The following is a 62,586-nucleotide window of genomic DNA, read 5'->3' as shown; positions in this document are numbered from 1 at the left end:
CACCATTCACTCACACATGCACACCTATGGGCAATTTAGTAACTCCAATTAGCCTGAGTATGTTTTTGGACTGTGGGGGGAAACTGGAGTACCCGGAGGAAACCCCACAACGACATGAGAGAACCCAGGTCCCAGAGGTGTGAGGCAACAGTGCTAACCACTTTACCACCAGGCCGGCCCTATATATATCTGCGATGGGCTGGCCCTCCATCCTGGGTTGTTCCCTCCATTGTGCCCATTGCTTCCAGGATAGGCTCCGGACCCCCCGCAACCCAGTAGGATAAGCGGTTTGGAAAATGGAAAATATATATATATATATATATATATATATATATATATATATATATATATATATATATTTTTTTTTTATAAATAGAAAATTTGGGGGAAAAAAATAATATATATATATATATATATATATATATATATATATATATATATATATATATATATATATACCTTGGCGGTCCGATCCTCGGCTGCAGAAGCTAGCTCTAGGGACATGGAATGTCACCTCTCTGACAGGGAAGGAGCCTGAGCTGGTGCACGAGGTTGTAAAGTTCTGACTAGCTATAGTCGGGCTCACATTGACGCATGGCTTGGGCCCTGGAACCAGTCTCCTTCAGGGGGGTTGGACAGGGGGGTTCCATTCTAGAGTTGCTCGCGGGGAGAGGCGCCGGGTAGGGGTGGGCATACTTATTGCCCCCTGGCTGGGCGCCTGTACATTGGGGTTTACCGCAGTGGACGAGAGGGTAGCCTCCCTTCTCCTTGGGGTGGGGTGACAGGTTCTGACTGTTGTTTGCGCTTATGTGTGGAGCAGCAGTTCAGAATATCCATCCTTGGAGGTGGGTCATGGAGGGTTCATGGGAGTTTGCCCAACCAGTCCACAGGTGTTTTGCGGACTTGGAGAAGGCATTCGACCGTGTCCCTTGGGGAGTCCTGTGGGGAGTGCTCTGGGAGTATGGGGTGCTGGGCTTCCTTATACAGGTTGTTTGGTCCCTGTATGACTGGTGTCCTCCCCCAAGTGGAGGAGTTTAAGTATCTCGGGGTCTTGTTCACAAGTGAGGGAAGGATGGAATAGGAGATCAACAGGTGGATCGGTGCAGCATCAGCAGTGGTGCAGGCACTGCATCGGTCTGTCATGATGAAGAAAGAGCTGAGCCAAAAGGCAAAGCTCTCGATTAACCAGTTGATCTACGTTCCTACCCTCACCTATGATCATGAGCTATGGGTAGTGACAGAGAGAACGAGATCGTGAGTGCAAGCAGCCGAAATAAGTTTCATCTGCAGGGTGGCCGGGCTCTCCCTTAGGGTGAGCTCGGTCAGTCAGGAGAGACTCAGAGTAGTGCCACTGCTCCTCCGCAATGAGAGGAGCCAGATGAGGTGGCTCGGGCATCTGCTTAGGATGCCTACTGGATGCCTCCCTGGTGAGGTGTCCCACTGGGAGGAGGCCCCGGGGAAGACCCAGGACATTCTGGAGGGACTATGTCTCTCGGCTGGCCTGGGAACACGTCGGGATTCCCCTGGAGGAGCTAGATGAAGTGGCCGGAGAGAGGGAAGTCTGGGCTTCCCTACTGAGACTGCTGCTCCCACGACCCAACCTTCGGATAAGCGGAGGATAATGGATGGATGGATGGATGGATGGATGGATAATTAATAATATTTTCCATATCAATATTCATTCACCTTTTTGGGAGACATCAAGTAAAACTATTCCCAAACATCCAAGGATCGCCTCTTACTATTTTCAGAGCCACTTTCCATAATGAATCAAAAGGTGCTGTATAGCAATCACTCTCCCCAACAGTAAAAAAAAACCCACAATGCCCAAAGGTCTCATCACACTTTTATAAAAGTTTCAAAAAACTGACAGGATTTGAAACCTTTGACGCTTCAAGACGAGTCGGACATCATCAGTCACATGATACTCCATAAACAAAGCAAGCTTTGACTCTCAGCTTTGAGTTGCTGGGCTTTACCCATTGGTACTGTTTTTACCGGTTTTAGTTGGACCCATTGTGGTGCCTTTGTTAGATTGTCTACCCTTTCGTGTTCAATTTATACAAAATAAAACAACCCCTTCTACCTTGAGCCGCTTTCTGTCACGGGAACAGGGCATGGTGCAGGCAGGAAAAAGGAGGTGACGATTCACTAGCCGCTCTGAGACACAAAGGGGGTTTATTACAGAACTGAAAATACTGGGAACAGTACAAAACAAAGCAGACCACAAGGGGTCAAAACTAAACAGGGGAAACGATATTGTTCCGTTATTTGAAATACATATTGTTTAATGTTTAAATCAGTTTAATATTTCCTTGTAACTTACTGAGTCCCTTTCAGTGTTCGCCTACGTATTTGTGAATTCATTACACTTACGCATTAGAGCTAGTAGTGGAATGAGCTGCACACAAACACTGTTAAATGTGCCCTTACTACAGCGTCTGCAAACATCTTGCGCCTTCAGTAGCATCAGCATCAGTAGTATGTATTGCGTTATTTTATCTGCGAGCACCAGTTCTTGTTTCGATATTTGTATATTGCACTGTTTGTGTATTTACATGAAACGCAACTCACCTGTAAGTAATGGTAGAGTTTTTGTACTTTCAGTTTTACACTTTTCCTGCTCAGTAAACCTGTGGACAAAGGAACATGCTGTCTTCAGAGTCTTGATGTAGGAAAGAGTTAGCTGGCTGTCTAGTTATATACGGGATGTGTAACGAAGGCAGCACAGATATAACTAACAGAACAAAAAATGATCTACTAAGGGAAACTGGTTACACAGAGAACAGGCAGGGAACTGAACATAGCGCACAGCAAATCAGAATAACCAACATCAAGGAATATAGTCAACAAATCACTGGAAAACAAACCAGGGCAGGCACTTAAATACACACTAAATTGGGGCACACAAGGACTGGGTATAAGACATAATCAATTAACCAGTCACAAGACACAGCAACAAAATATAACAAGCTCAGGGAAACAACACACAGGTGAATCATAAACTAAATCACTGAACTAAGATACACACAGAAAAACTAGGGAACAGAATTTAACACAAGGAAAACAAGAAGGACAGGTAAAACACAACTAATGGCACAAAACAAAAAACCAAAACAGAATGCAAACCTCAAAACTCAGGAACTAGAGAAACTAATATGAATGGAACACTACGGAACAAATCTACTAAATACAAAAACAGAGGTGGCTGGACAACTGACAGGTTCCTAACCACACGCTCAGCCCTTAATGCCATGCAGCAACCCAGGGAGCTGAGGGAACACACAAAAGACTTGGACATAGGGACAACAGGATGGCCAGTGATACTAGGGAGGAGACAGATGGGTGCTAACCCTGACAGGATCATCCTTTCAACCATGCTAGTTCATAACACATTTAGTGCTTTTTGTGCAAGTAATAATATTTTAAATCTAATCTAGTGACGAGGAAAGCCAGCGTAGTGATTTAAGGATCAGTGTAATATGCTCAGCTTTCTTGGTGTTAGTGTGGGCTCTGACAGCAGCATTATGGATGAGTAGCAGCTGTCTAATTTTTTGTCAAGACCTGTGAATACCCTGTCATAATAGTCAAGTCTGCTAAAAAAAACCACAAGAACAAGTTTTTCTGAATCTTGCTATGTTTTTATCCTGGAGTAAGCTGATTTTGAAATTGTCTTTATGTGACTGTTCCAATTTAGATCTGAGTACACTTCTGGCTTGATTTGTAGGTTTAAGTGTCATGGATTCAAGGTGAGCAATGACTTTCAATCTTCCTTTTTGTGACCAAAAAACAATTCTTTCAGTTTTCTTCTTTATTGTAGAAAATTCTAGCACATCTACTTATTGATTTGTTCAATTCCCCTTTTCAGTGAATCTAAAGGACTATAGTCATGTGGTGACACTGAAATGTCCAGTTGTGTACCATCTGCATAATTATAGTAAGCAATGCTATAATGTTCCATAATATGAGCAAGGGGGAGCATGTGAATATTGAATAGAAGAGGCCCAAGAACTGACCCTTGACGTACTCCATATGATTTTTTGCTCACTCACATTTATAATTACCTATTGACTTAAAGTAGTCCCTATCTTGTAAATATGATTCAAACCAATTTAAAACCAATTCAACAAAAAATCCCACTCATTTTTCTAGACTGTCTAATAGTATCTTATGGATCCAGTAATACCTAACTAAGAGATACTTAGATAAAACCTTAACCAGTGCAGTCTCAGTGGTGGTGAACTCCAGCCCTGTACCCTGCAATGGACTGACATCTCATGCAGGGGTCCACAGCCCAGGGCCTTGTGATGTACTGATATGCCATGCAGGGTGGGTCCTAGTAGCCTTTGTCTATCCACATTGCCATAATTTTACATTTTCTTAATGCCCTCATGGCAGCTGTGCCAGAGACCAAAACTCATGGTTGTTGCAGAGGAACTTTTCATCAACCTGTGAGCATCAAGGATTGTGAGCAGCAGTCAAGCATGTAACTGTATCCCTGTTTGAATTCAAATACAATGAATGGATGCAGGTACCAGGCAAGCAGGAATGATGGCTTCTCTATTACTGCTTGTTGGTACTTGAGCACAACGGAGCATTCATAATGCAAAGGGTGTAATAGAGCAAGCAGGAAAAGAGGGAGCAAGGTTTGAGAGAAGCAGGAAATAAGATACTTTAATGCAATGGTTTTAGGGAAAAAAAAACCTTCATTATCAGTTTAGTATTTAGAAATGGGCCACTTTCTGCATGTTTTCGAGATGAAGGTTCACTCATGCAATGTTGTAATGTTCTTTTAAAGACCAAAAGTTCAAATTAATCAAATTTAATTTATAAAAATGTGATGGACTGGTATGCAGATATCTCACCCAGACATTATCAATATTAGCACCAGACCACTCAAGGCTACCATATGCCACGTGCATGTCAGCATTCATCTCTTGTTTGTAAATTTCTTATGTTCTTCTGGAGATGCAGGGAGAGAACCTGGCTGGACTGGGTACATCCTGCATGGATGTCAGACCATCACAGGCCACAGAGATGCGTACAACCTGCATAGAATGTAAGTCCATCACAGGACACAGGGCTGGAGACACCATGCATGGAATGTCAGTCCATCACAGGGCACAGGGCTGGGTGCACCCTACATGGAATGTCAGTCCATCACAGGGCACAGGCTGGTAGTACACCCTGCATGGAATGTCAGTCCATCACAGGGCACAGGGCTGGGTGCACCCTACATGGAATGTCAGTCCATCACAAGGCACAGGACTGGAGACACCCTGCATGGAATGTCAGTCCATCACAGGACACAGGGCTGGGAACACCCTGCATGGAATGTCAGTCCATCACAGGGCACAGGGCTGGAGACACCCTTCAAGGAATGTCAGTCCATAACAGAACACAGGGCTGGTGTACACCCTGCATGGAATGTCAGTCCATCACAGGGCACAGGACAGGAGACACCCTGCATGGAATGTCAGTTCATCACAGGACACAGGGCTGGAGACACCCTGCATGGAATGTCAGTCCATCACAGGACACAGGGCTGGGGACACCCTGCATGGAATGACAGTCCATCACAGGGCACAGGGCTGGAGACACCCTGCATGGAATGTCAGTCCATCACAGGGCACAGGGCTGGAGACACCCTGCATGGAATGTCAGTCCATCACAGGGCACAGGGCTGGAGACAACCTGCATGGAATGTCAGTCCATCACAGGGCACAGGGCTGGAGACAACCTGCATTGAATGTCAGTCCATCACAGGGCACAGGGCTGGGGACACCCTGCATGGAATGTCAGTCCATCAAAGGGTACAGGGCTGGAGACACCCTCAATGGAATGTCAGTCCATCACAGGGAACAGGGCTGAGGATACCCTGCATGGAATGTCAGTCCATCACAGGGCACAGGGCTGGTGTACACACTGCATGGAATGTCAGTCCATCACAGTGCACAAGGCTGGGGATACCCTGCATGGAATGTCAGTCCATCACAGGGCACAAGGCTGGTGTACACTCTGCATGGAAAGTCAGTGCATCACAGGGCACAGGGCTGGAGACACCCTGCATGGAATGTCAGTCCATCACAGGGCACAGGGCTGGAGACAACCTGCATGGAATGTCAGTCCATCACAGGGGACAGGGCTGGAGACACCCTGCATGGAATGTCAGTCCATCACAAGGCACAGGGCTGGAGACACCCTGCATGGAATGTCAGTCCATCACAGGACACAGGGCTGGAGACACCCTGCATGGAATGTCAGTCCATCACAGGGCACAGGGCTGGGTGCACCTTACATGGAATGTCAGTCCATCACAGGGCACAAGGCTGGGGATACCCTGCATGGAATGTCAGTCCATCACAGGGCACAGGACTGGAGACACCCTGCATGGAATGTCAGTCCATCACAGGGCACAGGGCTGGAGACACCCTACATGGAATGTCAGTCCATCACAGGGCACAGGACTGGAGACACCCTCCATGGAATGTCAGTCCATCACAGGGCACAGGGCTGGAGATAATCTGCATGGAATGTCAGTCAATCAAAGGGCACCGAGCTGGAGACACCCTGCATGGAATGTCAGTCCATCAAAGAACACAGGGCTGGTGTACACCCTGCATGGAATGTCAGTCCATCACAGGACACAGGGCTGGTGTACACCCTGCATGGAATGTCAGTCCATCACAGGGCACAGGGCTGGGGACACCCTGCATGGAATGTCAGTCCATCACATGGTACAGGGCTGGAGACACCCTCAATGGAATGTCAGTCCATCACAGGGAACAAGGCTGAGGATACCCTGCATGGAATGTCAGTCCATCACAGGGCACAGGGCTGGTGTACACACTGCATGGAATGTCAGTCCATCACAGGGCACAGGGCTGGAGACAACCTGCATGGAATGTCAGTCCATCACAGGGGACAGGGCTGGAGACACCCTGCATGGAATGTCAGTCCATCACAAGGCACAGGGCTGGAGACACCCTGCATGGAATGTCAGTCCATCACAGGACACAGGGCTGGAGACACCCTGCATGGAATGTCAGTCCATCACAAGGCACAGGGCTGAGTGCACCCTACATGGAATGTCAGTCTATCACAGGGCACAAGGCTGGGGATACCCTACATGGAATGTCAGTCAATCAAAGGGCACCGAGCTGGAGACACCCTGCATGGAATGTCAGTCCATCAAAGAACACAGGGCTGGTGTACACCCTGCATGGAATGTCAGTCCATCACAGGGCACAGGACTGGAGACACCCTGCATGGAATGTCAGTCCATCACAGGGCACAGGGCTGGAGACACCCTACATGGAATGTCAGTCCATCACAGGGCACAGGACTGGAGACACCCTCCATGGAATGTCAGTCCATCACAGGGCACCGGGCTGGAGATAATCTGCATGGAATGTCAGTCAATCAAAGGGCACCGAGCTGGAGACACCCTGCATGGAATGTCAGTCCATCAAAGAACACAGGGCTGGTGTACACCCTGCATGGAATGTCAGTCCATCACAGGACACAGGGCTGGTGTACACCCTGCATGGAATGTCAGTCCATCACAGGGCACAGGGCTGGGGACACCCTGCATGGAATGTCAGTCCATCACAGGGTACAGGGCTGGAGACACCCTCAATGGAATGTCAGTCCATCACAGGGAACAGGGCTGAGGATACCCTGCATGGAATGTCAGTCCATCACAGGGCACAGGGCTGGTGTACACACTGCATGGAATGTCAGTCCATCACAGGGCACAGGGCTGGAGACAACCTGCATGGAATGTCAGTCCATAACAGGGGACAGGGCTGGAGACACCCTGCATGGAATGTCAGTCCATCACAAGGCACAGGGCTGGAGACACCCTGCATGGAATGTCAGTCCATCACAGGGGACAGGGCTGGAGACACCCTGCATGGATTGTCAGTCCATTACAAGGCACAGGGCTGGAGACACCCTGCATGGAATGTCAGTCCATCACAGGGCACAGGGCTGAGGATACCCTGTATGGAATGTCAGTCCTTCACAGGGCACAGAGCTGGTGTACCCCTGCATGGAATGTCAGTCCATCACAGGGCACAAGGCTGGGGATAAACTGCATGGAATGTCAGTCCATCACAGGGCATAGGGCTGGTGTACACCCTACATGGAATGTCAGTCCATCACAGGGCACAGGGCTGGAGACACCCTACATGGAATCTCAGTCCATCACAGGGCTCAGGGCTGGAGACACCCTCCATGGAATGTCAGTCCATCACAGGGCACAGGGCTGGAGACACCCTGCATGGAATGTCAGTCCATCACAGGGCACAGGGCTGGAGACACCCTCAATGGAATGTCAGTCCACAATAGGGCACAGGGCTGGAGACACCCTGCATGGAATGTCAGTCCATTACAGGGAAAAAGCTGTAGTACACCCTGCATGGAATGTCAGTCCATCACAGAGCACAGTGCTGGAGACAACCTGCAAGGAATGTCAGTCCATCACAGGGCACAGGGCTGGAGACACCCTGCATGGAATGTCAGTCTGTTAATGTGAGACTTAAGTGGGATTCACTAATAACCAGGATCGCTTAATAACCTGGGTTAGAAGGCTCGTCCAGTGAGCTGCATCACCAGGTAATGTAAACGATTGGTAGTGAAGCTCCCCTCATGGCCAATGAGAGAGTCTCGCGATATTTCAGGCGAGTTTGAGGCTTCAGAACATAGTAGCCAGATCGCACAGATGCAGGGACTATTGTGAGTACTCAATGAACGGAGGCTGAAGTTGTATAAAAAACATGCATTTATTCCTACAACTAACATAAGACAGACACTACACCTAAGACAAACAATAAACACAAAATAACAGAGTAGACACAAACAATGTCATTATGGAAATGCACTGACCGGATTTAAATTAATAATCTTAAAAGGGAAGTATTGTTCTGCAAAGCAAGCAGTTTGTGGAAACACGACCCTAGAGTCATATAACAGGTTAACAGAACAGTTTAGGTTGTTAGAAATGAAAGGAAGTTGGTTTACTTGGTTGCAGATTGGGGTGGGGGGGGGGTCTTGGCAGTTGGTTGCAGAGGCTGATGAGCTGATGGGTGATGGCACTCAGGGAGGCGCGGCGTTTGCAGCAGTTGTTGGAGTGGAGCCCCTCTGATTCTCTCTCCTTGTGAAGCTTTGTCTTGGTTGCAGTTCTCTGTCCAGCTGGGCCTTCACTGGCAGGCTTCAGGAGGGCTTCTTGTGGGCTTCTCTTCTCCTGGGTTGATGTTCTCTGCCCCTCTTCGGGCTGATGGTCTTTTGTTTCTCTTCCCTTCTGTTTCTCCTCCCTTCTGTTTCTCCTCTCCTTTGTTCTGAGGTGCCAGGTTTTATAAAGTTCATGAAAAGGAATGACCAGGTATTTGACTCCTGGAACAATGGCTGACCATCCATTTGGCGGGCTTTCAGAAGGGGGTCTGTATCAGTCCTTTTGAGATTTATGACCAGACTGATTTCCCCTGTATTGATGATTTTCGTTAGGCTGGTGCAACTTTTGATATATCCACTTTCATGGTAACCACTGACCAGATTTGGAAACAGGAGTGATTTTCCATCAGTTTGATACCAAACATGCCATACCAGCCTAGCAGTTCACACCTCATACCATCTGTAATAATTAATTAATTATTACTTATATTATGTCATTATGTTATGTTATATTACTCACACCAGTACATGGTATAAGTGGTCTAGGTTGCACCCTTTATACAGACATTATATGACATATTCTCATTCCAACAGCACATCTTACCCTTAGATAGGCATGGCCATTAGTCTGTGGTCATACCAATTTACATTGCACATCTGGGAACATCAAATTTTGCTTGGTGTGACTTATCCCAGTTGATCTTTTCCTCAGAATGGATAATATATACCTTAATTCAGTTCTGTTAATATAGCATGGTAGAACACAAAGAGCTAACGGCCACAAAGATCAGATAAGGCCACTAAGGAATGTGGAAGAGAAAGGGGGGGGTTTGTCAAACAAAGAAAAAGAAAGTTAAGACACATACAAACATAACCTGTATATTGAGTGATGAGTGAATAAATATACAGACATACAAAATCCAAACTTAAAAGTAAGTTTCTTTGGGGTGTTGGTCTATTGGGTGAGTGATATGTAATTTTAGGTGTACTAAAAATTTCTGTCAGATTTTGTGTGATCTCATGTGTTTAATATAGAAGCTTGGCTTGTTCTGAATTCTAAAATGTTTTGGGATAAGTTCATATTTCTTATGAATAATTCGTCATCAGTCATTCGTCATTCGTACATCAGTCTAAACATGGTCAATTTCAATAAATATTGACCTGGTTTGGCTCTGAAATTCAATCCTGTTGGCCCCCCGGATGTGCAGGATTCAATTTTGGTCCCCTCTGTGACTGAGTTTGGTACCCCTTGTCATGAAAAGTGAAGACGGCTAATGGAGGGATTAGTGGGCAGCGAGTGCCGCCGTGTGAACAATGTAAGAACTGCAATTTAGAGTTTTAGCTCCAAGAGGTACCCGTAGCTCGTTGTTGTAATCTAGTGCAGCTCGCTCAGTTTGGGGAAGCGTGTACGTCCAAAGAGCTGTAAGTTTGTGTTTGGTTAACATTTATCCCCTTTAATGTAATTCATTATTATACAGTGGTACCTCGACCCATGAACAGTCCTGTTCACGAACAAATCGGGTTACGAACCAGATGTTCTAAAATGTTTTGTACTGGTTCACGAACCGTGTTTTAGGCTGCGAACACACAAGCATTCCCCAAAAGGGTCCATTGAAAGCGCCCCAAAAGAACCACCCAAAACACAAAGAAGTGTACATTATGCCCAAGAACGTGTAATGTATAAAAAACTTCTTGTAGATGTATGTCTTTACTATATCTCTTCAGAGGTCGAATATCTGATAAAAGAAAAAATATAGAGAAAGAATGGTCTGTTATAAGGGTACCTTTCAGTGATTGATAAACATGTTTGTGATGGTTTTTAACAGTCATATACCTACATAAAATTGCAATACGTCATTAATAACATAAATGATTAAGTAACTCTTATTTAAGTCTTATATTCTCCATTCATACATAGTGGCAAATGCGTATTGTCTGTTTACAGTACAAAGAAGTTCATTGCCATACAACATGTGGCATCATGAAATGTACATAAAAATGTACAGCATAAAAAAAATCATCCATCCATTTTCCAAACCGCTTATCCTACTGGGTCGCGGGGGGTCCGGAGCCTATCCCGGAAGCAATGAGCACGAGGCAGGGAACAGCCCAGGATGGGGGGCCAGCCCATCGCAGGGCACACTCACACACCATTCACTCACTGTTGCCTCACACTTCTGGGACCCGGGTTCGAGTCTCCACCTGGTTCACATGTGTGTGGAGTTTGCATGTTCTCCCTATGTCGTCGTGGGGTTTCCTCCGGGTACTCCGGTTTTCCCCCACAGTCCAAAAACATGCTGAGGCTAATTGGAGCTACTAAATTGCCCGTAGGTGTGCATGTGTGAGTGTGCCCTGCAATGGGCTGGCCCCCCATCCTGGGTTGTTCCCTGCCTCGTGCCCATTGCTTCCAGGATGGGCTCCGGACCCCCCGCGACCCAGTAAGATAAGCGGTTTGGAAAATGGATGGATGGATGTGTATGATTAATGTTATTTTAATCTATATTAAGTCTATATTCTCATCACAGAAAAACATAAAAATCTGAAAAAATTCAGTGTTTCTGAGGTTTGAACAAATTATTTGTATTTACATTATTTTAAATGGGAAAAATTGATTAGGTCGCGAACTTTACAGGTCCTCGAACAAATTAAGTTTGTGAGCCGAGGTATGACTGTATGTCTATGGTTTAAGTTCTGCATTTTAATTATGTTTAAGTACCTCATTTACTAAGGACAGTGTAAAATCACATTCCTAATGCGTGGTTAGCCCATGCTAAGTGGGCTGCTAAGCTATTACACTTGTTTGCTATTGTTTATCAGTATTGTTTAAATATCAAAGAGTGCTGTTGGTTTATAATTTCTGACAGAGATAGTTGCTGTTATTTGGAGAATGTATAATGTTTACTGAGATTTCTATGTAATTGTTGCAGAAACACACACATACACACATGCATGCAAGTAGCTGGCTGGTGCTAATAAAGACTGGTGGAACTACAGATTCATGCATTCTTCCGATGCATACTCAGGGCTCATAAAGTAATGAGCAACCAGCATTAATAGACAGCTACTTCTTCTTCTCACATGGTCCTTCAAGCCAGATAGTTGACAGCTGAGTGATAATGGCTCATAGTTTCCCAGAGCATGCGCGACTATGGAAAACGGTGCGTCTCCCAGCGTGGCTGTAAGACTACGAAACTTACATCCAGCAAGCTGCCCAAGCTGTTACACAGCAGACTCCGAAATATCGAGAGGGATTCACTGGCGTCTCCACGGGGCGGCACCAGAGGCAGAGGGCAATCCGAAGGCAGAGCACTGCAGACAGGCCAAACTGGTGGAAGATGGGAGGTCGCTCCCCACAAACAGTTGTCTGTTGACCTTGGCACCAGAATTGGACCAGTCTCTGCAGTTGATATGTGTTTGTGGTCGTTTGCGCCAGTGTGATAAGCTGGAAACGGACATTGCCCATCCAGGGCTATTAGATCCAAAGCACCCAATAACCAAGCTCCTTATTCAACAGATAGATAGAGAACTGAAACATCCAGGAGCCGAGCACCTGTTTGCTGAGCTGAGGCGGAAGTATTGAATACTGAGAGGCAGTAAGGAAGGAACACAGCTTTGCTGTGTCAAGGGTCAGAAATGGACTGCTCTTTAAATGCTTAACCACCAGAACAGGCCATATTGAAGTGCTCCCTAGCCTAAGCACTGATTCATTCCTCATGGCCCTGCAAAGATTCATCTCCCACCGTGGGAAACTCATTGAGCTGCTATCTGACCAGGGGACCAACTTTAAAGGGGGGAAATGGGGAGCTCCTGGAAGCCTTTCAAGCCCTGCACCCATCCCTGCAGTCATGTTTAGCACCACAACAGATCCAATTCAAGGAGCATGATATCTATTAGTACCCAGGGTAGAAAGAGCTATGGTAGGCTGAAGAGCATTTTTTATAGAACTCTTCAGCTATGGAATAGTCTTCCACCGGATGTGCAGGATTCAGGTTCACTCTCAATATTCACGGCTAGGCTAAAAACACACTTGTTTAGTCTAGCCTATAGGGACTCTAGTTCTAGCTCTAGCTAACTGCTCACTTGCAGTTTGTGGAGAGCAATATCTGCAGGGGAACAAGGACACGTAGGGAGGCTCTGTGTGTACCAAACTTAGTCTATTGAAGCAGGCTGTGGTGGCAGCTGCTAGGCATAGCAGCTGCTAGGATAACGTACAAAACAACATGGTGTACCAGATAAGGCGAAATTCCCAGAAAGTGGAAAAGTACGGACAGGGGCGGAGGCTGCTTGTAGAAGGGTATAAGACACACATGAATAGTGAAGTAGTCGAACTCTGTTGGGATACGGTGTATCACAGACTTCCCAGATCGATCTGTTGGAATAAATGGAATAAAAGGTTATTGGAATAAAAGTATATTGGATTAACTCATCCACGCCTCCAGATGATCTCTTCTCATCTACGGACCCGGTGGAGTCAGCGTACTCCAACAATTTGGGGGCTCGTCCGGGATGAGATAGAGGTCGGCATTTGGCAAATACCAGATGAGACCTGAATGGGCACGGATGGCTGCAGGCACCACTAACAAAAGGTAAGCAGAGCCTGTTTTATCAAAATCTGCATATTGGCTATACTAAATAAAGTAGTCCGAAGTGTCCATCAGGGCCGTCAGTAAATTGAGGTGGCGGATGAGTTTAGGTAAAGGAAACTTAAGGCTGGGTTGAAGTCCCAGGACGGTGGGTTAGAGTCCCACTGTGGTGTCCTTGGTGTGGCAGCCCCACTATTCGCTGACGAGTGAAGAGAAACACTGGGTAAGGGTCCCAGTGAGCTGGGTTAGAGACCTGGGGAATTCAGGACCCCCGAATGCTAGTTTGGCTATAGGAGTAAGTTTCCGCCTCTCTAAAACGGGTTGGAGTCCCGAGGTATAAAGCCCTCAAAGTACCGGGTTGGAGTCCCGAGGTTAAAATCCACAAAGTACTGGGTTGGAGTCCCGAGGTTAAAATCCTCAAAGTACTGGGTAGGAGTCCCGTGACCAGGGATCTCAAAATACCAAAAAGTGTAATAGTGTTATTTTGTGTTATCTTGTGTTGCATGTGAGTTTATGTATTGGTGGTGTGTGAGTTGTATTTTCCAAAAAGCGGTGTAGAAAGTGGGGTTGGATTGATTGTGGTTGGAGTAACCTAGCCCCGAGTGTACGGTTTTGCAACAAGAGACAGACAAGCCAGAATGGACAGGGAATTCGACAGAGAAGTGGACGACGGGGGCCGAGGTGTAGAGCTGGATTGTGATCGGTGCTATTGGCTTTGGATGAACTAAACTGTCAGTGCTATCACTCTAGCTTCACACTCCCTTATGGAATTAGAGTGCTGACGTTTCAAGGATTCCCTATGCCTGCGTTCTCACTTGCCTCTCCCTTCTACTTATGCTGCCAAAGCTTTATATGCCGGAGCTTACATATTGCACTCACCTAACCGTTTGTACTGGTTCTAATTTTATTAACATTTTATTTCGCCTACTCCCCCTAGGGGGGCTACCTGGAGACCCCAAGATATCCTACTTACCCTGCAGCCTGCAACGTCGCCTTGCGATGCCCATCCGGCCTGCTTGCCTTCTGCCTGTGATGTCTTACCTGTATGTCCTGCTGCCGTACTACTGTTCACCCTGCTATCCGAAGCAGCTCCAGCACTTGCCTGTGATCACCTCCCCGCCCCCGCTTTGTATGTCAAATGTTAAGACTGGGAAAATGCTAATTGAGAGTTTGACTTTCCCTGCCAGACCCAGGAGGATGGGGTCCCCCTCTGAGTTTGGTTCCTCCCAAGGTTTCTTCCTTCTAGGGAGTTTTTCCTTGCCACTGTCACCTTTGGCTTGCTCACTGGGGGCTTTTTAGCGGGGATGCTGTAAAGCGCTTTGAGACAATGTAATGTTGTGAGAACCTGCTATACGAAATAAATTGAATTGAATTGATTCTCATTCAACCCACCCCATGTCCTTTATTTTGGAGGAGCCTGGGAAAGGGAGATAAAGTCAATTAAGTCAGCCCTCAATGCCAGCTTGGGTTCACACACCGTCACCTCAGAAGTTCTGGGGACCAGCCTGATAGAGGTTACGGGGATCTTAAATTCTAAGCCAGTAGGCTGTGTCGTCAGGCGTTGCTGACCCAGATCCACTCATACCAAATCTCCTGTTGATGGGGCAGTTCCATCCACACCTCAGGTGTTATATCATGATTCAGAGGTACGAGGCCGCAGACCATGGAGAGTGTGCCAAGTATTAGCTGATGGCTCTGGACACAGTCCCTGTGGCACTACCCACATTGCAGACCAGGTCAAAATGGCAAGCTGATATGATGGACTGATTCGCACAGTAGAAGTTTGTGTCAAGGATTGTAGCTACGTTCTACCCATCAGTCAACTCGTCAGGCTGCCATCTGTTCCAGAGGACAACCAATGCTGCGAATTTGCCAGGCAAATTAGAGGGAACACGACTAATGCAGGGATTAGTGGACAATATAAGAACTGCAATTTAGAGTTTTAGCCCCAGGCGGTACCCGTAGCTCGTTGTTGTAACTCAATGCATCTCGCACAGCTCGGGGAAGTTTAAGGTTTAAGTTCTGTCTCACTTATTAAGGATCGCATAACATCACGTTCCTAATGCGTATTTAGCCCATGCTAAGTCGGTTGCCGAACTATTACTCTAACTCGTTTACTATTGTTTATCAGTATTGTTTAAATATCAAAGAGTGCTGTTAGTTAATAATTTCCGACAGAGATCGTTGCCATTATTTGGAGAATGCATAATGTTTACCAAGATTTTTATGTAATTGTTGCAGAACCACCCACATACACGCACGCAAGCAAGCATGTGACTGGTGCTAGACTGGTGGAACTATGGATTCATGCATTCTGGCCAATGCGCACTCAGGGCTCATAAAGTAATGAGCAACCAGCATTAATAGACAGCTACTTCTTCTTCCGCTTCTTCACACTGTTATACTGCTGCCAAAAACATCTGTTCATGGCTACAGTGCGCCCCACCCAACCCAAGTGGGAAAACTAAGAATAGCTGGGGATTTTACTTTTATTTATTGTAAGATTCAGTATCAGTATTATCTTATAAGGCATGTTCAGTTTGACACATGTGCCCTATGTGGCATGACAACCACCTTCCCTACAAAAAACTAGTCACTGAAATTGCAAGAATCCCAATAAGACACTTTTAACGTCTGCCCTCAGTTTCACAAGATTCACTGTTTGTCCTCTGAGGGAAGGGATGCAAAAATAAGCAAGAAAGCCACTAAGAAATTAGACCATAGGTATATGTAAATTTCACTCATGCTTTTGTTAGAATGACTAGATTCAGAAGTTCAGAAATATCACATTAGACAAGTGTTAACATAGTGAACACTCACCTTGGGCTAACAGTCCTGTAGGCTGATCACAGCCACCTAATAGTAAACATTTGCCAGGCCAAGAGGAAGGGAACGTGTATGACTAACATAATTCCTAGGGAGTATTTTTGCTTTGCCCCAACACAGAGTTCCCACATGCATGGGATGGGATGACACAAAAGGCTGCAGTTTTATATGAAAGCTTGTGTCAGATATAATCACAAAAAATAACCACAGATAATTTGAGCAGTTGCTTGCATTTCCTTTGTATGGTGGTAATATTGGAAATATACACAGGATATAAATAAACTGCAGAGTAAACCCAGTTAGTCTTATATAATTTGCTAAAATACACAAAACGCAGGTCTTGTGGTAGGTTTGTCTTGGACATAAAGCTCCCACCACACAGACAACTGGGCCAGTCGATCATCCGCAGTTGTATTCAGGTGGCCAGGATGATTACAACAGTGTCTTTTTAAGTATGATGCAACGTTTCACACATCCGGTGTGAAATTGCAGCTTGTTACTCACATTTTTAACACTTCATCTCCCCTCTCTTGACAAACTAGATTACAAAACAAACCTCAAAAAAGGGTGGATAACTTTGCAATTACAACACAAGCTGAATAAGCAAAAAATACAGGACCCTGAGGTACAGTCAGAATGCATCTCATTTTTACTGCAATACATTACATTTAAACCTAAACAGTGAGGGTAGTGTTTTAAAGCCATAACCCATAGGTAGATCAGACTGAACTCCCCCAGTAATGTATATCATCTGTTGGCATGAAAATAAGGGGCCAAGGCACAGAACATGGTTTTCAGTTCTCTCCCCGCTTCTCCAGAAGATGAGTGATGGCATCATGCACTGGCTTGCACACGTTGTGGTAGCCCTGAGGGGTCAAGTGCAGGTAGTCGTACATGTCCTGGTGAGATATCTTGCCATCGGGCTGCACAAAGCCACGATTCACAGAGAGGTAGGAGGCACGGGGCAGAGAGGGCACAGCCTGCTGGAGCAGCTCGTTGACCTTTGCATTCCTCTCACGGAGAGTGTTGGGGTTCTCACCCCTAGGTAGCAAGCCCTACATGACAGAGGAACTGTCATTACGGACAGCAAGGGCAAATATGTCGGCCATGACCTGGGCCATATAGGATGAAAAACAAAACTCTCACACACTGCATTCTCAATATATTGTGCAACTGTGATTGCAACAGGCTACTTTTATGTCCCGTATACATAACGGCACTCCTTGTGTTGCATTATTAACTGTTATTCACAAAAATAAGAATTTACAAAACAATATTTAGAATTTGTTACTCAACAAACACTGCACCGGTGAAAGGTAGATAAGCAATGCAGACTATGTTAAACTAAGTCTGAAACGTAAAGATGGCTGGACTAACCAGAATTATAGTGTGAGCATGGAGAAGCTTGTTGCTTATAAGTCGTGCAATAGCAATGATGCCTTCACAGATCTGCTCTGGTGTGTGACCATGGTTATTAGTGCCCACCCACAGCACCACCACCTGGAAAAAGACAGTGGGGAGGACAAATAACAAAAATGAAAGACATTACTTAACCAATTATAATTAACCATACTAACTGATCCCTTAGCATATAAATGTTTGCTTTCAAGTCACACTGAAAAAAACTGAACAAAAAAATTAAACGGAAGAGACAAGGGCCCAGATTTTATAAAGCATCAGTACATTTATTAGTGACATCAAATAAACTGCTGTTTTTTTTTCATTAGAAAAAAATGAAACTAGAGTTTTCAAGTTAAAACACTGGGCCAGGTTTACATTAGTAAATTTAATTTGGGTAAAATACCAGTGCCACATTGTTCTATTCAACTGACCATGGAAAGACTAAACAACCACAAGTTGATTATGTCTATCATTCTTTATGTATTCACAAATATCAGAAAACAGGGTAACAACTGTACTTAGAAGTGAATGAGCTAAAACATCCCAAAAACAGGGATGATAGGGGATTACTATGAAGAAAAATGCTGAAACTGTATCTTTATAGATTTTATCGTGGTCATGGAAAAAAAATGGGTTCATGTACATGTAATGTACGGATATACCTTTGGGCTGATATGGTCAAGCTCTCCGTTGCTTAATCTCCAAAGGACATGCTGTGTGGCATCACCACCCACTCCGAAATTCAGAGCATGGAGTGGAGAAAACAGGTCTCGCCAAACCTACCAGCGACAGCCCATTACACCAAGGATAAGACAAAATGCACAATTAAAATTAACAATTGAAAAATATGCAATTTGATGTCTGAGTGGTTAAAACAGCACAGATAATATTTAAAGCAAGAAATAACTTACATCCATAACTTACATCGTTTTCAGAGAGAGAGGGGGCATATAATTTAAGAGGGAAATCGAATTTAAAAATCCATTGTGTTAGAACAACATTAAAAAATATGTGTGTTTCAAGAGCAGGGGTTAAATTATGGAACAGTTTAACAAAAGGATTAAAACAAAGTAAAAGTCAGTTTAAAAGAAAATATAACAAACATATAAATAAATATGTTTAAATATAACAAACAATATAAATAAATATGAGGATGAAGAAGAGCAGTTTACCTTGGGATGGTAATGCCAAGACTTTCCTTTTGAAAGAAATGTGTCATTTGGTGTGTTCAGTCTTTATATGAAAGTAATAGTGTTGTTTTGTTGTGTTGTCTTTTTTCTATTTGACAAAAAGTGTTTAAAGTGAGCTTTGAATAATAGGATGGGGGTAGGGCTATACTTCTGCCTACTCCTTTTCAAATATAACAGACTGGAAATATGTTATGTAAATATAGTGAATGTGAATGTGTTTGAAATAAACCATAAAAAACAACGTCTGAGTGGTTATTTGGTATCTCTAAAGTGCCTTTAGTGTTTCAGTGCGCTAGCCTGTGCGCCTTGTGAAAATCTGGCATCCCATCCTGGGTGTCCCTTGCCCTGTACCCTTCCCAGGTCCCATCATGCTCACCATCTTTTGCTATGGACAACATATAGACATGGTAATGCTTCCCCCATTACATAAAAATATGAGTTATAACATGAGATTGTACAGGCATCTAACAACTATATCACATTTCAAAGAAAATAAATGTAACCTCAAACTGCTGTAAAAGCTGAACCAGGGAATCTCCAACAAAGAGGACATCAGGCTCCTTGTCCTTACTGTCTGACACAAAGCGATTATGCTGTAAAAGGATTACAAAAGTCATCATCACGTTCGTTGGGCTGTATTTACAGATCAAAATTTTATCAGAAAAACATACCAAAGACATCCACCGACCATCTCCCTGAATGTCCACGCAAGGAGTTGGTATGGCAGCCGGGTTAGAATCTGCACAACTCATGACTTTATCTGAAACAAAATTAGATTCATATTACTTACACATGGGAAATAACTGTCCCCTATATAAATAAATAGGGTCGATTGTCGATTAAAATTAAATGAACTATTTGTCGTTTGACTCGGATTTCAGTAATGTAATGCAAGTCAAAAACATGTGAATTAGCCAGCTAAATAAGTGGCCTTCTCCATGACTTGAAGGGTTGCTAACATTTAGCAATAACGCATAAAAGATAAAACAAATGGACGTGCCCTTCAGATTTGTTTTAACCGCACTGTTATCACCTTGACTAATTAATTGTGGAAAATAATGTAAAGAATAGCTTGTCAACAACATTGTGGGTAGTATCGATATAGCATGACACATGTATAGCAATTCTGGCTTAGACGTGAATCTGCCACAAACAGAGCGCAGAGCTGCGGAAAAAAATACATCTGTGTAAACCTCTTTTACATGTCTTATTAGGAAAGTACATTAGAGGATTTTGTAATAACATTTTTTCATAATCACCTAAACAAAGGGAAAGAAAGACAGCTGACGAACTCCTTCACAAACGTTCACTGTGTAAGGAAGAAACAATGACATCTGCATACTCCATTTACAAACACAGGGGACATCTTTCAATGTTTGACAATGTTAATGTTAATTTATCGTGTAAAATTGACACAATATCTAAATACGATAATCTACATTTAAATAAATAAGATGTAATTTGTTTTACAAAAAGCAAAAGTAATTTATTTTTTTATTGATTACTTTATAATCTTAAAGAGACCCCCCTCCTTTTTTCAAACTTAGACCTTTCCACAGGTACTGCTCAGTTCACTAGGAAGTGCCCGCTATTTTTCCAAAATAGCAAGTATATTGATTCACGCTCCTCTGGCTTTAGTGCTTATTATATTATATTATATTATATTATATTATATTATATTATATTATATTATATTATATTATATTATATTATATTGGAAAATAAAGGAAGGAAACAGTTCATATTATGAATAGGATTAAATAAATGCATAGCAGAACTGCATGCAGACATGCAAAAGTTTAGCGACCGAGTATTGTTAAATGCAATAAAAAAAAATTCAAAATACAGTTAACTATGATACGTTGTAGTGTGTGTAAAAAGCAGGAGTCGTGTTCTTTTTTGTGTAAAATGTCTGTGACAGTAATCGTATGTTTTTTTTTTTTTTAAATACACAAATAGGTTTTTTTACGCGTATCGTATGTCTTGGCAAAAGAGGAAAATTTAGTGCGCAAATTGTAAGGGTATCACGGGCAGGTAACCTAGCAACCGTGTTTCAGTCAGGTTTTAAATCTGACTAGCTCATAAAGTCATTTTGACAAGATAAAAAAAAAATACAGTAATTAATAATATATTCTGTACGCGCACGCCCACATTTATACAACCATGCGGTGTATAAATTAACCAACGCTATCTAATGGAAGAGTTTCAATCGTGACTCCAGCAGTTTGTTCAGTGGCACCCGGTGCTTCGTGAACGAAGGTAAGATGGGTAGTAAATAACGTCGGTTTAATTGCTGAAGTAACTGTATGAATTACAGTGTAACTGTTTGAAATACATAACCGAAGATATGCTTTGGCATTTTAATATTTACCACAAACTTGTTTCTTAAACTTAAATCAGAGTGATTACAAATCATATACTAATTTACTTATTACTCTACTGTAACTATAAAAAAAGCAATGTAGATAAGGAACCATATAAATTTTCTGCCTTGTTGACTACTGTAGGAATTTACTGGAGATTAACACAGTAACAGTAAGTATGTTTGTGTAACTTCTCAACCCAATGTTCATTTCAGAATGAGCCAGACTCATGGTGAGACAGTAGGAGACAGGCAAAATGTATTGGATGTTTTTAATAAGCGCTTCAATATGCATGAAGAACTCAGTGGTTCATCTACCCAGTGCATCCAAGATCCTTCCGGTGTAAGCTTTTGTAAAAGCCAAGCAAGAAAATTCAAAGTGAAACGACTAAAGACTCATAAGGAAAGAAGTCAATTCAGAAGTCAGAAAGGACAAGAGACCAAGCAAAGCTATCGCCAATACAGTAGGAGGGAAGTTAAAACATCTAAATGCTCCATTTGCCGTCCTAAATGCCAAAAGCTCCCTCTGTCCAGAGAACCTCTGTCTGGCAGGACTTTCTCCAAGCAGGAGCCCTGCATCATTACTGACAGTCGTCTAATTGGTCATCGTGGTCTGTTTAGCCATGAAGTAAAATCCATCAACATTGTACGACTGTTGACGGACCAGAGTAGGAAAACCGATGGAGGAAGAAGAGAAAACCTTAGTAAAATTTGTACCACTAAAAATACTGTTCCTTCTGCTTGTTATCCATCTCCTGATCCTGGTCCCAGTGCATACTGTCACCCTGTTTTTAGTCCATGTAAGAAAAGTCGGAAAAAAAGCAAAGAAGGAATTACACAGATAAATACTAACCGAGAGCACTCCTGTATAACTCCCTCCAAAGCTGTTGTGCTAGAAAAAATGGTGAAGACAGGTGAATCTTTTTTGGTAGGCCTAATTTCAGGAGAAGTTGAAAAAACAGGATTTTCTGTTTCTCAACAAGATTCCAACAGCCAGGGAACAAGTTCTCTTCAAGAGAAATTCGCAGCAGATTCCAGATTTCTATCATGTCATTCATCTGAAAATGAAACTGCCTTCCAGTTATCCTCAGACAGTTCCGATGGTAGGATTTCAAATAAAATTGAGTTGAGCTCTTTGGCTGTAGTACTGGATAATGATTCACTGCAATCGCATACTATGGAGAAGGAGAGGCAACAATGCAATGACTCAAAGACAATGACAACATCAGCCTTCCTACAGGTGTCTGAGATTAGCGATTCTCAAAACAGTCTTAGACATGATGTCAGTTTAGACTCTGACCCACCTACTGTGGAAGATGTGACACAAAATAAAGCTGAGAATTATGCTTCTGCACGCGTGGCCACAGTAGTCTCGCGCTTGCATCACTCCCTAGACATGCCATTGTGGCGCCGGGGATATCTGCTGGTGGAAAGCAAGGAGGCTCTGCTCCAGGCACTTCAAGAGAGGCATGGTGTCCAGCTGCAAAACAATCTCCATGCAGTGCAGCATACCCTTGGCTGTGATGCAATGGTGGCAGAAAGAGGTCAGACAATGTACTTATATGTTTATCTAGTTCATCCAGACACCAGTGTAAACAGAGTTCAATAGTGCCATGTAATATGTTGCATTTAATAAGCAATATGACTGTAAACTGAAGCTGGTTACTTAGACCTCCATGCAGTTGATTTTTGGCTTTCTAGTAGCTATGGTAAATTGGGCATTCTGCATTACTGGTTTTGCTCAACTTGCTCCACAGCTGCCTCTTCCCATCCAGATTCCAAGTCTATTCCATCCCATTCAAATGGAGGCCATAGCCCAGACAGAGAGCCACCCTGGGCCAAGACACACAAAACTGGCTGCCATCGGAGGAGGAAACAGAAGAACCCCCAAAAACTGGAGCCGCAGCTGCTCTCTGAGTCACCACAAGCTAAAAAAGCAGTGAGAAATCTGCACTATTATTTCTCCTTATTTGTATTTAAAGTAGCAAATGTTTTTGTATTGTTGATGTGTGTTTCTGAAGTATATATGTAAATTGTGTGCATGTGCATTCAATGGAGAAATCTTAAGAATTATATTAGCTGGAACTTGCTACCTGAGGGTGCATGAATTTAAGCTCCCAATACATAGTGGGGAATTAACCGCCTCTAGGTGGTACCAGCAGGTGACACTTATTTGAAAAGTGGCGGGTGTTGTAAATACAAGGCATCATGACATTTAATAAAAAAAATATTATTTTCTAGTGGAATTACCTTTTGCATTCAGATCAGATTGCATTGTTAAATGTGCATTACTTATGAATGCTTTTAAAATACTTAATAATAATGTATTTTAATGTATAGTTATGCTGCCTGCTTTTATATTCATCTAGGCACGAGAGTGGAATTCAGGCACTACAATCCAGCAATCCAGTGTGTCCGTTAATGTTTTGAGGCCACACTCCCCAGAGTTTTTTATGGATCTCCAACCATCGTTTGATGCATTATCTCCGGTTCCAGTTAAAACACATGACAGGTCTCTATTGCCTAGGGTAAATCCTTTGAACAAAGGAACAACAGCTTTCATTGTTGGAGAGAAGAAGTGTGACACTAATGTGTCCTTTTTAAGCCCAACAGAAAGTTTTGAGAGGAACAGAAAGCCTTTCTTAAAATATACTCTTTCAGCTCCTAGAAATGGCTCAAGTCATTTGAAGCTTTGGGAAGAGTGTTCAGCTGACACAGAGAAAAGCTATTTAAACAAAAATTCTTCTCCTCCCGATCACTCTCCATCTTTGAATCAGTATATGCAGACATACTATCCCTCTCACATACTTCCTTCAACATCTAAATTCTATAGGTTGGACATGAGTCAATATCCACCCTCTGATAGGCTAGAAAAAGGATTGTCTCCCAGAAAACTGTCCTTCCCTTTTTACCCCAGCCCTGAACATTGGTCTTACCCTCGAATGAAGCTTTACTGATCTGCATTTATTACAAAATATTTTTGTTGTGCAAAAAAAATGATTCACACATGCTTGGACGTTTTCATAAAAATTTTACTTGGAAAGCTCAGAGTACTGTAAAAATGAATGTGGTCAAATATGTAATACAAAATACAATTTCAGTTTAGAAGTTCAGATGTTAAGAATCTTTATATTTTGCAAATATTGTTATGTAATAAACGTACATATGTAAAACTAATAGTCTATTACATTTTATTATGGTAAGCTATATATATATATGTCACTTCAATTTACTGATGAGATATTTACAGTTCACTCTACAAAGTAGTTTACCTTTTATAATTGTGTACTTAAATTGGCCAATCTGAATAATTTTTTCTCATATCATGCAGAGTACACAAAAAACTACATGCATAGTTAGGGCAAGCCTGGTGCCAATCCCAGGAAGCACAGCACATGGGAAAACCCAGGAAGGGATGCCAAACCATTGCAGAGTACACATTCACACACCAGTTCATCCAACCACATGCTTTTGGACTTTGGCAGTACTAAAAGGAACCTTCAGCTAACACAGGGAGAACAGGCATACTTCACACAGACAGCTGGGGGCAGAAATCGAGCTCACAGGTATAAGGCTGTTATGCTAACCACATTGCCATCTTGTTAAAAAATACATGAAACTAAATATAGCAAAGCTTAGTTTCTGCCTATAATTTCTCATTATGCAAAGATATCAATGCTGAATCTACTTAGAAGATTAAGATTCACTTCCAGGATTGATAACTGCTGGTGTTACAAAAGGTGATGAGCAGTACTAATCAGGGCATTAAATAACCGATTTCATCATCCGTCACTTTATTAATAGGACAGTACTCTTCCCTTACTTCTTGCACTTTCTCACCATGTTGATTCATGCTGCTACTCCTCAGTGCTCTCCTAAGCTGACTCCAGAAGAGTTCCTGTGCTTGAACAGGATCTGAGCAGTCTGGGCTTGGCCATTGCAAGTAAGTTTTCTTGAGCATGACTTTCCTCATGCGGTGATAGACAGACAATTGCCTCTCTGGTATTGGCTCAAGGAAGACCAGTATCAATACATCTCGATATTCATGGAAAAGGCGGTAGCTGGCTAGCTGAATCTCCAGAGAACACCATTCACTGCTGAGGTAGTGTTGGCTCACGACACAAAGTGTCTTACGGCTAGCATATATTGCTGACACGATATTATCCACAATATTTCGTCCTACTTCAAAGTCTCTGTGATGCAGGCAAAGCCGGTATGAAGACTCCCTTCCTTCTAAATTTGGCAGCAACTCATTTAGCACCCATTTCTCATTTGCAGAGTTATAGGAGATGAATGCATCATATTTCCATTGCTCTTCATTATCTTGAAGTCGATGCCAATACTCACCAAACCAGGATAAAAACGCATAATAAGTGTATTTTAAGTGCCAATAGAGCTTGACATAGAGCAATGGGAAAACAGTCATCAAAAAAAGCAAGGCACTGGTGGAGGCAAAAAGGTAGACACCAAAGTCCTGGTAACATACTTTGAGGTCAAAGCTATAAAAATTAGACTGTGAAAGGTCTGGGCAGGTTAAATTATATAAGTAGACAAGCTGAACTTTATTGTTATTCTTGGTCCAGTTCTGTAACCAGCTGTTAATGCAAGTACAACTTAAGGGGCAGAGACGAAGGTCAAGGTAGCGTAGATTGGGGAGCTGATCTAATAGCGCAGAATCCATGGTCTGTATGTTGTTATTGGTCAGCTGCAAGATATGCAGCTTGGTAAGGTTACCAAAAACTTTTGCTGAAAGAGTTTCTGTGCCTATGTTCTCTGCAGAGAGTCTCTTAAGATTGTGAAGGTTTTTGAAAATTCCTGGCCATAGTGGTGCAACTCCCCTACAGCAGTTGTCCAGAGACAGGAATTCCAGGCTGATTAAGTCATCAAATGTATCAGTTTGGAAAGTATATATCTTATTATTTGTGAGATAGAGGGATTTAAGAGATTTGAGACCTTGGAAAAAGCCATGAGGCAACAAGGTAATCCCAAATGGCTGCTGTCCATCCAATTTTAAGTCTTGCAGTTTTGATAGTTTCACAAATGGAGAGCTTGTATGGATGGACATGTAGTGAATCAAGTTCCTTTGAAGGTCCAGGACTTGCAGTGTAGCTTGTACATGATCAAACTGCTCTCTGTAGATTTCTTTCAGATGGTTTCGGTCCAAGTAGAGGTTCTTTAGGTTTTTAAGGCCCACAAATGCTTCAGGTTGGAGATGCGAAATCTTATTTCCACCTAGATCTAGAATATTCAGCTGATTAAGGGTGTGGAAAGTGTTATTGAAAATGACTGCAATGCGATTGTTACGAAGGTTAAGGATCTGCAATCTGTCCAAGCCCACAAAACTTTCCTCATAGAGGTCTGTCAGAAGATTATTGTCAAGACGAAGTGTGATTAGGTCTTTTAATCCTTTGAATGCTCTCTTTACCATATATGCAATGTTATTTATATTCAATTTGAGGACCTGTAGTCTAGGAGTTGGGGTAAATGCATGGGATTTCACACTGAGGATTCGGTTGTAGCGGTAACTTAATTGAGTCACATTATGAAAATGCCAACTGCTCGAGCAATTTTCAAGGCCATTGAGACGGTTGTGCTCCAAAATGACTTCTACCAATGATTTCTGATCTTGGAGAAAACTTAGACAATTTGTTTTTTTTAACTTGTTGTGAGACAGATTGATTATTTTAAACAAGGGGCAAGTAGAGAATATTGCTTTCTCCAGGTTTCGAATCCCATTGTTCTGAAGATTTAGCATATGCAAACTGGCATTTCTGTTTTTCAAAAGACTGCACAGGTTTTTCAGAAGATTTTTGGTTGATAAATTCATACCTGATAAGTCCACATGACCTGGGTTCACACTGCTGTCATTGAAGAGCTGATAGGGTGAGACTTGGGTGAAACCCAAATGTAGTGAATTAATATTCTTCAGATTTAGATCCTGTAAGGCACTTGATTGGAGTTGCATGTTGTATGACAGGTCCAATATGCGGATATTGCTAAGGAAGCTATAGTCACATGATAGTGTGGCAAGATGGTTTTTACACAAGTAGAGGATGGCTAGGGAACGAGGAAAGCCAGAGAAATGCTGAAGAGATGACAAACTATTACCACAGAGGTCTAATTTCCTTAGCTGTGACAGATGTGTTACTGATTCAGTTATCTCAGAGAAATTAACCAAACTGTTTGCGCGCAAACTTAACATTTTTAAATTTGAAAGTCCTGAAAAAATTTGGGTTGACAAATTTTGCAAAACATTGTTGCTCAGGATAAGCCAAGTTAGGTTAGCAAGGTCAGCAAATGCTGCAGAACTGAGATGGGCAATGTTATTGGAAGACAGATTCAAGGTTTCCAAGTGTCCCAAACCAGAAAAGGCATTGTCCCTTATATTTAGTAAATTATTAGAATCCACTCTCAGGGTTTTCAGCTGGCGGAGCTGAGAAAATGAACTTTCTGGAATGTCTTGCAGATAATTATGGGAAATGTTAAGAACTGTAGCCCAGGAAGGTAGATCTCCAACAAGTGCAGATATGTTCCTTTGCTTACGGTGAATGCAGTTGAATGAATCATTTTGTGATGGGTTTTCTATACAGTTTTGGAAGCTGTATCCAGCTGCAAGCAGTACGAGCTGAAATAAATGCCCTGAAAAAACGAGAGCAATGTATATGGACTTAGTCATGTCATCTAGCTGAGGATGCAATGTTAAAACATAGAAGCTTGATATTCTTCTGTTTTTTTTGCTTTGTAGTATCAGATGTCGTGATCATATATCCTCATGATGTAATATTCTGAAACTGCTACAATGGAAAATTTATTAGGTATTTTAACAATTGTCCAGGTGAACCAGACTTGACAGGGATTTCACAAGAGAATCCAATAGTAATATTCCTGCGATATCCCTAAAATAAATAAATAAAAACGTTAGTTACTATACAACATTTCCCTTTCAGTTTCATATTTGATTCCATTATTATACATACCTGTATCAAAATTACAGAGTTACAGTATTCATTTATAGGTCCACTTTTTGTGATATTTCTTGAGCAGAAGCAGTTTTCCTTTTAAGAAATATCATTGAAAATAGCAAATAGCAATTTGTACTTGCAATTTGCTGTAACATATTAAACTGCTCTTTGCTATTTTGTTCTGTGGTATACATTTCACAAAAGGTTTCTTTTTACTTACATGATTATCAGTAGTTCTATACCATTATGTAGGAATGCAGTTTAATTAAGTATAATTAATACAGAACATTTGTTGCAGTGAAACAATTAATAAATTACTGAATTCTTCTTTAGATTTTAACAAGTAGCATTGTCTTACCTCTGTTAGTGCTGATTATGTCTTGTGATTGATTTCCTAGTTAAGGAAGTGTCTCGAACTGCTCTAAATGCAGAAGTCCCTTTCCTGTTTCCCCTGAAAGACATGTTAACCACAATCTTCTCCCTCAGCTTTTGTTTTAATCAAAAAATGAGGAACAAGAAGAAAGTAACAAAGAGTATATTCAGAGAAGAATATTGTAGAATACAGCCTAGCCATACAAAATGGTAGTTTTATGAAAATTAACTACTGCTGATCAAATTAAAATAATACTAGGCATATTATATAGAGATAATAAATTAGAACTAATTTACAATTTCGTTACCAACATAAAATTAAAATGCCATTTTAGCTATTTGATACAGAAGTTGACAAATTAATAAAAGACTAAATATTATGTATACTGCTCACAATTCCTAGGAACAATGACCATATTCAAAAATGATTTTAAGGTACAAAGACAGTTTGATTCAGTTTCAGTATTTATCATTGTTCCTTGCAGGTGTATTGTACAGTTTGGTTTCAGCTCTAATCTACTGCAGTAGTTGCCTGTTGTAGGGTAGTCCACATACTGTCATTTGGCTGGGTTCCTTTTCCTGCCCTGACTGTTTAGCTCAGGTGTCAAACTATAGGTACTTGGGCGGACTGCGGTCAGCTTTTTCGTTTCATGCAGCTTCCATGAACTTACTAAAAATGTAACTGAGTAATGTTCTAATTCAGACTGCAAGATGATTAGTATACAGGAATCGATTTTTTTCATGTTGAAAAATCCGGTCCCTGCTATTTATAGTTTTTAATAATAAACTGACTAAGCTGAGAAATGCCATGGTTTGTGAGGGCAGCTCAGAACAGACAGAGTAAAAGAATAGTTGGTGAGAACAAAGAAACAGAAAGCTGTTTTTAACTGTAGTCAGGGAATAAGTGTTGGAGCTGTGAAGCCTTGCTACATAAATGCCAGGGTCACTTTGTGAAGTTATGCAGGCTCAAAGCTCCAGATATATAATCCTTAGTCTGACAAGAAATACAGCTACAGAAATGAATTGAGAGATCTTGACATTGTCCATATTCTTGCACTGAGGGTTCTCATCGAGTGTAAGCGAATATCGGCAGAGATTCTTTGCAGCCTTAGTTGAGTTTTGTAAAGTGTTCGACTCAGTTGATCAAGTTGCCCTGTGGGACATCCTGAGACTTTGCAGGATTCCCTGAAGTTGCTGGACATCATGGTCATCCTGTACCCTGGTACAGTGAGTGTGATGCAGAGTGGAGGGAGAACCTCTGCATTTTCCCCAGTTGATTCTGGGGTTCGCCAGGGACGTGTTCTTGCTCCTACTCTGTTTCATGCTTGTATGGACTGGGTGTTGGGCAGGGTCGTGGGGTCCAGCAGCTGTGGGGCGTCCATTGTGAAGAAAGATTTACTGATCTTGACTTTGCCAATGATGTGATGATCTTAGTGATGGAGGCTCTGATTGGGGCTCTTGAGAGACTGAGTGAGAAGTGTAAGTGTCTGGGATTGCGGGTGTCCTGGATAAAGACCAGGATCCAGGCATTTAATGACTTCTTAGGCACAGCCATCAGTAGTGTGTCTGTCTGTGGGTTGAATGTCGACTTTGTTGAAAGATTTTCCTACCTCGACAGTGACATTCATGTCTATGGTGACTCATATGGTGACCAGTCAGCAGATGGATTGGAAGAGCATGGGGGTCATGAGGTCACTGGAAATGGGTAAGTGGCGTTAAAATTTCTAAATTTGAAAGTCCTGATTTAAAAAATTTTTTGCAAGAGGACAAATTCTTCAAAGTCCTGGTGCTCCCTGTCTTGCTGTATGGCTGTGAGACATGGACACTATCCAGTGAGCTGAGACGAAGACTGGACTCCTTTGGTACCGCTGGTTTGACTTTGTGTTGAATGAGCGGTTGCTAGAGGGGTTCCGAATGAGGCACATTACCTGCATTGTGAGGACACGTCATTTACATCATTATGGCCATCTGGCATGTTTCCTTGAGGGTGATCCAGCTAACAGGATCCTCATTGCTGAGGATCCAAGCAGCTGGACTAGGCTAAGGTGACACCCACGTAACACCTGGCTGTGGCAGATGGATGGCCACTTCCAGAGGGTGGGACTGGAAGGTGTATCTGCCTGGGGGATCGCCGGTCGGGATCTTGTGGAGTTTCTCTGTGTGGTGGGTGCGACAATGCACTGCATGCTCCCTAACATGACCTGACCTGACCTGGTGGAAGAGCACTCCATTCAGTCATACAAGTAACCCTATCCATGACCCTAATCATCTGACAACGCACTGACAACCCACTGACACAAGAAAAGGTACTACAGGCTACTCATAAATGGACACACATGTAAACAGTTAAATATGCAAAATCAATCAATATATGTCCAATGAAAAGAATTTAAAGGGCTGACATAAACCAAATATATATTGATAGAATGCAGTTTAAATCAATTAAACATTTTTTATTATACAATACTGCAGATATAATGTATACATCATTCATTAGTACATATATACAAGGTCGATATCTACATGTACTATCTAGAAAGTAAATCTATTGTATGATTATTTATGTTTTGCTGGATTATGTGACATTCATGTGTATTGTGACTGCATTGAATTTCTTAGAATTGAAATGAATAAAATTCTTCTTCCTTAATTAACATAACTAGAAACAGCTGATAACACAAGAATTCCACACAAGCTAAATGAGGGGGAGTGGCACACGGGAGGATTGGAACGACCGGAGCATGACTATCTGAATATACCTTACTGAATTTAGGTCTATGCCATAAGTGCATTGTAGAGCAGTAACATATTATGGGTATGAAGCATGTAAATTAAGGTTATTTGTAACCATATATGAAGATAAAAATGCAAGAGAAATGGGTAATATTAAGACAACGCTAAAACCTAACGTCAAATTATATCCATATTGATATTAATATCAAAATTTGACTTTGAAATGTTTCTATGGACACTATTACTGATACCGGGACATTGTGGCCAAGTGGCCTGGGAGTACACTGATCCTTATACCTGGTCCAGCTTTGGAGTGTGACAGATGGCATAAGATGGTGTGTTTGCTGGTGGCTGGTTATTGGAAGATATCAGGTATCCTCTTAGCTAACAGCTGCTGACTCCAGTGTTGAATAATAAAAATAATAGTAAGTTGTAGTTACATAACGCCTTTCATACACTCAAGGACACTTTACAAAAGCACAAAAAAGAGGAAGAGCATTCCAAAGTTTAGGAGCTGCTACACTAAATGCTCTGCCACCCATAGTTCATAACCTATGCTTAGGTACAGTAAGTCTGTATCGGATGATCTTAATGCATGGGCAGAAGTGTACGGAAAGAATAGCTCAGAGATATTCAAATTAAAGACAAGTGTAAAAATAAACGCATCCAAAGACACACAGGGAACTATCTATGGAAAATCAGACAAAACAAAGCAGGTCAGTTGTTGGATGGCTAGTTAGGGCTGAATATCACCTTTTGCTTGGGTGCTAACAGGGCTAGTAGAACTGAATAAATATCAAGCACCATCCTAAGAGTGTTTAACCACTAGTAGGTGCTGAGAGCAGCACATGTCAGACACAATATGCGGCATTCCAGATTGGGTGGAATTAAGTGACTATAAATATTTCATGGAAAGGAAGTATTCATAATACTAAAAGTGCCACAGAATGCATTTTTTTACCAAATTGTTCTTTGGTGTCTATATAGTCAAAAAATGTCGTGCAGTGGTTTTACAGGTCCATTTACCACCCTATTTTTGGCCTTATTTGGTCTGCTCATTAATATGTGTATAGGCTCTGCTCTGACTGGCTTGTTCACAGGGAGGCAATTTGACAGCTCAGACATAACTAACAAGATCAAAAGTGCCGACATCCCCGTTACAGCCTCATGCAGCCTGCCATTTTAGCTGCTGTCCCCTGCTTCCTTCTTCACAATACCTGTGCAACTGTTGAAGTCTGAATGTGGCATGCCCATTGAGCTTGACAGTGCATTAGCATATGTTACATTTGAGGGCATGTTAAAGACTATTATGTAATAATTTCAAAACAGCCCAAAACACTTCCTTTTTTCATATTCAGGAATTATATTTAAAAGAGAGAAAAAAATCTATTTGCAGTTCATGGTAATTCAATTCCATCTCATCTAATTTCTCCAACTCTCCCTTTTCAGCTACGCAGAGGTAAAGTCAGATTTTCATTCTATAGCACCTTTAAAGGAAAAACAGGCCAAATGTATCAAGGAGATTTATTATTTGTAATTAATTGTAATTTACCATTTGATTTATCTTAATTAATCTGCTTTTCTGCCAGCATTTTTCAGACTGTTTTTCATGTAGGTACACCTGCATTCCATGACACAGATATCATTGTAAAATACTGTAAGATATGTCAGACGTTTCAGACAGCTGTTAAAATAATGTGATGCTATGGTCAGAATTACAAAAAAGGGCTTATTGGAATAACTTCTATAACAATCACTGACTAATAAAATCCTGTATTAACATGAATATTAACTGAATTGTAATGATTTAATCTGTGGACATTGTCATATCTTAGATTCACCTTAACAGAATTTACTTAAAATTAGTTAGAACAGTTTAGCTAGATTAAGTTTAGTTAGAACTTAAAATCAGTGAATGTCCAACAAAAAGCTGTGACCAGCTGATGATGGCGAGTGGAACATTTCAGCCATTGTAGTTTCACATGGCCCCTCCCTTCTGAGTCACATGATCAGCTTCTCATCCTTTGCTCTCTTGCCATCTGACAGAGTCCACATAGAGGCACACAAGACATGACAACCCAGTCACCACATATAGATCCCTAAGGGAAGAAAAACAGAATGATTAACAAAGACATCATGTATAATACTCTGTAATATTTAATATGCATTACATACAGCAATACTGGAATTAAGGTATATCAAGTATATTGTCACGCCCGGCTCATCCGCTCCTCCTGTGTGCCACGCCCCCTGCTTACCCACGTGTGTTTCCCGAATTGTACCCAGCTGTTTCCGTTTGCTGTCATTCAGTCTGGTGTATTTAAGTCCTGGTCTCCCCAGTTTGCTTTGTCTGTCATTGATGTTAGTGGCGTTACATGTCTCCTGCTCCCCGTTACCTCATTAAACCCCCGTTTTCCCTGTATCCCGCTTGCCTGCCTGCTCCTTCCACGCCCTTCCGCACGATCGCCGCTCTGCCCGCGATCCGATCGTGACAGAATGACAGACCGCAAGAAAAGCAAGCGGGCAAGAAGGCTTCAGAAGGAGCCGGAGATCCAGCTTGGAGCCTGCACGCTAGCCAGGCTATGGCTCCCGTCTGAGGACGAGGAGGAGGCACCCTTCCTTCTCGCGGACTACGCCCGGAGAAGACCAGTCCTCCTACCACCCCTAGAGAAGTACCATTATCGGCCGGAACGCCTGGACAATTGGGGGGGGAATCCGGAAGGGTAGAGACGCCATCTCGCGTGTGCCCCGCATGCCGGCTAGGGCCACCTCCATCATGCCTGAACCGGACGATCCTGCCCCATGTCCAGTGGCAGCCACCCCGGAGGCGTACACCACGCCTCTCCCAGGGAGGACGGCTGCCCTGGCGAACCAGTTTTTTACCCTCCAGGGTTTATTCATAAGGGTAATGGAACGGCCGACAGCCCCTGGAGACCGGAGGATTGAGGCTCTTGTTGCGCGTTTGAGGCGAGGCTTTGACGCGTTTACGCCCGCCTCTGGTCCGGAAGTACTCGAGGGCTTGGCGGAGGACCTCCGACAGCTGATCCTGCTCCAGAGCGCGTCGGTCCTTGCGCTGGAACAGCCGCCATTGCCGGCGGACCCCGCTCCCGTGCAGCCGCCATTGCCGGCGGACCCCGCTCCCGTGCAGCCGCCATTGCCGGCGGACCCCGCTCCCGTGCAGCCGCCATTGCCGGCGGACCCCGCTCCCGTGCAGCCGCCATTGCCGGCGGACCCCGCTCCCGTGCAGCCGCCAGCACAGCCCCCTTCGCCACCTGCCCCCACTGCAGCTCCAGGGCAGGCGCCCCCACTGCAGCTCCAGGGCAGGCGCCCCCACTGCAGCCACCTGCAGCTCCTGACCGCGCTCCTGTCCCTTCTCCCCCTGTGACTGTTTCTCCCTCGCCCCGGCGAACTCGACCCCGACCTGGGGTCATGTCTGTGTCCCGTAAAGGGAGGGGAAACAGATGCAGGGCTGGGGTCCCGCTCGCCCTGCCTCGCCTGCGCTGGGGCTCGGTTGGCGCCTGCGGGTCCTGGCCCTCCGGGTCGGCTGTCGCCTGCGGGTCCCTCTCCGGTGCCTCGTCGCCCTGCCTCGCTCCCCTCTCCGGGTCCTGGTCGGTCGCCTGGGGGTTCCCCGACGGCGGCTCCTCGGTTGCCTGCGGGGCCCCTACCTCCGGCCCTCCCCCGGACATCGCCGCCTGCTGCGGCTCCCCCCTCCTCCGGGCCTTCGCCGTGGGCCCCTCCTGCTCCCTCGTCCCCTTCCCCGGTGCTCCCTCCTGCTCCCTCCCTGGCCCCTCCGCGGGTCCCTCGCCCTGTCTCCTCAGCCCCTTCTCGGTCCCCTCCGGCTCCGGCCTCCCGCCCGCCTGCGGCCCCTCCGGCTGCCGCCCGTCGCCCGCTGGGGCTCCCACGGGCTCCCCTTTGTTCCCCCGCCTTCTCTCCCTTCTCTCCTGCCCTGGTCCCTTTGTTTGCTCCTCCTCCCGTCTTTCCTCCTTTCTCCGTTCCTCGTTCCTTTGTTCCTCCCGTCTCTGCTCCTCGTGTTCCTCCTTCTCCCTCTGGGTTCCCTCTGTTCACTCCCGGTCCTTTTGTCCCGCCTGTTCCCTCTGTGTCCCCTTTTCTGGTCTGTTTGTCCGCTTTTCCTGTCCTGTCTTGGCTTCTGCCTTTGTGTCAGTTTTGCCTGTCTGTCTTGTTCCCTGTCCCTCGTTGATGGTTTTGGTTCTTGTTTTTCAGGTTTTGGTTCCCTGGTCTCGTCCCGTCCTTCGCCTCCTCCCGGGCGCGCCCGGTGCAGCGCGCCTTTGGGGGGGGGGGGGGTTCTATCACGCCCGGCTCGTCCGCTCCTCCTGTGTGCCACGCCCCCTGCTTACCCCCGTGTGTTTCCCGAATTGTACCCAGCTGTTTCCGTTTGCTGTCATTCAGTCTGGTGTATTTAAGTCCTGGTCTCCCCAGTTTGCTTTGTCTGTCATTGATGTTAGTGGCGTTACATGTCTCCTGCTCCCCGTTACCTCATTAAACCCCCATTTTCCCTGTATCCCGCTTGCCTGCCTGCTCCTTCCACGCCCTTCCGCACGATCGCCGCTCTGCCCGCGATCCGATCGTGACATATATGAGATTGTTTCATCCATTTCTCAGAAATGTAGAGAAAGGCACACATTAAAACAGAATGCAAGACATTGCCTGTTCCTGTAATATTGTTCTTGTCTTTCTTTTTTGAAGACACACCATTATTTTTTTAATGCAAGGCATAAAACATTTGGAGGAGTGTTGGCTTGCATTTTATTTGCACTGAAATATACTTACAGAGATTCTGTACTTGTCTCGGATGCTGGTTCTTAGGGCAACTAATGCACCAGGCAGGAAGACCAGGCAGCAGGTTTCCCCATGGTCCTCTGCTACCTTACAGCCCAGGACGCAGGGGATGAATGCTCCACAAAGGCCTGTTCAGTACACAGAGTAGAACCATGTCCATACAGCTACTGCTCTCTCATGAAATACATCCATCCACAGTCATATACATTTCTTTCATCTGCTTATTCATTTTTATGTTTTCAACTTTATAAGTACAGTTGGTATCATAATTTTACTTAATATTTGCAGTCAGTGCTACTGACTATTAATTATGGGGGGTATTAAATTTAAAAAAAGTGTTTTACATTTAAAGAGCAAAACCCAAAAATTTTGATGTTGAAGCTATCGGTCTAGCATTATGGGCTTCGGTATCCGAAATAGCTCGATAAATGAGCGCGGGTCTTCAAGCCTTCATGGCGAATGCGCATGTTCTGTGTGCATGTCTCCATCCTGAATGCAACGCAAATTTGTATGTTATACCTACAAGTCTCCATTCCGAATACAAACATGTATTTTCCGTATGTATGTCTTCATGCCTCATATGCGTGTTCAGCATGCATGTATTCCATCCGAATGAGCATCTTAATAACGGCATTAACCTCAAAGCCACAAAATGAAGTGTGAAAATCTGTCTTTTGTCAGTAACAAATATCTGTTTTACATTTTCTTTTTCTTGCAATGGCTTCCTACTTCTAAGCTCCCTCTTTTATTCTGTGATTCTGTAGTAACTCACAGATGCCACAGTCTTGACAACAGTCACACAAGTTCGAGCTCCATTCCGAAGACTGGGAGGTCATGGTGTAGCTGGTGATGGTGACCTGAGGCTGGCTGGTCATCACGTTGGCTTGGTACTCCATGACTGCGGGACTGAATCCTGCTGGAAATCAAAATGTGAAAATGCAAGAATGCCTTGAGTGCAGCAGGCTTTGTACTGAAATCTGCAGACAAGCTGACTTCTCAGCTACATGATATTTTTGCAATATCAGTGTCAGAAGATGGTTTTTGGTGCTGTTTGTATCTTTTACTTAGAGACATTATGCTACCCACCAAATACCATGCTATGCTATGATACCCATTTTCAGTGTATGAAAGTTTCTGAAATGCTGAGGCTGTTATGGAGTTACATGGTATAAGACATTTTAATTTAACCTAATTTAATTTATATAGCATATGCTTTTGTCCAAAGTGACAAGAGAGGCAAACAGCACATTACAAGAACATAGTTCTGTAAGTGCAACTAGGCTGAGCTTCCAAAGAATGCCCCGGCACAGATAAGTGGTATTGGAGCAAGAGCTTTATGTGATGTGATTCACACTGCACAAAACAACATGAAGCATTCTTGTTAACAGACTGCTGTTTCAAAGTCATCAGGTTATCTCATCATAAGAACATAAGAACTATACAAACGAGAGGAGGCCATTCGGCCCATCAAGCTCGCTTGGGGAGAACTAAACTAATAGCTCAGAGTCGTTAAAATCTTATCTAGCTCTGATTTAAAGGAACCCAAGGATTCAGCTTGCACTACATTATCAGGAAGGCTATTCCATACTCTGACTACACGCTGTGTAAAGAAGTGCTTCCTTAAATCCATCTTGAAGTGTTCTCCCGCTAATTTCCACCTATGGCCACGAGTTCGTGTATTTAAACTAATGCTGAAGTAACTATTTGGTTGAACAGCATCCAAACCTGTTAGAATCTTATATACCTGGATCATGTCCCCCCTCAGTCTCCTTTGCTTGAGACTGAACAGATTTAGCTCAAGTAACCGTTCCTCGTATGACATTCCTCTAAGACCAGGAATCATTTTTGTGGCCCTACGCTGCACCTTTTCTAAGGCCACAATGTCCTTTTTAAGATATGGTGACCAAACCTGCACACAATATTCTAGGTGAGGTCTCACCAAGGAATTGTATAATCTTAGCATTACCTCCCTTAACTTAAACTCCACACACCTGGAGATATACCCCAACATCCTATTGGCCTTTTTTATTGCTTCCCCACACTGGCGAGAATGGGACATGGAAGCATCAACATACACACCAAGGTCTTTCTCATGATCAGCTACCTTTATTTCAGTGACACCCATGAAATACCTGTACTTTATATTTCTGCTCCCTAGATGGAGTACCTTACATTTATCAACGTTAAATTTCATCTGCCAGGTATCGGCTCAGTCACTAATTAAATCAAGATCCCGCTGTAGCTGCTGAGCCGCTAATTCAGTATCTGCTACACCACCCACCTTGGTATCATCTGCAAATTTCACCAGTTTACTGTATATCCATATCCATATCATTTATGTAAATTAGGAACAATAGTGGTCCTAAAATCGAACCCTGCGGTACCCCACTATGAACGCAAGCCCACTGTGACATTGTGCCTCTTATAACTACTCGCTGTTTCCTATCTGTTAACCAGTTATCAATCCAGGTCGCTACGGTACCTAAAATACCTGTCACTTTGAGTTTAAGTAGGAGCCTCTTGTGGGGGACAACATCAAAAGCCTTTTGGAAATCTAAGTAGATGACATCATAGGCCTTCTTATCATCAACTTCCTGAGTAGCTTCCTCAAAAAACTCCAACAGATTTGTTAAACAGGATCTATCTCTCCTAAATCCATGCTGGCTATCCCGCAAAATGTTATTGGAGTCCAGGTAATCTACCATTTTCTCTTTAATTATAGCCTCCATAACTTTACCAGTTATACAAGTTAGACTGATTGGTCTATAGTTAGACAAATTACTTCTATCCCATTTTTTTTAAAAAAAAAATCAGTACACTTCGGCATCACATAAAGAACATAAAGTTCCCACAGGAAAATCAAACATAACTACTGGCCGATATAAGGTCAGCACAACCCAGAACACTAATTTAAATGTTACCGACTATTTAAGTACTGACTGACAGATGCAGTGTGGCTGAATTGATTGGAATATTCACACTGCCTTGCTCTCTACACATCAACATTCAGCTGTGGGCTCATTGTGGCCATGTATGGGAAAAACAGCTGTAGAAATGAATGAAGGATTTAGTATTCACCAGTTTTTAGTGTAAACATATAATATGCTACTATAAAATGCTAAGTTTTCTCATATGGCTTGATGTTGAAGGTTCAGGCAGAAATATCTCCTTCAGAACATAACCACAATGTTTTTATACAACTTGCCATCAAACTTTGACAAGATGTGAGCAACTTATCTCATTTACCCAAAATTCTCTATATTTTTTATGTTTTTCTCTGTTTCTGGACCCCATGCAAATGAAAAGAGTGGAAATTCACTTACCTACCTGGTGAAACACTTTGGCTGGTGAAACAGGATTGCTTTCCAAGATACATGCAAATAAGCCAAGAATTAAATCCACACAAGTGACGCCCGAAACTCTTATACCCAGAGTCTCCATAGAAACACATACAGATAAGCCATAGAAAATGTTTGACTTTGGGGCGTGTGTTATTTCTGCTCATTGAAAATGCCACACACCTTTTGCCCTATTATTTCTGAAATGGAACAAGAACTTGGCATTCTGTCCATTCCCTTGTTTATAATATACTCCTTTTGAAATTAGTCAGGAGCAGTTTGTATGAGTTACACTGTGTGTTGAAGGTGTGGATGTGTGGATTGCTTTTAGCATATTGTTAGAAGGTCTCTGAGATGATGAGAACTGGTACAGGCAGTAGAAGCTCTAAGCTTGGTTTTTGTATTCTTTATATGCACTTATCAATTTTACACCCAGTCTGTATTATTATTGTTGATTGCCAAACTATAAAACGGAATACCTTTTGGTGCACTTCCATCCAAGAAATTTAAATTTAAATTCCTTTAAAATGAATTTTGACAGTTTTTTTTGTCCTATGAATAGCATATCCATCCATCTTCTATAAATCCACTCATCCACTATGCTAACCATGGATATTATGCTAGAATACACTTGCAGAGGACACCCTGGATAAGATGCCCATGCAACACAGGGCACATGGACAATTTAGAAATAGCATTTCTTATAATGATATGTTAATTGATAATAGATGTGTTTATTTTATTGATCCGTGTAGAGAAATTCTATTTTGCTCCTTCAGTGACTTGCTCTCTGTAGCACAGTAGTATAGCAGTGCCCAGAAAGCTAGGAGTTAAGGGCCTTGCTCAAAGACCTGCAGATGTGCTGAGACTGGTCTTGAACTGATGACCTTCTGATCAGTGAGGCTTAGTCCAGTGAGATATTCACTGCCCCCCCCCCCCCCCCCTTGTTTTTATACTGCAGGAAAAATAGGAGGGGATCCGCAAACTCCACACACACAGAGGCAGGATTTTGCAAATAAAAGCTTTGGGACAATCCACTTCAATCAGAAATGCATGTTTCAAAAGAATATATGATTCTCTATTCTCTGTTGCAGGGTGCACCGTGTGACACTGGCTATAGTGGTCTGTATGTAACATGGTAGCCTGCTCAGTGATTCTGTACAGGACCGAGTAAAGTTTAACAGTCAAAAGCATTTGTAAACCTTAAAATCATACATATTTGTTCATATGAGTAGTCTGGCCTGTCCTACGCACAATTTCCTATTTGCGTCACCAGCTGTTCCTGCCCTTACCCTTGATTCACAAAACACTGCTCCTATCGCCTAGTTGGGACACACCCACTTTACCTCTGCACAGTGGGATATGTTGGGATCCTTCGAGACTTAGAAAAAAGGATGCATTTCTAGACCTCATTTGATGGAGCCTTTGAAATGGGACAGCTTTGTCGCACCACCGTGACACTTTCGGTCTTCAAACACAGCCTTAGAAGAATGCAGTCCCTGATTTCAGCCCCTGAATTTGGACACAGTTAAAGTCAGCGCAGAGCAGCGGGGCAGGGGGCATGGGTGTAACTGTGCTTGGGCATGGTATAAGGAGCCTCACATGTGCCTGGCCCTATATATGGACCTAATTGCAGATTGGATAAATGTTTCTGCTAAGCAAATTATCTTCCAGCGCAGAGCCCCTGTGGGCCATTCCAGAGCTTCTGAGACTTACAAAAGGACAAGTTACTTCTTTCTTCTGTTACTTCAAGTTATTTCTTCTGCGAGTGAAATCATTGCTACTGCTCTGTTAATGTGCTCAATGATTTGACATCCATCTGATATTGCTTGGTGTCCATCCATCTGCACGTCAGACTGTTTATAATGTCTTCACTGACAAAAAATGCTGCAGTACACACAATACAAGACAGACCAGGGCTGTTTATTAATATGCGTACTTGACCATTCTTGTGTTCACGTTTTTCCATTTCACATCATCTTCCATTGTTGAAGCATAGTTCCAATACTCAAGAACAAAAGTACAGAGGATGTTAAAAATCCCTGGATGTTGGACTTGCCCATCCCAAATATCAAGGATACATCAGTTGCATCCTCACCAAACGAGACCAATCCAATGGTTCATTGCATGCCAAGTTCGTTCTTGGGATGCAAGTTAGCAAGACTGGTCTTGGAAAGACCACAAGTATGATCTTTGCATTCTTGGGTTTGAGAAACACCTCTAGGTGAAGGTGCCATGTTTGTATTCCTAAAGTGGCTTCAGTAAGGGCAAAATTTCAGCATGAGCCAGTTATAAGGACTCATCCAGCAAAAACACATATCTCACAAATGGAATATCATTGAAAGAAAATTTATTCTGGAGACTCCAACTGGGTAAGTCCTAAATATATCCATGTAAACATCCCAGTCCTGTGGAACTAAATTGCTAAACAGGTTAGAATTTCACCTCTCTAGGTGTGTTTTAAGGGTTTCAGAGCCCAAAATCAAATTGAAGCTAATTTCATATAATGACACTAAGTAGTTAGCAATTATCATTCGCTTCCGCAAAATGTTTTAGTGGTTTATTGGTTTAGTGTTATCGAATGAAACTTTGGAGTTAGTGAATTAGCGGTTATCAAAGCTAACTTTTTGGTTAACTGTGCCTCCCACTACCAACTTCCCAGTCATTTTAACAGTCTTATGGAGAAAACTCTACTACATCTGCTGATTGTTTAATTACCTTGTATACATTTTGTTTTCTTGTAATGGACCTTGTGCTCACTTGTTATGATTCCTGTCTTGTTGCTTGATTCTTCATTATTTTCTATAATTTCAGTGAGCTTAAAGGGTGTGACCTTAGACACCACCCACATTAAACTGTGGCGTGTGTAGTAGACTGAAAAACTCAGTTATCAGATTGTGGTTTTGAACAACTCAGTTTCACATTGCAAAGCCTCTTGTCTTCTTATTAAAACAGGAAATTGTGGACATGTTTTATACATCATAAAATTAAAGCTTAAAACTGTAGTTTCATTATATGATTACTGCTGAAGTGCCTATATTAGTTTTTTACCCTTTCTTTTTATTTAACATGGTTATCAACTAGTGGTCATTCACTGTTGTAGCAATAACAACGGTAAATTAGTAACCATGAATGATCTTCTTAATCCGTATCAAGATTCTGTGTAGTTCCGTGTATTTGATTTATAAAAATCTGCACTGTACATTTCTACATTTAAATGAATTTCATTTTCATTAAACTTAATATTGCTGCACTGTATAATTTCGTTTTCAGCAGCAAATTTATCTGTATTTATCTTCATGGCCAAAATATACGTCTTATGTAAACCAGAAAGACATGGAGTAATGACCAAGGCACAGATCCCTGTGATTCTCCGTCACTTCCACTGGGATGAATGATCATGGAGTACTCCTAAAATGTCACATTTGCTCATTCATGATAATTAACAATCATTAAAATAAACAGCAGTGTACACCAATGATGTCTTTTTCACCATATTAGAAGTATAAACACGTTCACGCTCTGCTAAACAGTGCCTGTGGGTGCAATACAAACAGCAGAAAGCAAAGCAGACTATAAGCTGAACCAAACCGCAAGCACAAATTCAGTACAGCAGTTTTACTTCCTGAGATCAGACACTTTGTACTTTTCCGGCCAAACTTCACCACTCTACCCTCTTTTATCTCCAAAATTTTACCTATGTCATTTAGCCCTTGTACTGCCTTTCTGGCTTTGATGCAAGACATGCTTTTGCATGACAGATTCTCATCAGAAAGAAGTAAGAAGTAACCATACAAATCGCTAAAGAAAAGTCTAAACAGGCAAAATCCCGAAACTGTGACAGCTTGCTGGGTTCTGCAGATTGATTAAATACAGATAATATTATGTTATATGTTTAATAATATCTGTTGATTACAAATGAATATTTATGACTATAGACACAGTGGTTGTGGAGGGGGTGTATAGTTTCTTCTTGCTGTCTAACTTCCTTATTTTAGTACCCTGTTGAGCTGACAAAGAGCATAGACTTGGTCTGGCAAATTACTTTGTGGCTATAGCGTTGTGTGAGACCTTCTGCCAAAATGGCTGAGCAGCTCTCCACGATGACCACGGAGTACTATGAGGTGAGTAACCCTGAATCTGTCTCAAGTTCTGCCTGTAAATAATGCCAGGAAGGGTGGGCATTTGGAAAAGCAGGAATAGTTTATAAAACAGTTGTCCTAAAATCTAATCATATTGTTTAAATGCTTTACAAGCTTTTTTATGCAAAATGTTTTAAATTAATGTGCTGCATTATTAGATAATAAGACACCACCACCAAAATCATCAACCTGATATTCAGTGTTAATACCAAAAATTAAAACATTTTATTCCTCTATCAAAAGAAAAGCCTAATCAGGAATTGCATGGGATACATGAACAGTGCACGTCAAAGATTAAACATATAATCTGTGAATAGTTTTTAAAGAAAAATAAACCTGATTTTGCTTATGCATAGCATGGGATATTACAGCTGCAAGTAACCATGTTATATGTATTGTGTTTTGATTGTTTTTTGAGACTGTATACACATGAATGCTATGTGTGAACCCATATGAAAAATATTTTAAAAACAACATATGACTCTTATGTGTTTTACCCAAATCATATAAGTTTTTTATATAACACTATACAATATACAATGCCTATTAACTTAATGTGTCATTAGACATATATGTCCTTCATTCATGTAAAATACATATGAAATGACTGTACTGTCAAACATATATGTCCTGCATTCATGTACAATCCGCATTAAATGAATGTGTCATTAGTCATATGTTTTGACTTTACATAGATGTATAATGCATATTAAATCGATGTACTGTCAGAGATATGACATCCACCCATCCATTATCGTAACCGCTTAATCCCCACTGGGGTCACGGGGGGCCCGAAGCCTATCCCGGGAACAACGGGCGCAGGCAGGAACCAAGCATGTGCGAGCTACAACACACCGCAGGTCCTTTATGATATGTACAATGCATATTAAATTAATGTTTTGTCAGTATTAATTTTTAAGCATAATTATTTGACTGAACTCTAATGAATCATGGACAGTAGTTCCACACAACTAAATTGAGTATTGTGAAAAGGAAACATTTTTTCATTCTACGCGTTCACTTTGCATTCTGAAAACATAACATAGTTGAGTTAATCTCACTGAATTTCCTCATGGCTAATTAAACCAACTGAATGTGGGAAGATCATATATGTATTCCATCAGAATAATAAGATTATTATTAATAATAATAATTAATATTAATAATAATATAATTAATAATTTTAAGAAACAACAAACCGTAAAAATATACTTCCTACTAGAGCCTTATGTTATATACGGTAAAAAGTAAGGTCATGTAAAAGTTATATTTTTCTTATAGATTTTTCCCTTGAATGCCTCACATGTCAAGTGTGTGTTTTGGTATGAATATGGCCATAATCATACAAGGAAAAACATTGAATTGTGGTGAATATATAATAAACATCATGTGTTGTTATATATAATTGAAATAAGAAAAATGCTTGATATAACACTATATAACACTTATATGAACCATGCTGTTTATTTTTATATGGGTATTGCTACTTCTTGGCTTTATATACAGAAACTTAGTGTTTTCGAAAGGAAGAGTAATTCTGAAAAAACACTATCCCAGGCCAAATAAAGGTCCCTCATGACTCCAAAAATAGTGAAGAGCTACAATATCTAAACTTTTTTGCACAATATTCTTGCTGATCATTCAAAATAATTATAATATAATGCTCACAATTTAAAAGTATCCATTTTGATATACAGTATTTAAGCTGTTTTTGAGGTGCCATGGCTGAGTCAAATTGTAATAGTATAATTTGCTTTGTTTGTGTCCTTGGCTAAGCAAAAAGCCATTGTTTCCTTCCACCAAGTGCTGACTTATCTGACGAGTTCATGAGCTCTTTTTGCTCTGCTTTCAGGATGGCGATTACCTAAACATGACAGAAGATCACACATCATCCTATGCCACACCTTGTAGCTACCAGGTTACGTTCAAGTTTGCTGAGACCTTCATTCCGGTGGTCTTCATCCTGGTTTTCGTCATAGCAGTGGTGGGCAATGTGCTGGTGCTGTGCGTAGTGCGGCGCTACCGGCGGTCTCGTGAAGGTCCCTGTTCATACTCTCTCACCGACACCTTCCTGTTGCATCTGGCAGTGTCAGACTTCCTGCTCGCCATGACGCTTCCCTTCTATGCCATTCAGTGGGCAAAGGGGTGGGTGTTCGGAGTAATGGGTTGCAAGATGATCAGCGCCATCTTTTCTGTCAACCTCTACAGTGGAATCCTGCTCCTGGCATGTATCAGCTTCGACCGCTACCTGGCCATCGTGCATGTGGTGACTGCGGGGTGGCACCGCCGGAGCTGCCATGCCCAAATGGCTTGTGCTGTGGTCTGGACAGCTTGCTTTGGCTTAGCTTGTGTGGATGTCATGTACCAGACTGTCATTCCGCTGGAACACTCGAATCGTCAAGTCTGTTACCTTGTTTTCCCTGAGAAGACCAACTGGCACGTGGTGCTGCCAATGGTCAACCTGATCTTAGGCTTTGGGCTCCCCCTGCTGGTCATGCTGTACTGCTACATCAGGATCTTCCGCTCCTTGTGTCATGCAAGTCGTCGGCAGAAACGCAAGTCAATGCGTCTCATCATCTCTTTGGTCTCCATCTTCCTGCTCTGCTGGGCTCCTTACAACGGATTCCGGTTAGTTGAATACTTGAATCGATTGAACCTGTTTCAATTGGGGTGTGAAATGAATAAGGCGCTGGACATTGGGACCATTATATCCGAGAGCTTGGGACTTACACACTGTGCCTTCAATCCCATTCTTTATGGATTTGTGGGGGTGAAGTTCCGCAAGGAGCTGCTGATCATGTGGAAAGGGCTTCTCTGCTCTCTAGGCTACCAAGGTCTGGAGGGATGGGGGATGAACCAGCAGAGACGCAGAAGATCTGGCACCCTCAGCACAGATAGCGAAAATACATCTTACTTCTCTGTCATCATGTAATTCTGCGAGTCCTATCTGAGAAAGGATGGAGATCTGACAAGACAAAGAGCAGCAAATATAGAACAAGGAACAAAGCTATGGAATGCAGAAGTGAAAAACCAAGAAACACCTAGGACAGCAAAATAAAGAAACCCACCAAAATTATATCTTAAAAAAAAATCCTAAATTCCCACAAAAATGCAGAGCAAAGGGAAAAATGCAGAGTAGTGCAGAGGAAAAAAAACGTTTGCATAACTTTTTCATTTTTGCGGGATGTTGAACTGTAGCAAGTACTTCTCAGGTTAAATATTTTTTTATGGATATAGTATCGGCATTTAATTGTATTTTATATTGCATTTGGTCATGAAATATGTAGCAGCATCCAGCTGGTATCAAAAACACCTGTGGCCTCCTGAAGAATTTATGCTTGCAGCTAATATTTTTGGTGCTGTATCATTCTCATGCTGATAACAGCCTGTGACAGACAACAAAATATACATTTACAGTAAAACCTCGGACTGGGAGTATGATTCGTTCCGGAAACGTGCTCGTAATCCAAAGCAAAAATGAAAAGCTGAGATAAATCAATAAAAAATATAAAATAAATCAAAAAATGAGGAAACAAGACTCAACATTGGCTACATGTTTTCGAGCTCAGAAATATCTTTTCACGTAGCCACCTATATAGTTTTCTAATGTTGATTTTAAAATTACATGCAGTTCTTTCCTGCCAAAACTGCCCCTGGTGAAGCAGCAAAGCAGCAGATCTAGGAAACGGCAGAGGTGAGAGTCATCGAGCCATCTGACAGCCTGTGGGTGACTCTTCATCACTCATCACAAGCTCCTCAAAGAGGACGGTTGTTGGCGTTCTTGTGTCGATTACCAATGACTGAATGCAGTGTCGAGGAAGGACTCTTCTCCACTGCCATGCATCCATGCTTGTGTCATCTATCTCATGGTCTGCTAATCCATATCGCTGACTTCGTTGGGGCAGTGTGGAACCTAAAAACTGTGTGTTTGCGGCCAAATCACCGGGCAGGGTTGCAGCTGAAACTCCAGAAGCGTTCCCTACTCTGGCGAGAGACAGACTTCCTGGACCACTTGATCAGCAAGGAAGACATGGCCAATGACCCATAAAAAACTGTGGCTGTGCAAGACTGGACAGGTCTGTGGACTGTGGCAAAGCTGGGGGCTAGACTCATACTACCAATGCTTCTTAAAACACTTTCTTTGTAAAGCCGCTGCACCATCTTACTGAGAAGGGAAGTGGTTTTGTGTGGACGGATACATGCACCGCAGCTTTAAACCAGCTCTGTGCAGCACTCACCGATGCTCCCTTGCTAGCATACCCAGACCCCCACCTTCCATTACAATACAGAGGCTAGCAATGCTGGGCTAGGCATGGTGCTGTCACCAGCGGGACCCATGTGATTCATAATACTTCTTGTACACTATTTAGCAAATCAATTTACCTCACCTCGCTTCTTAGAAACTGTCCAGCTTCTGGTCCGTGATGCTCCAGAACAAGTGGGACCTCTGAAATTTGTAACAACAAAAGTATAGAGGCTCACATTTTTCACAAACCAACAAGGGCAGTGGAAATTCTTGAAGCTCATGTAAAGCTCCCAGCTGCAAATGCAACAAGATAGGACAGCTAGCTGAAAATGATGAGGGCATTTCTTATGATACCTTCATATATTCTGTCAGAACTGCAAGCCACTGTTTGGTTTACATTAAATGACATCATGAATAACTGCTCTGTGAAACCCAGGAACCTTTTCAGGAAGCAACAGACAGATGCCAGACTGATGGAGTTGTAAGTGTGAGTTATGTCACTTCATGTGTCAGAGACCTTCGCCATGCTGCAGCAACAATGACACAGCATACAATAGTCACAGCCATAAAATCCTTGATTGAGATACGGCTGGCTGAGTTTGGTATGGAGTGGATTCAGTTGGCTGTGACCCTGGACCCAAGATTTAAACTTGATTGATGCATGGGCAGAGAAAGAGAAAACATCCACATTCTAATGCAGGTCTTGTTACTTCCTCCACCAAAAGTAGCAACAACTAAGAACCGCTGTTCTCCACCAAAATGGAGAAAAAAACATTTTGCATTTATAGACACCCAAGTGCCATCCACATTTATACAGGTACCAGCATCAGAGGAGGTACCCAGTTACCTAAGCCTACCATGCCATACTGAGGAGTCTGGTTCTCTTCTGAACTGGAAGGAAAACCAAAGCTGCTTCTCCTATTAATATAGGTTACTATTTATACTATTTGGCCCAACTCTTATGTCAGTACCCAGTCATTCCTGCCTCATCTGCTCCAGTAGAATGAGTTTTCAGTATTAGAAGCAAGATATTTTGACCTGGGAAATGTAATTTTAGTCATGCCAAATATCAGGATGTAATGATTATTCATATATATTAATTTATTTATGAATACATCAATGAGCATGATTATTTTGAGGTCTGATATGTTGTGGTAGCATTTATCAAACTAAACTGGAAATTATATACTAGCATATATATATATCTATATATCTATATATATATATATATATATATATATATATATATATATATATATATTCATATCCTTATCATGGCAACAGTGGCATTTACATAAACTCACTCACCATTCATTGAGTTGAAGTTCACTTAACTTCAAGTTCTTAGGTTTATTTAATTATGTGTAATTAACTGTTTTTCATGCATCTCTTGGTATCTGTAAAGTGTATGACTATTGCATTGTTTGGCCTCGTTTTACCAGCACAAGGGCCAAAATGTCACAAATCCCTGCCACCCTTGTGTTTGGCCATGCCCCCTGAACCAGAGCTGTCAGCGACCAGGACTACGCTACCTGTGCCAGCTCCGTTTCCATCAGGAAAAAGGGGAGGTCACCCAAACTTAGCAGCCCCTGGAGGTGTCCTGAGGAGGTCCTAAAGCAGATCTCCGCTTTGACATGAAGAGTGCAGATGCCAGTGTGGCGAGGACTGCACTAATAGCATCATTCCAACTGAACTGGTTAGGCTCTCTCCTAATAACAATTCCTGTATTAACAGAGAGATTAAATATTGTCTCAGCCTCAAATAAATGGCATTTATTCAGGGATACCAAAAACTTGTTGATGAATTGTAAAGGCAGCTGAAGCATAAAAGTGAGCTGGCTGAGGTCCAGTACAAAGTTATGAAGGACAAGGAGGTCACCAGGAGAAAGGGGAGGGAGGCACGGAGGAGTCTAAACACCATGATGGGCAGAGCTCAGAAAGCGGACAGTTACAGTGCTGTAACCCCACCTCCTTCTCAGAGCAGCTGAACTCCTTCTATGCCAGGTTCAACGGGACCAGTTTTGTGAAGGAGTGGACCCTGACAAATTCCAGTCATTCAGTCAGTGTGGTGGAGCCGAAGGTCATTGCCATCCTCTGCAAGGTACAGTACCAGTCAAAAGTTTGGCCACACCAAGCTGGGCTGAAAGAGTGATCGAGTGTCACATTACATGACCTTACACCACTGAAATGATTTTGGAGGAGTTTGACCAGAGAGTGTAGAAAAAGCATTCAATGAGTGCTCAGCATATATGTGTGAACTCCTTCAGGACAGCTGGAAAAGCATCCCAGGAAGCCACGTCACAAAACTGGTGTAGAGGAGACAGTAGGGTCAGCCAGGCCCTGGAGCAACTGGGGTTAAAGTCCCTGTTCAAGGGCCCAGTGCTGGGATCACTCTGCCAACCCAAGGATTTGAACCAGCAGCCTTCTGAATCCCAACACACAGAACAGCCTTGTTCCCCCATAAATTTGTTATTTTGTGTTTAATATTTTTTTGGTGCATAATCTCAAATATGTTATTTTATAGTTTATAGAATTGTTGTAATTATTCTAGAATGTAGAGAATAGTACAAATAAACCTTTCTATGCTCCAAACCTTTGACTGTTACTGTACATCCAGGGAAGGCTCTTGGACTGGATGGGCTTAAAGGCCATGTGCCGAAAGATTGTGCAGCTCAACTGGGTGGTGTGGTGGCACCACTTTTTCAGCTGTTCCTGAATGCCAGCTTTGTCCCTATGGAAGGAGACAAACATCATCCCCATTTCCAAAAAGCCACCTTCCGGAAACTATGAATGACTTCAGGCCTGTAGTGCTTACCTCCATCCTCTGCAAATGCATGGAGATGGTGGACATTGGGGAGCTTACCACCATGGTAGGTGAGAGTCTGGACCCATTCCAGTTTGCCTATAAGGGAGTTGAGGATGCCAGCATAACTTTCCTGGACATAGTGGCTAGGCACCTCGACTCTCCAATCTCATATGTTAGGATTTTATTTCTGGACTTTTCATATGCTTTTAATTTAGTAAACAAAAGTACACTTTTGCGCTGCCTCCAAGCTCTGCAGGTCGACACAACACTTGTTTTATGAACTAAAGACTTTTTAAAGGACAAACCTCAACATGAATGGTTTTATATTCAGCAACAATGTTTTAAATACTGCAGTTCCACAGGGCTGTGTCCATATTGTCACCTATATTCTTCTCTATATACACAAATGAAATGACTTACAACTGCAATAGCCTATCTCTTTTTAAATATGCTGATGACATGGCCGTGGTGGTGTTACACACGTTACGACAAAAGCATTGGGCTGGCGTGTAACAGGTTGGCTTTTATTCTGTAATAACAGAAAATAATAATCAAACATAAAGGCTGCGCCGTGCTGACTGCTGAACGTAGCTCGCGCTCGAACTGAGCTGCTTCTACGGTTCGCAGTCAGTCTCTCTGTCTCCTATGCGCCATTACTGGCCCCTCTGGCGCAAAAGGGTATAGCACCAGAGGTTACTGTTAATGCAAGCCAGTGTGAGGGAGTGCCACACAGCAAAAACAATGAAAACACAAAACACAACAAAATAATTAACTGAACCGTTGTTGTAGGGGCTGCCTTTCTATAAACAAATACTACTGGGTGCCACAGTGGCCTCCCTGTCCACATACAGGCAGTACGGAGACACCACGGTCTTCTGGTTCCAGGAACTGAAAATGACCAAGACTAAGGAGTTTTGTTGTGGGCAGAGCCAGACACCAGACATCACAACTTCGTCTCCAGTCCACTCAGGATGGCGGGGCAGGTGGTAGAATGGGTTGAGAGCTTTAAGTTCCTGGGTATGGAGATTAATCACCACCTGTCCTTTGCACAACATGCAGATCAATGAATCATAACACATCTTTTATCTCAAGTAGCCACTATATTTCCATATTCATGATTTATACTTGGGTGGTATTTGAGTTACTAAGGAACCGAATTGTAAATTGTTACAAAATAGGTTTTAGCCTACTTTCCCAACACCACCCCCGACAACTTCATGAGCAAATTCTTCCTGAGATGGTATGCAGTGTTTGTGATCAATTCTTTAGGCCCGTGATGTGTTTTTAAATCATAATTAAATCAACCTGCTAATCGAATGTTTTCCATGGAAACTTAAGAAAAAGGCAAAAAACAACACTGCTTGTCAGCACTACCCACTATTGTTCTTTTTTAGCTTGAAAATTAAAAGCTCCCTTAAATGCAGCCAGGGAATATCTTTTGGTACCAGTCCTAAAAACTGCCAATCTGCAGATTTACTAGATACACCTTCCATGGTCCTGCTTGTCAGCTACATGCAAGTTACTACAACTTGCAGCAGCCTGTCCCCATGCTCTGGTTCGCACTTTGTCATGTGACCCTTTGACTTTTTTCCTGTTTTTTTTTATTATTATTATTTTACTGTGGTTATTTGTCAATACCCGGAAAGGCACATAATGTACTTGTGGAGGCTGTATCAGGAAGTGAGATTTGTTGGTTAACTAGATTTAAGGTAGTCTGAGGTAAGTGTAAGTGAACAAAGATAAAACACATTTTAAATGGGCTACCTTAAATCCAATTAGATTCAAAATTCAAGAACTAATGAAAAGGCATTATTTCCATCTGTTCCACCTGACTCAACTCATTCCTGCAATTCCTAGATCTATTGAGTGTTACAATACTTGTTCACTTACTTAAGTAAAAGTAGCTATTTGAATATACAAATATACTCTGTTCTTGTAATGTGTAAATTTATTTTGTTACTTTCCACCCCTGCTTTTAACGTGAAGTACAATACATAAAGGAATATAAAATATATACTATGAAAAATGTATAATCAGGGTTATAGGAGGGGCACTGAGACCCAGGGCCTAAAAGCGTACCACTTCTCCCCATCTGCCGCCCAAGGACACATCTTGAAAGGCGTCCTTGAATTTCTTGCTACGACCTTCTATATAGTATTTTGAATTATTTTCAAAATTATTTTGAATTATTTTCAAAATACTATATAGAGGACACTCCAATCAATTTTAAGCGCAAACTTCAATGAACGCTTCTGAAGGAACAACCTTTAAACTACAGATTCATGTATCATTTCCAAGCCCAGCTCAACTGGGAAATGAAGTTTTTTACTATGCGTAAGACACGGAGCACTCGTAAGGCTACGTTCACACTGCCATGCTGAAGTGACTCAAATCGGATTTTTTTGCCTTAATGTGACAAAGATCTGATCTTTTCAGGGCTGTGTGGACACGCAAATCTGATATTTTCAAATCGGATTTGTGTCACTTTCATACGTACGTATCCGATTCGCGGCCGTGCGACCTGAATGAACGCTCAGATCGGAATCCATGTGGATTTTTGCTTATACGCATGCGCTGACATCTTCAGCCTGCACCGGCAGGCTCGTCCCACACATCTCTTGGTGCAGCAGTTCCAGCAATAACTGTGAAAACAGAAAAAGCTAACCACCTGACCTTTTTTTCCTTTTCGACCTGCTCATGTACAGCTGATTCACTGTTTGTCGTCCTCCAGAGCAAAGTGCGATACATGCGTGAGCTACTAACGCCTCAGTTTTTTATGCCATGAGTCGTCTCACAGATATGACGTTTTTTGTTGTTGGTGACGCAGATGACCCGTGTAAAAACGTAACAATGTGCGCATGCGTTCACGTTGCCGTCGGATACAGGTCACTTGTAGTGTTGAATGTGAACCGTCAAGATAAATAAATCCGATCTGAGCAAAAAAATCGGAATTGAACGATGTGGCTGGCAGTGTGAACGTGTTCCCTTTAATTCACGGCCATCTTTTGAATATGCCGTCGTGAGTCTGAATGTATGCTTAAATTCCCCCCCCCCACACTTTTTTTTTCTTTTGTGTACAATATAAAAACATCATAGTTTGACGTTTAAAATATAACTGATGTGACTGTTATAGATTTAATTGATCTTAATTTAAATTATTTTTAAGGGGTGGCCTAACTACTGAGTTAGCACTATAACCTCACACTTCTGAAGTTGGGGATTCAATAATGTGTGGAGTTTGTAAATGCTCCTTCCGCATGTGTGACGGACTGCCAACCAATCCAGAGTGTACCCCCTACCCCAGTATGCAGCCTTCTTCCAGCTCTGGATATGCATTTAGAAGATGGTTATGTCATATCTTTGAACTGAAATGCTAATACCGCCTATGCAGTGTATGGCATTGGACCACTAATTAAATGCTGATAATGTAATTGTTACCCTACAAATGTCGAATTTCTTGGCTTAGTAGTTTGTGATTTAGCTGCCTTAGCTAACATACATTGTTTTATTGTAGTGATATCTGATTCTAAAACGGCGTTTTAGTTGCTATTTTTATTTTTGCGGGTTGAAATGACGTTCAAAAAAAGGAAACGTTCCTTGCATGATCGAAGCTCTCCCATTGGCTTACAGTTTGGACATTCTTTGCATTTCTTTCTTAATGCATATCAGTGTTTTCCCAGTCTTGCGAAACAGCCAAAGCGCTGTTGCTATATCCTCTGTGAGCTGCAGAAGCAAAATATCGACGTCAGCAGACACTTCTACGAAGAGCAAAGTCATGGACAATGTGGTAAATTCGGTCAAAGTCGTATATTTTTGCTGTCTTTTATTGCGGATTTCATTTTTGTATGTTTAGTATATATGTTATATATGTATATAGTACATGGCTTATCTTAAACTTTGGAAATTGGCATCTGCATGAACTTGTGTATGACCTAAAACAAAACTAAAAGCGGAACCTTGTTTTTTGTATGCTACAAAACTTCGTTATTTTGTTACTTACACGTGATGAATATTTAAATTTGGGTATCACGTTTTTGTATCTTTCTAGATTATATATATCTAAACAAATAATCGAGTTATATACGCAGATGTTATTTATGGTTCTGGTTACCGAGTTGTTTTGATAACTGGCGACACATGCGACAGTCATGTGTTAAAAGCGTTGTTCACAGATGAGTCATCTCTCTGATCTTAATGCTTAAACTCTTCAAATTTGTCTTCTGTATAACAGCGATATTTAAATTACTGCTATTTCATTCTGAATTTATGCTAACGAACTGCTAATTAAGGAAAAGTTGTAATAAATAAATACATAAAACAAACCCTATATTCAGCAAAACGGCGACTTATCGATTAATTACTTAATGATTAATTTAAAACTTATTTGCAGGAAAATGCCTAGTCCTTAGTTTCAACGGGGATACTGCTGCCTGAAGTTGCCATGACTGTGGAGTTAAATGCCATGCATAAACACCCCTAATGTTAAAATATGCTTGTTTGTTAACAGACAAAGTTTAAATTAGAGCTGGATGGACTGTTCTTGGAAAATGCCACATATGACTACAATGATTACAAAATCGACGTGGATAACTTCGAGCAGGTTCGGTCTGTGTTCATCCCCACTCTGTACTCCTTGGTCCTGGTTGGAGGCCTGCTTGGGAATGTTTTAGTTCTGGTGGTTCTGTGCTGGTCGCATTGGCGCCGGAGCTATATGGATATCTTCGTCCTGCACCTGTCTGTGGCTGACCTTCTCCTGCTCATCACGCTGCCTTTCTGGGCTGCTGAAGCTGCCCAGGGCTGGGTCATTGGAACTCCTCTCTGCAAGCTGATGGGAGCCATTTTCAAGGTAGTGCGTGATCCTTCCATGGGCATATTATTTTGCACACTGTGCATAGGCTGTTTAACTGGGGATACAGGGAGCATAGAACTGGTCAGATGAAAATACTATAACAAATGAAGTCAAATAAAATTATATTGTATTGCAAAGATATAACCTATCTGATTCAAGATTCAAGAGGTTTATTCATCACGTACACAGTTGTACACATACAACATGTAATGAAATGTAACTCTGGTCACTCCAAGCAGCTGTGCATGAGAATAACAAAATATAGAAAAATAACAATATAAAATAAAAAAATATGCTGTAGCTGTAATTAGCTGTAAATAATCTATACATAAGTGATCATGTAAAAGTGATTGTGCTGTGCAATATAAGTGCAATGTGCAAGAGACCTGAGAAATGTACCGACAATTTGGACAATATGAACTGAATGAAAACAGCGCTCATAGGATTATGGGCACTCATACACAGTGTGCACAGAGTGATGTCAGTGTTTCAGTGACCGAAGAGTTACTGTAGAGTCTGGTGGGAGACCTAGAGGTACTGAGATTTGTCCTGGTTTAGGAGCCTTATGACCTGGGGAAAAAAAGCTTCTTGACCTTTCAGTTCTGGTCATACAGCTGCAGACCCATTTGCCTGAGTTCAGCAGGCAGAACAGAGAGTTTTTGGGGTGAGATGGATCCTTGAAGATTTTTGTTGCTCTGGTCTTACAGTGGCTGGTGTAAATTTGAATGTGGTTATTGTTGCTCAGTGTGTAGTAGTAATTTATTGAAATTGTCCTTAGTATTTTTGATGTGTGGTCTTTTCAGGGTGTGTAATGAATGACTGTTTAGGCTCCCACAGCTTACACCCCCAGGGAGAAAAACCTGGAGTCTCCTGTGTACATAGGTGAAGATGTGTGCATAGGTTAAGATGCAGCTTAGACGTTACTCAAAGCATTCGCTTTAATATAAATACAGCAAAGTGTTTTAGATCAACTCCCTGTAAAATAGTGAAGCTACTGCAGAAATGTATAAATAGCACGCAAGGTTTAAAGGCTCCATCTAGTATCATATTGTTTCACTTCCCTCTTTTTTTTCATTTTGCTTTTCTGTATCCTTCTGCTCTCATGCTGTCTTTAACCTCAGTGTTTTTCTTCATTTTATTTTTCTTCAGATCAGCTTCTTCTGTGGCATCATCCTGCTCGCATGCATAAGTCTGGATCGTTACCTGTCCATCGTCCATGGTGTGCAGATGTATTCATGTCGAAAACCCTGGCAGGTGCATGCCAGCTGTCTGTTCTTCTGGTTCTTTTGCCTCATCCTATCCATTCCTGACTGGGTCTTCCTGGAGCAGCAGTACAGGGAACGATTTAAAACGCTTAAATGTGACTACAACTACAAGGGGTATTCGACCAATGGCAGCTCTTTGTGTTTGGCTTCCCACCTGCTGTACTTCACTCTCGGCTTCCTCATCCCCACAGTGGTCATGATCTTCTCTCATGTCTCCATCCTGCTGTTGCTGCACAGTAAGTCACAAAAACTACAAACACAAAAGAGCCTACTGCTTATCCGGGCACTAGTGGTGTCCTATTTTATCTGCTGGACACCGTTTAGCATAACCTTAATGGTGGACACCATGTATAGAAGGAAAGACCTTGATTATTCTGAGACGCCAGTTGCCCTCAGTAAAGCTTTGGTTCTGACCACTGCACTGTGCTATCTCCACACTTTGTTAAATCCCATACTTTACACCTGCTTGTGCGTGAATTTTCGACAACATGTGCTTCACCGGCTGAGGCTGAGCTCCACCTCGCCCCCTGATCACCAAATCTCACTGTGGGATGACCCTATTGTTCCTGAGGAGAAATACATCCAGCAAATGGTAGACAAGGGAAAGACCTGTTACTGAGTATCTAGCAGCTAATGTAGCTTTTTAAGACTGTTTTCGGTTTTGACCGGTTTTGGGAAAGACCGGTTTTTAGAAAAGCAATTTTCTTTTAAAATTTTTCTTTTAAATTTTCTATTTAAATTGTTGCTCCAAGATGATATATGATATGATATTATATGATGTATGAGTGTAATGTATGGAGACTCACATGGCTTAGCTTTAATTGTTTTCCATTTTTGTTGGGGAGAAAACATCTAAACCGCTGCTTATGCTTATAAAATATGATTTATTCTGCTGTGCAGTCAGAAAACAAACTTGTAGCAAGTATTTATGAATCACTGTATCATTTTCAGTAACAAATAACTGTAGGTTAGTGAACAGCCTCTCTTGACTTTAGTCCTGGTAGCATGGTATGTGAGAATTCTCCTCGGGCCGGAATGTTCCAGGTCTCCCGGGTTTTTCTAGATCTGGGTTGCGAGACTCAGCATAACAAGTCTAGGTGAAGGGGAAATTGAAATTATCTTAGGTTATGTGTCCAGTCAAAGAAGTTCTGAGAGACTATTTCTTAAAAAACCTATGAGTAATTGGGTTGCAAAGGGGTGGAAATGTCCACTAACTTTCTATGGAAGTTAAGCTAGGGAATTTTGAAAATGTTGAAGTCCGTGCAACTTTTCAGATACGGAAAACTGTATAAATAATAAAACATAGAATGTGACTTAAGTAGTGCATTTTGATGCAGATGCTTATTTTGGGATGTTTTTACACATAATTACTCTCAAGCACTTGGTTACACAATGATATCACTATTACTTCCTTCAAGATTTTTTTTCAACTACATTTAAGTTCCCTGTTGTAAGTTCACCTGCAAATTTCCAGTTTATTCCCATTAATTCACTTTTTTCTGTTATTTCTGATGGAAAGTTTCCAAATTTGAAAATTCCTAAAATTTTGCAATTGCAAAGAGTAATCGTTTCAGCATGTTGTAAATGTATGTAAATGTTAGATTTTATAAAGGGATGACATGCCAGCTTTCAAGCACAATGTGTGACAAGGTGATAATTATTGTCCATTTTTGTGGCGATTGCTGTAAAATCATGTAATAGATTTTCTAGATTTTTATTGTTGCAGTATTTTTATGGTAGTTTTAATATTCCGTTTCTGTAATTGCACTTTCAGGAATATTGATGGGAAAGTAACCATGGAAAGTCCTCCTGCTATGTAATGTTTTTATGTTTCATGTGTAACTCTAAAAATCAATTTTTGTGTATTATAATATTAGTAATAGATTTTATGTGTTATTTTATAAAACTGGGTTTGAGTTGGGAGTGTTAATGTGTTATTGACTTTAGCCCCATTTATTGCATGAGTAAGTTTTGGGATGATCTTATAGAACAGAAATAACTACCGTACTTATGTTATTATTAACATAATAATAGGATTAGTAGTAGTAGGATTAGTAGGATTATACAATAATAATAATAATAATAGTAATAATAATAGTAATAATACAATAATAATAGTAGGATTCACAATATTTTCTCTCTGATGCAAATTAAGAATATGTGACATTGCTAAATGTTTTTCTTGTTGACGTTGTCAAAAGTAGATTTTCTACTACAACTATCTTTTTGCATGTATTACTTGCGCCGTTTAATATACCACAAAACATTAGCATAATACAACAAATGAGGTGACATTTTAAAATGTTGTCTTGTAAAATGTAGCAAATTCCTACAGAATCTGGGTGACTTAGCCAGACATTTTCACCGAGAGTTTTATGATTGGTATTTATGGGACCAAAGGCCATAAAGAGTAAATTCAGACATTGTATGGGGTTTATCTTATTGTGTTTACGTTCTGTTTTTTTCTGAACTGTGAAGACAATTTTCATGATTGCTATTCACGTTCTTCACTTCCTAAAAGCAAGTCAATAAAAGAGTTGGCATGGAAAAATTTTCCCCCTGATGTCCAACTATTTTGATTGATTGATTGATTGATTGATTGATTGATAGATAGTTTAGATTTCCTTCATTTTGCTTAGTTTACATGAAGTCATTGTTTTTGGGGTTTTTTTTTTTTTTGGAAATTCCAGCTGTGACTTTCAAGAATGTAAGAGATCATACCTCATTAGGGCAACAGTTGAGTCTTGCCTCATTTTGAGGAAAGTTAGTTTATACTGTTAACATTTCAGTAATTGCTGCTGTTTTAATGCTTCAAGTTTATTATTATTATTGTTTTTATTGTTGTTTTAGGAAATCTAAGAAATAAGCCAAGTAAATAAGACCAAGTTTTTTTGTCACATACACAATCATACCTTATTATTCAGGGTTTCCATGGGTCCTTAAAAAGTCTTACATTTGACTAGTCTTAAAAACTGCTTGGATTATGAAGTCAAAATTATTGTTGTAAAGCTAAATAAACTTACATGTGGCTTTTAAGTGTGTGTTTGGGAAATATATGTATTGATCAGGCTGCAGCAAAACTACAGAACAAAACCAACAGTGACTGCTAATTGCAAACTGTGTAGCCTGAACTTTGTGGAGCTCACCCAGCGTGTCGCAATGTGGTTTCTGGGTCAAAGTCACATCTTCTCCCATCAAAAAAAGAAATGGCTGAATGTTCATGTTGAATATGAATAAATTAATTTACTTTGCAAGAAATTCTGGGATTGATTTTCTTTTATATCCTTCATTCTTCTCTGCCAGAATGGATGTGAAATACAGCTATAGAAAATTAAGTTCACTCATTTTTCAACTTATGGGTATGCACCTGTGTTCAGTGCATTACAATCTCAAGCCTGGCTCTTCCCTGCTTCTCATTCATGAAGGGCTTCTTCCATGCGTTATGGGACTTCAGCTTCTAGGAGCCTGATATGAACTGCCATAGCAGATTACTGCCCACTACTTAGTTTTCCATTCTTTTTGAAGATCACTTGAAGGCATTCACCAATTTATGAGACACTGCTGGATTAGGTGATCATCTCTTGCTTCTGCCCTCTACCTGGCTGGATTTTGTTCATTGCCAATGTCTCCTGCTTCACCTTATTCTTGTGTACTGCTGTCTTAGACATTTTGAACCTGGGAACAGCCTGCCATGCAGTGTAGCCTCCTACCAGCAGAATCAGGATTAAACCAGGATTTAACAATGCAAATAAAAAAAAATATAGAGTGGTCTCTTAATTTTTTCCAGAGCTGTAGGTCTTGAATTGCATTCATGATGGTCTTAAAAGGGTCTTAAAAAGTCTTAAATTTAACTTGATGAAACCTGCAGAGACCCTGATTAATGCTTTTTTGCCTGCTCCTGAAGGAAGTATGCTATAAAAAAATAGTCTAAAGAATAAATAAGAATTAAATGTAAAATAAGAGTAATAGGATAAAACTAACAATATAAATATAGAACAGTGTTCAACAGTAGTGCAATGATGTGCAGTTTACAGTATGGAATGATAAAAGTTTATAAAGTGTCTTGTTAGCTAGGGATTGTCCTTGTTCAGAATAGAAACATCCAGAAGGAAGAAGCGCTTCACCAGTCACACTTTCTTGGCCTTCAGGCTGTGGTGGGGCCTCACTTACTGCAGCAATGAGAAGAAGCCGTTGTGGACTGGGTGGGGTCTTTTTTTACTTTTAGCAGTTTCCACTGCCTCCAAGAACCAAGCCAAAGTGTGAAGAAGCGGTTTTCGATTGTAAATTATGCAAGTCATATCTGAGCCATACCCATGCTGACATGGACCTACATACTCGCAGGACTGAAAGTGTGACAAAACCAAGCTGGTTGTATCCCTACCATATGATTGTCTGAAATTCACAGAAATACCAGCCATTCTGCGTAGGCATTCATGGATTATGTGAAGGAAGGCAAGCATATTTCTCTCTTTCACTACTCTGTTTCCTGTGGGTGGTCTGCCAGCCTGTGCTGTCCTGCTTGTTCCAGCTCCCAAACCAGGTGGTGATGCTCCAAGTCAGGACACTCTTGATGGTGCAGGTTTAAAACACCTCCTGAATCTTGCCAGTTGTTATTGTAATAGATTTAATTGTACCTATATCAAAATTGTTCTAAATTTCTAGAACAATGAATGAAAATGAATGAAAGATCTTTCACTTTCATTATGCATGAACCTTTTAATACAAAACAATCCCTATTGTAATTTTTGAGTCATTGCATAATGCATATTCAAAAATGCAAATTGCACAAATTATTTTTTGTCTGTACTGTAGTCTGCATGATAAACTTTACGTGTACATGTGTGTGTGTTGATTGATACTTTCTAAGTATCAATCAACTGTAATCTTTCATATTGTAATATGAATAATTCAATGGCTTTGCTCAAGTCAACTGCTTCAAGTTTGTCACTGGCTGATTCAGGTTTCATAACGATGTCATTTCCTGCACTAGAGGACAATGAGATCTCCATAATGGCTTTTCTTTCTTTAATGCTGTTAATGATACTTGAAAAGTGATAAGCAACTTTGCTTAAACCTTGCCGGACTGAGCTTTAATAATTTGTATATTTGGCTTGGTTTTTTGATATGAGAAGTTTAAAGCATTTTTCTGTAGAAAGAAGCAAACATGTAGGAGGCTGTTATCTGCAAACCGAATTACGTTATCTAGTGTCATGTTAGATTCCTGACATATTTGTAAACTTGTTTAAATTGTACATTACCTTTGTAAGACAGGAAATTACCTAATTTTTGGTGCTTATATGAAACTCATTTCTTGGTTCTTTTTCTTGGAAAAATGTTAACTTGTTTATAATATTTAAAATGAGTGAAGATGTTTATAGATATATAATAGTGCAATAACTTTTCAATATACATAAAGCATTTCATATTTTATCCTGTCTTTTACTCATACATATATCAACTATTACACCTAACTAAAAATTATAAAAATATTTTACAGCATGTTCTGTTCAGATAAACTTGTATGCAAACTATATGTATGTA

General features: G+C 41.7%; 6 protein-coding genes across 12 annotated transcripts; 3 read left to right on the top strand and 3 right to left on the bottom strand.

The window, feature by feature from the left end:
• Positions 1-17,209: 17,209 nt before the first annotated feature.
• pafah1b3 (platelet-activating factor acetylhydrolase, isoform Ib, gamma subunit) lies at positions 17,210-20,525 on the bottom strand. The gene is made up of 6 exons (XM_049024380.1): positions 20,434-20,525; positions 19,846-19,934; positions 19,678-19,767; positions 18,647-18,763; positions 17,961-18,083; positions 17,210-17,638 (listed from the first exon to the last, which is right to left on the bottom strand). Exons 2-6 carry the CDS (start codon positions 19,924-19,926, stop codon positions 17,378-17,380), a joined length of 672 nt encoding a protein of 223 aa, XP_048880337.1. The 5' UTR covers positions 19,927-19,934; positions 20,434-20,525; the 3' UTR covers positions 17,210-17,377.
• Positions 20,526-20,759: 234 nt separating this feature from the next.
• On the top strand, positions 20,760-24,713 carry si:dkey-250k15.4 (uncharacterized). Of its 3 annotated transcripts, none has more exons than XM_049024273.1 (4): positions 20,778-21,433; positions 21,753-23,080; positions 23,312-23,475; positions 23,906-24,713. In XM_049024273.1, exons 2-4 carry the CDS (start codon positions 21,754-21,756, stop codon positions 24,491-24,493), a joined length of 2,079 nt encoding a protein of 692 aa, XP_048880230.1. In that variant the 5' UTR covers positions 20,778-21,433; position 21,753; the 3' UTR covers positions 24,494-24,713. The 3 variants fall into 3 exon arrangements, with proteins under 3 accessions (XP_048880231.1, XP_048880230.1, XP_048880229.1); XM_049024272.1 differs by having other exon boundaries at positions 23,294-23,475; XM_049024274.1 differs by having other exon boundaries at positions 20,760-21,433; positions 21,753-23,475.
• On the bottom strand, positions 24,697-28,915 carry tlr21 (toll-like receptor 21). Its single transcript, XM_049024260.1, has 2 exons — positions 28,857-28,915; positions 24,697-28,432 (listed from the first exon to the last, which is right to left on the bottom strand). Exon 2 carries the CDS (start codon positions 28,210-28,212, stop codon positions 25,294-25,296), a length of 2,919 nt encoding a protein of 972 aa, XP_048880217.1. The 5' UTR covers positions 28,213-28,432; positions 28,857-28,915; the 3' UTR covers positions 24,697-25,293.
• A 4,212-nt stretch (positions 28,916-33,127) lies between these two features.
• Positions 33,128-37,630, bottom strand: cnfn (cornifelin). Its single transcript, XM_049024389.1, has 3 exons — positions 37,173-37,630; positions 36,392-36,528; positions 33,128-33,702 (listed from the first exon to the last, which is right to left on the bottom strand). The coding sequence occupies exons 1-3, from the start codon at positions 37,294-37,296 to the stop codon at positions 33,613-33,615; spliced, it is 351 nt and encodes a 116-aa protein (XP_048880346.1). The 5' UTR covers positions 37,297-37,630; the 3' UTR covers positions 33,128-33,612.
• Positions 37,631-43,396: 5,766 nt separating this feature from the next.
• cxcr3.2 (chemokine (C-X-C motif) receptor 3, tandem duplicate 2) lies at positions 43,397-50,717 on the top strand. Of its 5 annotated transcripts, XR_007399510.1 has the most exons (4): positions 43,397-43,862; positions 45,733-49,822; positions 50,130-50,226; positions 50,393-50,717. XR_007399510.1 is itself a non-coding variant. In XM_049024343.1 (3 exons), the coding sequence occupies exons 1-3, from the start codon at positions 43,821-43,823 to the stop codon at positions 46,776-46,778; spliced, it is 891 nt and encodes a 296-aa protein (XP_048880300.1). In that variant the 5' UTR covers positions 43,397-43,820; the 3' UTR covers positions 46,779-50,717. The 5 variants fall into 5 exon arrangements, 2 of the variants coding, with proteins under 2 accessions (XP_048880300.1, XP_048880298.1); XR_007399508.1 differs by having other exon boundaries at positions 50,130-50,717; XR_007399509.1 differs by having other exon boundaries at positions 45,733-50,226.
• A 3,356-nt stretch (positions 50,718-54,073) lies between these two features.
• Positions 54,074-60,303, top strand: LOC125748318 (C-X-C chemokine receptor type 3-like). The gene is made up of 3 exons (XM_049024328.1): positions 54,074-54,718; positions 55,439-55,777; positions 56,930-60,303. The coding sequence occupies exons 1-3, from the start codon at positions 54,533-54,535 to the stop codon at positions 57,662-57,664; spliced, it is 1,260 nt and encodes a 419-aa protein (XP_048880285.1). The 5' UTR covers positions 54,074-54,532; the 3' UTR covers positions 57,665-60,303.
• The last annotated feature ends 2,283 nt before the right edge of the window (positions 60,304-62,586 follow it).

The sequence above is a fragment of the Brienomyrus brachyistius genome, chromosome 9, assembly GCF_023856365.1.
Source record: "Brienomyrus brachyistius isolate T26 chromosome 9, BBRACH_0.4, whole genome shotgun sequence".
NCBI lineage: Eukaryota > Metazoa > Chordata > Actinopteri > Osteoglossiformes > Mormyridae > Brienomyrus > Brienomyrus brachyistius.
The sequence above is the reverse complement of the archived record's forward strand: the minus strand, read 5'-3'. Positions and strand labels throughout refer to the sequence as shown.

Excerpts from the sequence above, each read along its gene's own strand:
- pafah1b3 (XM_049024380.1), bottom strand. The coding sequence starts at position 19,926 with ATGAGTTGTGCAGATTCTAACCCGGCTGCCATACCAACTCCTTGCGTG. Across the intron at positions 19,768-19,845 it reads ATGGTCGGTGGATGTCTTTG|CATAATCGCTTTGTGTCAGA; the intron begins GTATGTTTTTCT and ends ATCCTTTTACAG. Across the intron at positions 18,084-18,646 it reads TTGACCATATCAGCCCAAAG|GTGGTGGTGCTGTGGGTGGG; the intron begins GTATATCCGTAC and ends GTCTTTTTCCAG.
- si:dkey-250k15.4 (XM_049024272.1), top strand. The coding sequence starts at position 21,754 with ATGAGCCAGACTCATGGTGAGACAGTAGGAGACAGGCAAAATGTATTG. Across the intron at positions 23,081-23,293 it reads TGCAATGGTGGCAGAAAGAG|CTGCCTCTTCCCATCCAGAT; the intron begins GTCAGACAATGT and ends CTTGCTCCACAG. Across the intron at positions 23,476-23,905 it reads CACCACAAGCTAAAAAAGCA|GCACGAGAGTGGAATTCAGG; the intron begins GTGAGAAATCTG and ends ATATTCATCTAG.
- tlr21 (XM_049024260.1), bottom strand. The coding sequence starts at position 28,212 with ATGACTAAGTCCATATACATTGCTCTCGTTTTTTCAGGGCATTTATTT.
- cnfn (XM_049024389.1), bottom strand. The coding sequence starts at position 37,296 with ATGGAGTACCAAGCCAACGTGATGACCAGCCAGCCTCAGGTCACCATC. Across the intron at positions 36,529-37,172 it reads TTGTCAAGACTGTGGCATCT|GCCTTTGTGGAGCATTCATC; the intron begins GTGAGTTACTAC and ends TGTACTGAACAG. Across the intron at positions 33,703-36,391 it reads GAGACAAGTACAGAATCTCT|GGATCTATATGTGGTGACTG; the intron begins GTAAGTATATTT and ends TTCTTCCCTTAG.
- cxcr3.2 (XM_049024341.1), top strand. The coding sequence starts at position 43,821 with ATGGCTGAGCAGCTCTCCACGATGACCACGGAGTACTATGAG. Across the intron at positions 43,863-45,732 it reads TGACCACGGAGTACTATGAG|GATGGCGATTACCTAAACAT; the intron begins GTGAGTAACCCT and ends CTCTGCTTTCAG.
- LOC125748318 (XM_049024328.1), top strand. The coding sequence starts at position 54,533 with ATGATCGAAGCTCTCCCATTGGCTTACAGTTTGGACATTCTTTGCATT. Across the intron at positions 54,719-55,438 it reads GCAAAGTCATGGACAATGTG|ACAAAGTTTAAATTAGAGCT; the intron begins GTAAATTCGGTC and ends GTTTGTTAACAG. Across the intron at positions 55,778-56,929 it reads TGATGGGAGCCATTTTCAAG|ATCAGCTTCTTCTGTGGCAT; the intron begins GTAGTGCGTGAT and ends ATTTTTCTTCAG.